Source organism: Bubalus bubalis, chromosome 6 (genome assembly GCF_019923935.1).
Source record: "Bubalus bubalis isolate 160015118507 breed Murrah chromosome 6, NDDB_SH_1, whole genome shotgun sequence".
NCBI lineage: Eukaryota > Metazoa > Chordata > Mammalia > Artiodactyla > Bovidae > Bubalus > Bubalus bubalis.
Window position 1 is genome coordinate 18,100,392 of NC_059162.1, and position 72,089 is coordinate 18,172,480.

At 41.8% G+C, this 72,089-nt stretch overlaps 2 protein-coding genes and 1 long non-coding RNA gene across 4 annotated transcripts; all 3 read right to left on the reverse strand.

Annotated features, from left to right (window-relative positions):
* Positions 1-15,955: 15,955 nt before the first annotated feature.
* On the reverse strand, positions 15,956-26,331 carry LOC123465918 (late cornified envelope protein 1D-like). Its single transcript, XM_045166217.1, has 4 exons — positions 26,254-26,331; positions 24,968-25,295; positions 16,906-16,970; positions 15,956-16,875 (listed from the first exon to the last, which is right to left on the reverse strand). The coding sequence occupies exons 2-4, from the start codon at positions 25,272-25,274 to the stop codon at positions 16,663-16,665; spliced, it is 585 nt and encodes a 194-aa protein (XP_045022152.1). The 5' UTR covers positions 25,275-25,295; positions 26,254-26,331; the 3' UTR covers positions 15,956-16,662.
* A 14,134-nt stretch (positions 26,332-40,465) lies between these two features.
* Positions 40,466-44,611, reverse strand: LOC102398560 (keratinocyte proline rich protein). Of its 2 annotated transcripts, none has more exons than XM_006050641.4 (3): positions 44,583-44,611; positions 43,756-43,888; positions 40,466-42,944 (listed from the first exon to the last, which is right to left on the reverse strand). In XM_006050641.4, exon 3 carries the CDS (start codon positions 42,914-42,916, stop codon positions 41,315-41,317), a length of 1,602 nt encoding a protein of 533 aa, XP_006050703.4. In that variant the 5' UTR covers positions 42,917-42,944; positions 43,756-43,888; positions 44,583-44,611; the 3' UTR covers positions 40,466-41,314. The 2 variants fall into 2 exon arrangements, with proteins under 2 accessions (XP_006050703.4, XP_044800284.2); XM_044944349.2 differs by having other exon boundaries at positions 43,743-43,888.
* Positions 44,612-69,303: 24,692 nt separating this feature from the next.
* Positions 69,304-70,685, reverse strand: LOC123334232. Its single transcript, XR_006552061.2, has 2 exons — positions 70,571-70,685; positions 69,304-69,858 (listed from the first exon to the last, which is right to left on the reverse strand). It is a non-coding gene; the product is annotated as an uncharacterized LOC123334232 (long non-coding RNA).
* Between the last annotated feature and the right edge of the window lie 1,404 nt (positions 70,686-72,089).

Below are 72,089 nucleotides of genomic sequence, written 5' to 3' on the forward strand. Positions count from 1 at the left end.
TGATATTTTACATGTTTCAATGCCATTCTCCCAAATCTTCCCACCCTCTCCCTCTCTCACAGAGTCCATAAGACTGTTCTATACATCAGTGTCTCTTTTGCTGTCTCGTACACAGGGTTATTGTTACCATCTTTCTAAATTCCATATATATGCATTAGTATACTGTATTGGTGTTTTTCTTTCTGGCTTACTTCACTCTGTATAATAGGCTCCAGTTTCATCCACCTCATTAGAACTGATTCAAATGTATTCTTTTTAATGGCTGAGTAATACTCCATTGTGTATATGTACCACAGATTTCTTATCCATTCATCTGCTGATGGACATCTAGGTTGCTTCCATGTCCTGGCTATTATAAACAGTGCTGCGATGAACATTGGGGTACACGTGTCTCTTTCCCTTCTGGTTTCCTCAGTGTGTATGCCCAGCAGTGGGATTGCTGGATCATAAGGCAGGTCTATTTCCAGTTTTTTAAGGAATCTCCACACTGTTCTCCATAGTGGCTGTACTAGTTTGCATTCCCACCAACAGTGTAAGAGGGTTGCCTTTTCTCCGCACCCTCTCCAGCATTTATTACTTGTAGACTTTTGGATCGCAGCCATTCTGACTGGTGTGAAATGGTACCTCATAGTGGTTTTGATCTGCATTTCTCTGATAATGAGTGATGTTGAGCATCTTTTCATGTGTTTGTTAGCCATCTGTATGTCTTCTTTGGAGAAATGTCTATTTAGTTCTTTGGCCCATTTTTGATTGGGTCATTTATTTTTCTAGAGTTGAGCTGTAGGAGTTGCTTGTATATTCTCGACATTAGTTGTTTGTCAGTTGCTTCATTTGCTATTATCTTCTCCCATTCTGAAGGCTGTCTTTTCACCTTGCTAATAGTTTCCTTTGATGTGCAGAAGCTTTTAAGGTTAATTAGGTCCCATTTGTTTATTTTTGCTTTTATTTCCAATATTCTGGGAGGTGGGTCATAGAGGATCCTGCTGGGATGTATGTCAGAGAGTGTTTTGCCTATGTTCTCCTCTAGGAGTTTTATAGTTTCTGGTCTTATGTTTAGATCTTTAATCCATTTTGAGTTTATTTTTGTGTATGGTGTTAGAAAGTGGTCTAGTTTCATTCTTCTACAAGTGGTTGACCAGATTTCCCAGCACCACTTGTTAAAGAGATTGTCTTTAATCCATTGTATATTCTTGCCTCCTTTGTCAAAGATAAGGTGTCCATATGTGCATGGATTTATCTCTGGGCTTTCTATTTTGTTCCATTGATCTATATTTCTGTCTTTGTGCCAGTACCATACTGTCTTGATAACTGTGGCTTTGTAGTAGAGCCTGAAGTCAGGCAGGTTGATTCCTCCAGTTCCATTCTTCTTTCTCAAGATCGCTTTGGCTATTCGAGGTTTTTTGTATTTCCATACAAATTGTGAAATTATTTGTTCTAGCTCTGTGAAGAATACCATTGGTAGCTTGATGGGGATTGCATTGAATCTATAGATTGCTTTGGGTAGTATACTCATTTTCACTATATTGATTCTTCCAATCCATGAACATGGTATATTTCTCCATCTGTTAGTGTCCTCTTTGATTTCTTTCACCAGTGTTTTATAGTTTTCTATATATAGGTCTTTAGTTTCTTTAGGTAGATATATTCCTAAGTATTTTATTCTTTCCGTTGCAATGGTGAATAGAATTGTTTCCTTAATTTCTCTTTCTGTTTTCTCATTATTAGTGTATAGGAATGCAAGTGATTTCTGTGTGTTGATTTTATATCCTGCAACTTTACTACAGTCATTGATTAGTTCTAGTAATTTTCTGGTGGAGTCTTTAGGGTTTTCTATGTAGAGGATCATGTCATCTGCAAACATTGAGAGCTTTACTTCTTCTTTTCCAATTTGGATTCCTTTTATTTCTTTTTCTGCTCTGATTGCTGTGGCCAAAACTTCCAAAACTATGTTGAATAGTAATGGTGAAAGTGGGCACCCTTGTCTTGTTCCTGACTTTAGAGGAAATGCTTTCAATTTTTCACCATTGAGGATAATGTTTGCTGTGGGTTTGTCATATATAGCTTTTATTATGTTGAGGTATGTTCCTTCTATTCCTGCTTTCTGGAGAGTTTTTATCATAAATGGATGTTGAATTTTGTCAAAGGCTTTCTCTGCATCTATTGAGATAATCATATGGTTTTTATTTTTCAATTTGTTAATGTGGTGTATTACATTGATTGTTTTGCAGATATTGAAGAATCCTTGCATCCCTGGGATAAAGCCCACTTGGTCATGGTGTATGATCTTTTTAATGTGTTGTTGGATTCTGATTGCTAGAATTTTGTTAAGGATTTTTGCATCTATGTTCATCAGTGATATTGGCCTGTAGTTTTCTTTTTTTGTGGGATCTTTGTCAGGTTTTGGTATTAGGGTGATGGTGGCCTCATAGAATGTGTTTGGAAGTTTACCATCCTCTGCAATTTTCTGGAAGAGCTTGAGCAGGATAGGTGTTAGCTCTTCTCTAAATTTTTGGTAGAATTCAGCTGTGAAGCCATCTGGACCTGGGCTTTTGTTTGCTGGAAGATTTCTGATTACAGTTTCAATTTCCATGCTTGTGATGGGTCTGTTAAGATTTTTTATTTCTTCCTGGTCGAGTTTTGGAAAGTTGTACTTTTCTAAGAATTTGTCCATTTCTTCCACGTTGTCCATTTTATTGGCATATAATTGTTGATAGTACTCTCTTATGATCCTTTGTATTTCTGTGTTGTCTGTTGTGATCTCTCCATTTTCATTTCTAATTTTATTGATTTGATTTTTCTCCCTTTGTTTCTTGATGAGTCTGGCTAATGGTTTGTCAATTTTATTTATCCTTTCAAAGAACCAGCTTTTGGTTTGTTGATTTTTGCTATGATCTCTTTTGTTTCTTTGCATTTATTTCTGCTCTAAGTTTTAAGATGTCTTTCCTTCTACTAACCCTGGGGTTCTTCATTTCTTCCTTTTCTAGTTGCTTTAGGTGTAGAGTTAGGTTATTTATTTGACTTTTTTCTTGTTTCTTGAGGTGTGCCTGTATTGCTATGAACTTTCCCCTTAGGACTGCTTTTACCGTGTCCCACAGGTTTTGGGTTGTTGTGTTTCATTTTCATCCGTTTCTATGCAAATTTTGATTTCTTTTTTGATTTCTTCTGTGATTTGTTGGTTATTCAGCAGCGTGTTGTTCAGCCTCCATATGTTGGAATTTTTAATAGTGTTTCTCTTGTAATTGAGATCTAATCTTATTGCATTGTGGTCAGAAAAGATGCTTGGAATGATTTCTATTTTTTGAATTTACCAAGGCTAGCTTTATGGCCCAGGATGTGATCTATCCTGGAGAAGGTTCCATGTGTGCTTGAGAAAAAGGTGAAATTCATTGTTTTGGGATGAAATGTCCTATAGATATCAATTAGGTCTAACTGGTCTATTGTATCGTTTAAAGTTTGTGTTTCCTTGTTAATTTTCTGTTTAGTTGATCTATCCATAGGTGTGAGTGGGGTATTAAAGTCTCCCACTATTATTGTGTTATTGTTAATTTCTCCTTTCATACTTGTTAGCATTTGTCTTACATACTGCGGTGCTCCCGTGTTGGGTGCATATATATTTATAATTGTTATATCTTCTTCTTGGATTGATCCTTTGATCATTATGTAGTGACCATCTTTGTCTCTTTTCACAGTCTTTGTTTTAAAGTCTATTTTATCTGATATGAGTATTGCTACTCCTGCTTTCTTTTGGTCCCTATTTGCATGGAAAATCTTTTTCCAGCCCTTCACTTTCAGTCTGTATGTGTCCCCTGTTTTGAGGTGAGTCTCTCTTCATGCATACATATATATAATCATACTTTTGTTTATCTGGAGAATGCTGACAGATACAGCAAATAAAGCATAGCAACGGGTCTGATTATAGAATTCTCTGTTCTTACCATGTTCCCTATCATCCTCAAGCAGCTGGCTTGATCAGACTATGGAATGGCCTTTTAAAGACCTAGTTACTGAACCAGCATAGTGGGAATACCTTGCAGAGCTGGGGCAAGGCTCTTTAGGAGGCTACATGCTACAGGCTCAAAATCAGCAATCAGTATTATGGTTCTGTTTCTTTTACAGTCAGATGATATAGGTCCAGGAGTTAAAAGGTAGAAATAGAGTGGCACCTCTCACTTTTACTTTTAAAGATCTCCTAGAAAAATTTTTGCTTCCTGTCCCTATGACCTTAGGCTGTTCAAGAGGTTCCTAAGTGAGGAATGCTTCCACCAGGACACACAATGACTCCACTGAACTGGAAGTTAAGACTGTCACTCAGCCACTTTGGCCTCCTTATGCCTCTGAATCAACAGGCAAAGAAGGGAGTTACTGTGCTTGTTGAGTGATAAGTCCAATTACCACTAGGAATTTGGACTATTACTTCAGAATGGAGGTAGAGAAGGACATATTTGAATACAAAAGATCACTTAGGGCATACCTTAGTACTACCATACTCTTATTAAAGGCAATGGAAAAACTACAACAGTCTAATTCAAACAGGACTACTAATGGTCCAGACTCTCCAGGAATTAATGTTGGGTCACTCTACCAGGTAAAGAAGAACCACAAGTAAGAGTTTAATTATTATTATAGTATTTCCTCCATATTTTGCTATGAATATGCTTGTGTGTATGTGTGAATACAGAGTCTTTATTTTATTTTATTTCTAATCTCCTTATCACATAAGGAATATTGACTACTGTATTTAAGTATGGTTCAACTGTGTATCACAATATTTAAGTTAAGGCTATCAAGGAGAAGTAAACATTACTCAAGGATGCTGCATCTTCTTCTGGGGAAATGGTTAGTGCATTTTTTGATGTACACAGCATGGTTGTATTATGTTAGCTGGAAATGTGGCCTTGTCATTGTCTTTATATAGGGAATAAATATGATGTAAGGAGATGTGTAGGGTTTCACTGGTGGCTCAGTGGTAAAGGATCTGCCTGCAATGCAGGAGAACTAGATTTGATCCCAGGGTCAGGAAGATTCCCCTGGAGAAAAGCATGGCAACCCACTCCAATATTCTTGCCTGGAGAATTCTGTGGACAGAGGAGCCTGGCAGGCTATAGTCCATGGGGTCACAAAGACACAATTGAAGCGACTGGGTGCACACACATGTAAGGAGATGTGTACAAGTGCCAAGTTGACAAGTAGTGAACTGTGATTGTTAACGTTATGTGTTAAGTTGGTGAAACCATGGTACCCAGATTGTAAATTAAACATCAGTCTAGATGTAGCTGTTTAGATTTTTTTTGCATGTTATTAACATTTGAATCAGTAGACTTTGAGTAAACAAATCATCCTCCATACTGTGGGTGGACCTCATGCAATCAACTGAAAGCCTTAAAAGACTGAGCACTCTAAAAGAAGAAGGAATTCTGCCTACAGACTGAAGGCTGTAACATCAACTCTTCCATGAATCTTCAACCTGCCAACCTACTCTACTGACATCAAGCTTACCTGCCCCTACAACAATGGGAGCCAATTCCTTAAAATAAATTTCTTTTGATAAATGCACATGTCCTGTTCATTCTGTGTCTCTGAAGAATTCTGACTAATACAATATGTATGAATATGTGTTTGTATGAGTAATAAGGGCTCTCTGTGTTTTTTGTCCATTACATATTTGTATGTTTATTAATTTTTGGATTTATAAGATATATGTTAGGTAAAGTAATTCTTTATCAGGTATGTATTGTATTTTTATTTTGTTGATTATTTCTCTTTTTATCTCATATATGGCATTTTATGCTATAAAATTTTATTTTTGTATTTTTTCCATTATCCTAGAAGGTGGGTCATAAAGGATCTTGCTGTGATTTATGTCAGAGTGTTCTACCTATGTTTTCCTCTAAGAGTTTTATAGTTTCTGGTCTTACATTTCGGTTTTTAATCAATTTTGAGTTTATTTTTGTGTATGGTGTTAGGAAGTGTTCTAATTTCATTCTTTTACACATTGCTGCCCAGTTTTCCCAGCACCACTTATGGAAGAGACTGTCTTTTCTCTACTGTATATTGTTGCTTTCTTTGTCAAAATTGAGGTGCTCATAGGTGCATAGATTTATTTCTGGGTGCTCTGTTTTGTTCTGTTGGTCTATATTCCTGTTTTTGTGCCAGTACCATACCATGTTGATGACTGTAGTTTTGTAGTATATTCTGAAGTTAGGGCAGTTAATTCCTCCAGCTCCATTCTTCTTTCCCAAGGTTACTTTGACTCTTCGGGATCTTTTGTGTTTCCATACAAATTGTGAAATTATTTGTTCTCGTTCTGTGAAAAATACCATTGGTAATTTGATAGGGCATCCCAGGTGGCTCAGTGGTAAAGAATCTGCCTACCAATACAGCAGACTCAGGAGACGTGAGCTTGATCCCTGGGTCAGGAAGATGCCCTGCAGGAGGAAATAGCAACCCACTTCAGTATTCTTGCCTGGAAAATTCCATGGACAGAAGAGCCTGGCAAGCTACAGCTCATGGGGCCACAAAGAATCAGACATGACTGAGCATGCATGCACAGAGCCACCCAGCCAAGCTGATCCTGTACTCCCGACCAACAGAAATTGTGAAAATTTGATAGGGATTGCATTGGATCTGTAGATTGCTATGGGTAGTACAGTCATTTTCACAATATTGATTTTTCCAATCCAAGAATGTGGTATAGCTCTCCATCAATTTGTGTCACCTTTAATTCCTTTCAACAGTATCTTATAGTTTTCTGCACACAGGACCTAATTAAACTTAAAAACTTTTACACAATGAAGTAAACTATAAACAAAGTGAAAACACAACTTTCAGAATGGGAGAAAATAATAGCAAATGAAACAACTGACAAAAGACTAATCTCCAAATATACCAAGCATGAGTTCATGAAGCTCAAAAGCAGAAAAACAGACAACCCAATGAAAAAGTGGGCAGAAGACTTAAACAGACACTTCTCCAAAGAAGACATACATATGGATAATAAGCACATGAAACAATGCTCAGTATTATTGATTATTACAGATATGCAAAAAAACTACAATGAAGTATCCTCACACACTGATCAGAATTGTTGTTCAGTTGCTCAGTCAGGTCTGACTCTTTGCAACCCCATGGACTGCAGCATGCCAGGCTTCCCTATCCTTCATCATCCCCTGGAGCTTGCTCAAACTCATGTCCATTGAGTCGGTGATGCCATCCAACCATTCTGGCCTCTGTCACCCCTTCTCCTCCTGTCTTCAATCTTTCCCAGCATCAGGGTCTTTTCAAATGAGTCAGTTCTTTGTATCAGGTGGCCAAAGTATTGGAGTTTCAGCTTCAACATCAGTCCTTCCAATGAATATTCAAGACTGATTTCCTTTAGAATGGACTGGTTCGATCTCCTTGCAGTCCAAGGGACTCTCAAGAATCTTCTCCAACACCACAGTTCAAAAGCATCATTTCTTCAGTGCTAAGTTTTCTTTACAATCCAACTCTTACATCTATACATGACTTCTGGAAAAACCATAGCTTTGACTAGACCAATCTTTGTCAGCAAAGTAATGTCTCTGCTTTTCAATATGCTGTCTAGGTTGCTCATAGCTTTTCTTCCAAGGAGTAACTGTGTTTAATTTTCTCACTGTTTAATCACTGAAGTCATCATCTGCAGTGATTATGGAGCCCCCCAAAATTAAGTCTGTCACTGTTTCCATTGTTTTCCCATCTACTTGCCATGAAGTGATGGGACTGGATGCCATGATCTTAGTTTTTTGAATGTTGAGTTTTAAGCCAGTTTTTTTCACCCTCCTCTTTCACCTTCACCAAGAGGTTCTTTAGTTCCTCTTCCCTTTCTGCCATAGGGTGGTGTCATCTGCATATCTGAGGTTAATGATATTTCTCCCAGCAATCTTGATTCCAGCTTGTGCTTCATCCAGCCCCACATTTTGCATGATGTATTTTGCATATAACTTAAATAAACAAGGTGACAATATACAGCCTTGATGGACTTTTTTCCCAATTTGGAACCAGTCTGTTCTTCCACATCCAGTAAGTGTTGCCTCTTGACCTACATACAGGTTTCTCAGGGAACAAGCAAAGTGGCCTGGTATTCCTATATCTTTAATAATTTTCTACCCTTTGTTGTGATCCACACAGTCAAAGGCTTTAGTGTAGTCAATAAAGCAGAAGTAGATGTTTTTCTGGAACTCTCTTGCTTTTTCTATGATTCAACGTATGTTGGCAGTTTAATCTCTGGTTCCTCTGCTTTTTCTAAATCCAGTTGAACATCTGGAATTTCTTGGTTCATGTACTGTTGAAACCTGGCTTGGAGAATTTTCAGCATTATTTTGCTAGCATGTGAGATGAGTGCAATTGTGCGATAGTTTGAACATTTTTTGGCATTGCCCTTCTTTGGGGTTGGAATGAAAACTGACTTTTCCAGTCCTGTAGCCACTACTGAGTTTTCCAAATTTGCTGGCATATAGAGTGCAGCACTTTCACAACATCATCTTTTAGTATTTGAAATAGCTCAGCTGGAATGCCATCACCTCTACTCGCTTTGTTTGTAGTGCTGCTTCCTATGGCCCACTAGATTTCACACTCCAGGATGTCTGGCTCTGTGTGAGTGATCACATCATCATAGTTATCTGGGTTATCATGGTTATCTGCCATGTAAGGCCACCCAAGATGGACAGGTCATGGTGGAGAGTTCTGACAAAACATAGTCCACTGGAGAACGGAACAGCAACCACTTCAGCCCTCTTGCCTTGAAAACCCTATGAACAGTATGAAAAGGCAAAAAGATATGACATTGAAAAATGAACTCCCCAGGTCTGTAGGTGCCCAACATCCTACTGAAGAAAAGTGGAGAACTAGCTTCAGAAGGAATGAAGAGGCTGAGCCAAAGTGGAAACAACACCCAACTGTAGATGTGTCCAGTGGTGAAAGTAACGTCTGTCAGAATGGCCATCATCAAAAAGTCTACAAACAATAAGTGCTGGAGAGGATGTGGAGAAAAGGGAATACTCTTAAACTGTTGATGGAAATGCAAATTTATACAGCCACTATGGAGAACAGTATGGAGATTCCTTTAAAAAATTAGGAATAAAATTACCATATGGCCCAGCAATCCTACTACTGGGCATATACCCTGAGGAAACCAGAATTTAAAAAGACACATGTACCCCAATGTTCATTGCAGCACTATTTACGATAGCTAGGACATGGAAGCAACCTAGATATCTATCGACAGATGAATGGATAAAGAAACCATGGTACATATACACAGTGGAATATTACTGAGCTATAAAAAAGAATGCATTTGAGTTGGTTTTAGTGAGGTGGACAAACCTAGAGCCTATTATACTGAGTGAAGTAAGTCAGAAAGAATAAGACAAATATTGTATATTAACGCATACACATGGAGTTTAGAATGATGGTACTGATGAACCTATCTACAGGGCAGCAGTGGAGATTGAAGACACAGAGAAAAGACTTTTGGACACAGTGGGGGAGAAAGAAGTAGAATGATTTGAGAGAGTAGCATTGAAACATATACATTAGCATATGTAAAATAGATAGCCAGTGGGGATTTGCTGTATGACACAGGGAACCAAAACTGGTGCTCTGTGCCAACAAAGAGCAGTGGGTTGGGGTGGGAGATGAGAGGGAGGTTAAAGAAGGATGGATGTATACCTATGGTTGATTCATGTTGATGTATGGCAGAAACCATCACAATATTTTAAAGTAATTATTCTCCGATTAAAAATAAAATAAATGTTAATGGTATTTTAAAATTTAATTCATTAATTTTTTCCTTTATAAATTATGGGTTTGTGCCACTTTGAAAATATCTTCTCCTCCTTATTATTTAAGCCACAATCATTTATATTTTCTATTTCTTTTGAGTGTTGTTTCATTGTTTATAACTTAAAAGAAGATTTACATGAAGGGAACATGTGTTAATGTTTTCCTTTGTAGTTCAGATTGCATGAGAGTGGGAGGGTACAGATGAAAATTAACTCAGCCTGATTTACTTCCCATTAGATCTCCAATTTCTTGTTAACTTGAGGGAATGATGTAGAGATATAATCCTTGGATGAATCGGTGACCTCAGAAAGCCTTTGGTCGTGAAAATGGTACCAGAGCCAATGACAGCTAATATCCAAACCAAAGAGTCAGTCCAAGTGATAAGGTTGTAATCATAACTGTTACTCATCATTTAAGTCCAAACAGATTAATGTTTCAGGCTGCCCTGCCTTGAGGCAGAAGTGTGGACAATATGACCTCTTAACACTATCATTCTAGGAATCAGGAGCCAGGCTCTCCTGTGTGAGCCAAGGCATGGATATCCTGACCACTCCCCATAACTAAGATCATTGGAACAACCTAGGCCAGTGTCATAACCAGGTGAGACAGGGGCAGAACTCTGCAGGATGACGTGGTCATCACAGCTCATGGTGCCTATCTCAGAGTGAGGTCTCCTAGAAGGATGATCTGAGTCACAGGGAAGAGCTGTTTATAAACTGCAGAATCCGTGCTTTGCTGTGTGTTGTTTAGTTGCTAAGTCTTCTCCAACTCTTTGCAACCCCATGGACTGCAGCAGGTCAGGCCCCCCTGTCCTCCACTATCTCCCTGTTCAGTTGAGTTCAGTTTAATTGCTCAGTCGTGTCCGACTCTTTGCAACCCCATGGACTGCAGCATGCCAGGCTTCCTTGTCCATCACCAACTCCTAGAGCTTGCTGAAACTCATGTCCATTGAGTCGGTGATGCCATCCAACCATTTCATCCTCTGTTGTCCCCTTCTCCTCCTGCCTTCAGTCATTCCCAGCATTAGGGTCTTTTCCAATGAGTCGGCTCTTCACATCAGATGGCCAAAGTGTCAGAGCTTCAGCTTCAGCATCAGTTCTTTCAGTGAATATTCAGGGATGATTTCTTTTAGGATTGACTGGTTTGATGTCCTTGCAAGGGACTCTCAAGAGTCTTCCCCAGCACCACACTTCGAAAACATCAATTCTTTTGCACTCAGCCTTCATTATGGCCCAACTCTTACATTTGTATGAAACTACTGGAAAAACCATAGCTTTGACTATCTGGATCTTTGTTGACAAAGTGATATCTTTGCTTTTTAATATGCTGTCTAGGTTTGTCATAGCTTTCCTTCCAAGGAGCAAGCATCTTTTAATTTCATGGCTGCAGTCACCATCTACAGTGATTTCGGAGCCCAAGAAAATAAAATCTGTCACTGCTCCCATTTTTCCCCCTTCTATTTGCCGTGAAGTGATGGGGCTGTATGCCATGATCTTAGTTTTTTGAATGTTGAGTTTTAAGCCAGCTTTTTCACTCTCCTCTTTTACCCTCATCAAGAGGCTCTAGCTCTTCTTCTCTTTCTGCTGTTAGAGTGTTATCATCTGCGTATCTGAGGCTATTGATATTTCTCCCAGAAATCTTGATTCCAGCTTGTGATTCATCCAGCCCAGCATCTTGCATGATGTACTCTGCATATACGTTAAATAAACAGGGAGACAATATACAGCCTTTTTGTACTCCTTTGCCAATTTTGAACCAGTCCATTGTTCCATGTAAGGTTCTAACTGTTGTTTCTTGACCCACATATAGGTTTCTCAGGAGACAGTAAGATGATCTGGTATTCCCATCTCTAAGAATTTTCCAGTCTGTTGTGATCCACACAGTCAAAGGCTTTAGCATAGTCTATGCAGCAGAAGTAGATTTTTTTTTTTTTTAATTTGGAATTCCCTTGTTTTTTCTATGACCCAACGAATGTCAGCAATTTGATCTCTGGTTCCTCTCCCTTTTCTAAACCCAGCTTGTACATCTGTGACAGGGTAATAGGTAGGAAGGCCAGGGGTCTCCAAATGGAGAAAATAGCCTGCAAGTGTCAGACATTTTTATCTCTCTTAAGCGGCAGGAGGAAACAAACTAGCAATATTTTTTTCCTTCTCTATACAAATTTAAAGAGAGGTTTCTCTTAAAATACTGTGTTGCCATAATGACACCTGGTTTCACCTGAAGTTAGCTATTCTTGAGCCTAGAGATAACCAATGCCTTTTTCTTATGGAAATGTTTGTCTTAAGCTTAGCATAGCTTATATGTACTACACCTTTACCCCAAACTCGGTCTCCAAGTTGGTTCCGCCTCTGGGCCCAAAACCTACTTGACAAACCAGTATGTTATACTCAGATATTGTTCCCCTAATCTATGTAAATGAAACTATTTGTATGGTGGTCTGCCCTTCTTTAAGATTCAAGTTAATTATTTTATGGCCCAAGATTATCCCAAAATGCATCTTATGGGCGAGGGGCCTGGTGCTATTCTGAATTATAGGACATTCCTTTCTTTCATTAACAGACTGCTAGTGACTATATAACATCCAGCTGAAGACTAGCAGGGGGGTACTCTTTCTGCCCCCTTCTGATGCCTATGTCAGAAGCTTTCTCTGTCTCCTTTATACTTTAATAAAACTTTATTACACAAAAGCTCTGAGCGATCAAGCCTCGTCTCTGGCCCCGGATTGAATTCTTCTCCTCCGGGGGCCAAGAATCCCGGTGTATTCGCGTGATTCAACAACAACCTTTCATCTGGAAGTTCTTGGCTTATGTACTGCTGAAGCTTAGCTTGAAGAATTTGGAGCATTACCTTATTAGCATTCAAAATGAGTGCAATTGTTCAGTAATCTGAATGTTCTTTAACACTGCCCTTCTTTGAAACAGGAATGAAAACTGACCTTTCCTGGTCCTGTGGCCCCTGCTGAGTTTTCCAAATTTGCTGATGTATTGAGTGCAGCACTTTAATAACATCATAATTTAAGATTTTAAATAGTTCTACTGGAATTAATTAATGTACCCCAATAAATATTCATTGAATGAATGCCCTGAATCATTAGGCTAATTTGCGTTCCCAGTAACAAGGCTTTTTGAGGGACCATTTGCCCACAACCCACCAACAATAGTTTTAGGAACATTTTTTTCATTTTTAAAAAATATTATTTATTTATTTGGTTGGTTTTGTTGGGTCTTTGTTGCAACACAAGAGAGATCTTCATTGTGTCATGCAGGATCTTTCTTTGCAATGCACAGACTCTCTAGTTGTAGCATCCAGGTTCTAAAACTTGGGCTAGGCAGTTGTGGTAATTAGGCTTAGTTGCCCTGTGGCATGTGGGATCTTAGTTCCCTAACCAGGGATCAAACCCGGGTCTGCTGCATTGCAAGATGAATTCTTAGCCCCTGGATTACTAGGGAAGTCCCTTAGGAGCCTTTTTAATCTCTGACAATATATTATGAATCTAAGAGCTCCCTCCTGAAGAAACAAGTTCTATTCTTTATTAGTGAGGTGGAATTTTTTTTCTAATCTAATTTCAGTGGAAACTAGAATTTTTTTTCATTTCTTTTTTCCTTTTTTTTGTATTGATCATTTATGACTCTTCCAAATCTTTTACAGAAATGTTTACTTGTTTATTCTTAATTAACATGAAACCTATGTTTTCTAGGGATATTGATACTATAACTATCATATGTAATCTATTTCCCAAGTTAATTATTTTTATTAAAATTAATTTTTAGAGCAATTTTAGGTTCATAGAAAAATTGGGGAGAAGGTACTGAGATTTCCCATATACTTCCTGTCCCAACACCTGCCTAGCTTCCTCCGTTGTCAACATCCCCCACCAGACATGTACATTTGTTACACTTGATGAAGCTTCCACTTCTACATCATTATCATACAAAGTCTATAGTTTACATTACCATGTATTCTTAGTGTTCCACATTTTGTAAGTTTGGACAAATGTGTAATGACATATATCCATCAGTATGGTATTATACAGAGCATTTTCACTATCCTAAAAATGCCCTGCCTATACATCCCTCTCCCACCCCAACAACTCTTGGCAATCACTGATCTTTTGTTTAACAAGTCTTATCTATTCATTTATTTTAAATTTTGGGCATACCCTGGAGCATGTGGGATCTTATTAATAGTCCCCCTGACCAGAGATCAAACTTACAGCCCCTGCATTGGAAGATGGAGTCTTAACCACTGGACCACTGGGGAAGCCCCAGTCACTGATCTTTTTATTTTTGCCACCATTTTGCCTTTTCATGATGTCATATAGTTGGAATCATACAATATGTAGCCTTTTTATATTGGCTTCTTTCACTTAATAATATGTATTTAAGCTTCCTCTCTGTCTTTTCATGGCATGACAGATCATTTCTTTGTAGTGTTTAATAATATCCCATTGTCTGGATCTACCACAGTTTATTTATTCACCTCTTAAAGGATATCTTGATTGTTTCCAAGATTTGACATTTAGGAAAAAGCTGCTCTGAACATTTGTCTATAGATTTTTGTATGGATGTAAGTTTTCAACAATTTTGGGCGAATACCAAGAAATGTGATTATTAGATCACATGGTAAGAGAACATTTGGTTTTGTAAGAAATTGTCTTCCAAAGTGGTTGGAAAATTTTGCATTTCCATTAGCAATGAGTTAACATTCCTATTGTTCCACATCCTCACCAGTGTTTGGTGTTGCCAGAATTCAAGATTTTAGCCATTATGACAGGTGTGTAGTGGTATCTCATTGCTGTAATTTGCATTCCCCATGGCATATGACATGAAGCATCTTTTCATATGCTTATTTGCCATCTGTATATCTTCACTAGTGAGGTATCAGGCCCTTTGTCTATTTTTTGATTGGGTTGGTTTTTTTTTTTCTTTTTGCTGAGCTTTCAGAGCTCTTTGAATGTTTTGGATAGTACTCCTTTATAGTAGAAAATATTCTCTCCAGTCTGTGGCTTATTTTATCAGTCTTAACATTGTCTTTTGCAAAGCAGAAGTTTTTAATTCAACACAACCTAGCTCATCAATTATTTATTTCATGTATCATGACTTTGGCTTTGTATCTAAAAAGTCACTGCCCTACCCAAGATCAACTAGGTTTGCCTCTGTTCTTCTAGGAATGCTATAATTCTCATTTTACAGTTAAGTCTGTGATCCATTTTCAGGTTTTTTTTGTTAAGAATATAAGTTCTGTGTCTAGATTCATTTTTTTGCATGTTGATATTGAGCCCCATTACATGAAAAGACTGTCTTTGTTCCATTATGTTGCTTCTTTTTTTCCCCCAAGTACCAGTTGACTATAGGTTTGGGGGGGTCTATTTCTGGGCTCTCTATTCTGTTTCACTGATCTATTACCTATTGTTTTGCCAAAACCAATTTTATTATGTATAAAATAGATTTTATACATATTTTATTAGATTTATACCTGAGTACTTAATCTTGGGGGTGCTATTATAAATGGTGTTGCATTTTAAAATTTAAAATTTCATTTGCTCATTTCTGGTATATAGAAATGCAGTTGACACTTGCTTAACTTTGTACCTTAATCTTGATATAACTCTTCATTGCTATCTTTTAAATTTTCTACAAAGATAATAATGTTGTGAACAAACAGTTTATTTCTTCCTTCCCAATCAGTATATCTTTAACTTATTTTTCTTGTCTAACTGCATTAGCTAGAACATCCAGTACCACCGTGTGGAAAAGGAATAGTGAGAGGGGACATTCTTGCCTTGTACCTGATCTCAGAGGGAAAACTTTGAGTTTCTCATCAATTTTGTATTCCTCCACCTTTTTAATAGTATTTTCTACCATTTAGAATTTAATTTTTCCATATTTAACCATGTCGATTACATGTATCTATATTTTCCTTTATATATTATGGATCTTATGTTATTCTTATAGTTTTCTCCAAATAATTAACTACCAACTACATTTTAAAGGTGTTGATTGTATTTGTAGTTATATGACTACATATATTTGACAACACATTGAATTGTATGTTAAAATTAGCAAATTTTATTGCATGTAAATTATACAGAAACAAAAGTGAGTTTTTAATTTAAAATAAAGATTTATTCCATCTATATTTTTGTATGTATATATTTTTGTACATTTAAACTGATGGAGGAGTCAAGTAGAGATTGTTAGGAGAAGGGTGAGGGATGCAGAGCATAAGAGTGAAGAATGACAGTGGAAAGAGAGGAAGAGGAAGCTGTCTGTCTCTTGGTCATGTCTGAAGGCCACAGTTAGATACATGAAGGGAGGAAGGGAGCCAGAAGTTGAAGAAGCTATGTTCACAACTAATGCTGCTTCGGGATATTGGTTAAAAGGGAAAACAAAGAATTAGGAGAAAATGCAAAACTATAAAAAATACAAACTTTTCCCTTCTGACCCATGACCCTGTCATCTGTCTACTGAGGCCTCTGCAGCCACCAGCAGAGAAGGTACAAGAATAGAACAACAGTGACCAAAACATGAATGAAATCTGTCTACATCAAGTCAGTGAGCAGACTCTGTATTTATTATTTTAACTCAGGCAGCAGGATGCCAGAAGTTGCAGAGGGACATGGGGTCTATGCTTTGTGATTCCCAGGGCCATCACACGTATGGCAAAGGAGGTGAATAAATGGGTTTCAGGGAGAGATCTGGGGCTCCTGGACCCTAGAGCACAGGGATCTTTAGGACCAGAGCTCAAAGGCCTCACCCAGATTCCCCAGCAAGAGGGGTAGGCCCAGCAGGAGGTGAAGGAGGAGGAGGAAGTGTTTGTCCACCGGCTGTCCCCAGGTCAGCTCTTCTTGGCACAGGGTCCACTTCAGCAGCAGCCGCCTCCATAGGACTGACCACTGCCCCCTCCGCAGCACCCGGAGCCCCCCGAGGGCTGGCTGCAGCAGTCAGACCTGTGGGGTCTGCAGTGGTGGGACCTGCGGCGCCTGTGGTGGCTCAGGCAGCAGCCCCCACACCCAGAGCTGCAGCAGCCCCCGGAGCTGGGGCCGCAGCAGGGGGAGACTGGGGGGCACTTGGGGGGCATTTAGGGGTGGGGCATTTGGGGACGCACTTGGAAGGGGGCTGGCACTGCTGCTGGTTCTGCTGGCAGGACATCTTGGTGGGCGGGTTCAGGAGCTGAGGGAGAGACAGACAGCAGGTCAGACCAGCACACAGAGACCTCCCTACCCTCTTTTGCCCTCTTAGCATCACTTATAATCTTAAAAGCATAATATCCAGTAGTTTTACTACTCTTAGTAGCTTTCCCATACTCTTGAATTTTATATTTGAAACTTTAGCACAGCCTTGTAAGTCAGACAAGAACTTTCATCTATTTGTACAAAGTAGTAACTAAGACCAAACAATTAACAAAACATCTCCAAGAGTCTAAAATCTTATAAGTGGAATTGGAACTGATTCTATCTATGTCTTCCAAATCTGAAATTGTCCAGTTTATAGGCCATTTAAGGACAAATTCTTTCTTAAGGAAAAAATACAGCAACCAGTCCCTTGATCGTAATTTGATTTATTCTGTAAGGTCAGCATTGCAAAAAAACCTTACATGTTACAGCTCTCATTAAGCTCAGTTATATTAAAGATCATTGTTGTTTAGTCGCTCATCATGTCTGACTCTTTTGTGACCCCAAGGACCGGCCCACCAGGCTCCTCTGTCTGTGGAACTTCCCAGGAAAGGATACTGGAGTGGGCTGCCATTTCCTTCTCCAGGGGATCTTCCTGACCCAGGGATCAAACCCTCATCTCCTGCATTGGCAGGGGGATTTTTTTACCACTGAGCTGCCAGGGAAGCCCTTTATTAAAGAAGAGATTAATAATCCTCTCAATCACTACAGCCCTGGGACTTGAACCTCTGCCCCCTGACCTCAGTCCAGAGAGGTCCCATATCCTTAAGCTGATGGGTTGCGATGGTGATCCTCAGGCTTACTGTTTCTTAATCAACATGGAAGTTTATAAATGCACTTCCAGACCCATGAATAAGCATGGAGAAGTTTAATAATAAGCAAGGTTAAAAATCCCAGAGGAGCCTGAGGTCTCTGTCTTGGGCTGCTCCTTCACTGCAGATGGGGGCAGGGCCATATTTTCACGTGTGAGCTCCCTCCCGACACCTATCAGAGCATCGTGTCTGTCAGGTCATCAGTGTCCTTGTCCTGAGAAGCCCTCTCCACAAGGTCAGCTTGTTTCCTTTAGAGCACAGCCGCCTGACTCTTCTCCCTATGTTCCCAGTTGGTACCAGATCCCTCCTTGCATCCCTGCCTCAGTCTTCCTGTGCCCTCCTCCTCTGACACAATGACCTTACTCTTAAGGTCCTGCCTTCTCGCTCATATCTGAGCATGCTCTGTGGAAGGCCCCACTCCAGTTCTCAGAGGACGCTTACCGGCACACACGCGGCACAGGAGAGGAGTGGATGGAGGTCCTCTGGCCCCAAGGTCCTTTTATCCCAGCCTTGGGCTCTGCCCTCAGGGGTGAGACAGGGCCTGGGCATCTGGGCACGAGAGGACCGCCTCCTGCCATCCACGTGGCTCCTATGACAAGTGATGACTGCCAGCTTCTCCCTGTCTCACTCTATGAACTCAGGGCAACCTCTCCAAGTAGCTTGGAATAGAGCTACTTAGAAACAAGGAGTGGAGAAGTTTGGAGACACTTTACTTTGGATCTTCTGTTTCATTCTCCTTGAGAAATACGAGCATGGAAGGTCTCTTAGCTCCTGTTTTTGTTGCTTGGGGCCCAATCACTTTCTTTTCTTCTTCCTTCTGATATAGATTCATTATTCATGGCAGTCTGTTTCAGACTGTAATTTGGAGATGTTTTCACATTTCTCCACTTAGGTAACCCTGCCAGGCTATCAAAGGTCAGCAAAATTTGATCTCTCCCCCAAATATGCCCCATGGCCTGTTTCACCATAGCCTGCAAACTAAGAATAGCTTTACATATTAAATGTTTGTGAAGAGAAATCGAAAGGAGACTCTTTTATGAAACATGAAAGTTACAATAAATTCAAATTTCAGTGTTCATAAAGTTTTACTTCAAACCAGGCCTGCTCATTTCTTTATTCTCCAGGGCTATTTTCATACTGTGGTGGCAGGATTAAGTAGTTGGGAGAGAGACCCTAGGGTTCCCAAAGCCCAAAGTATTTACTCTTTAGCCTTTACCAAAATTTGCTGATGTATCTCATGTTTTTTTATGAGCCAGAGATCAGACAGATCCAGAAAGCAATCTTGATTCTGCCACTTGCTAGCTGTGTGTCCATGCAAAAGTTGCTTGAGTCATTTTTAGTTTTGATTGGTTGTTTGTTCCTCAGTTATAAAGTACAGGTAATGATAAAAATATTTCACAAGGATATTGTTTCAGTCAATAAGACAGTATAAAGAAAAGGACTGGTGGAAGACTGGTAATGTGGTGGATCCTCAAGTTATAAGATGCCTATGTATTTGTAAATAAAGATAAATTATATAATTCTAAACTATAACTTCCTTCAAAGAAGGGTAAATCTGGATTTTTTGTTCTGCTTAAATTACTTGTTCTGCTTAAATATCTTGACTTTTTTTTTTTTGGCCATGTCCCTCAGCTTGTGGGACCTTATTTCTCTGACCAGGGATGGAACCCATGTCCCAGCAGTGGAACTGTGGAGTCCCAATCACTGAACCGCCAAGGAAGTCCCTACCTTGATGTGTTTGACTATGAAATATGGCCAGGAAAGGAGTTTGTGGTGAGGAGGAGATGAGCTCTGCATTGCTCCACGTAGAACAGCCAGTCAGAGATGATGTGTAGGGAAGCAGAGAAGCGCAGAGTGGGGCACCCAGGCACCAGGGCCTGGGAAACTGGAGGTGAGGTGGTAGAGTGACCTCCAGAGGCCCTTTTTAAGCCCCTTGCAACTTCTGACCCTAGGTTTTTACTGTAGATTTCTCTGCTAGTAAAGTTTTTCTACCCCAGCAAGTTGAGTAGTTGAAAGGCAAGGACAAGAATTTACATTTGGTTCAAGTTGGTGTATAGCACTGCGGTGAGATTTTCTGAAAGGAAACTAATTAATTCATTAGAAAAAGGCACACTGAGGTCAGAAGCAGCATGTGAAGAAAAACCTTCTCCTTCCTGTCAGTGGCAGAAAAATTTGGGGAGAATCAAAAGTTTCCCAGAGTCTGGAACATTATAATGACTTAACAAATCACAAGGGGAAGAATAAAGTCAGTTAACATATAGTTACAAGATATTAATAAGTAATATATACATTTGGGTGGACAAATTATATAGAGACTAAATATGTGTGTTTATATAAACATACACACACATATGTTTTTATAGTGGTATTGTGTGTGTTGTGTATATAGAGGTATTTTATTGGCTCTTATTTTGCATCCTGCCTTCCTGGTTTTTCCCTCTATCTTCTTCATTAGAACTCTTCTAGAAATAATTACCCATGACCGTTAAATAAGGTGACCAAAGCTATACATCATAGTTTGCCAGAGACAGTTTTAGATTATGTCTTTTATCCCAGCATAAATTTTCATAAACCTTCTTTTCAAATTCAACCCTATTCCAGTTCAGATAATGACAATATAGTCACACTACCATCCAATGATGTCTTCTTAAGAGGCTTCACTGATCAGGATAAAACCTAAACAACTTGGCCTTGATTCAAATATCTATACAGTATGACCCTTTTCTGTTTCTAAAGGTTTTTTCTTTGTTCCCTTAAGAGAAGAAATCCTTCTCTTAAACTGAACTGGCTCATTAGCTCTACTTTGAATAGGCTGCCTGCATGCATGCTAAGCCCTTCAGTCATGTCCGACTGTTTGTGACGCTATGGACTCCAGGCGAGACTACTGGAGTGGGTTGCCGTTTCTTCTCCAGCAGATCGAACCCCCACCTCTCATGTCTCCTGCATTGGCAGGTAGGTTTTACCACTAGCACCACCAGGTTACTTCATGCCTTATCTTTGTTTTGCTTATGTGACATATTTCTGATCAAGTATTTATTGAGAACAGGGTCTGGATATAAAACATTTATATCCCCCTCTGCTCCTAGAGCAGAGAGATGCAGATAGCCATTTCACCAGGGTTTCTTAGCACCCAAGAGTTTGTACATAGCTTTTCCATGGGATTTAAGTCAATCAGGTAACAGTTTGATATTAAGACATGTACTGTTATATGTGCTGGTCATATCATCCTACAGAGATCTCCTTGTACATTACTCAAGTGAAATATTTGTTCTTAATATGTTCTAAAGGGCATAGCTATGGAAGGAGAGATTGGGATATTGATTCCCTGGCTCACACAGTCAGTAACTACTCCAAAGCCCAGCTCATGGATTCCTAGGTTAATGGAGCTGATGTCCCACTGGGTCATGCCTCTGCCTCTAGGCATGGCAACACCCAGCCTTTCATGAGTCTGACTCTGCGTATAGGTGATTAATCAGCAGTGTGGTTGCAATATCTTGAGGACTTCTTTCTAAGCCTTGGCTTTTAGAGTTCAATTGATGCAGTAAAATTTCAAAAGAAAACAAAAATGTTTACTTACAAGGGATTGGTTTTCTGAGATTATTTACTCATCAAAGAGTAAGGCGAGTGCAGAGAAAAAGAGAGTGAGCTAGGTGGTCAGGCAAGGAAAAGAAATATACTAGAGGGAAAACGAGAGGGTGACTGGCCCTTGAGAAGAACCAGTGTCCTCCCACTCTGATGGGATATTTCTTATACACCTCCAGTGAAAAATTATCTGAAGGGATGGTTAAATTTTAGCCTGTAGCTCAGTCCTGAGGTCACATAGCCAGAGGTCTGGAATCTGGTGGTCTCCTAACCTTCAGAAGGTAGGTGCCATCAGAAAAGCAGAATGTCGTTTGGGCAATTTGGTCGGTCTCAAGGGTCACTGACTTTATCCTTTGTTTGAGAGGTCAGCATAAGTTATGTTAACAATGAGTCCCCATGTAGGCCCTGTCACAAAGGTATCTGTCTCCCATGTTCTTGGATAATTTCACAGGATGGGAGGAAACACTGCTGAGATTCACAGGAAGCTATTAAAACTGGGTGAATTTTTCTCATTCCCTGTACCCTACAGCCCCTTCCAGAGACAGGATCTTGTACATCATCAGTTTTTACTTCCCTTCCCTTCTCTTCCCCCTCAAAATATTTGAAAGTGAAAGTGTGAAAGTGTTAGTTGCTTAGTCATGTTCAACTCTTTGCAACCCCATGGACAGTAGGCTGCCAGGCCCCTATGTCCATGGGATTCTCCAGGCAAGAAGACTGGAGTGGGTTGCCATGCCCTTCTCCAGGGGGTTTTCCCAATCCAGGGATCAAATCTGGATCTCCTGCATTGCAGACAGATCCTTTACCTTCTGAGCCACCAAGGAAGCTCTCAAAACCTTTAAGTTATAAAATATTTTTAAAAGGACATTTTAAAAGTATTAAGGGAAAATATTTATTATTTCTAATTCATTGAGAAATAAACTTATTTTGAAGGGAAAAGAATTATAAAAGAAAAGTTGATAAATGGGTATATCAAGTTAAAAATCTATATAACAAATAGCACCCATAAATAAGACAGAAAGAAAATCAATCAGTGGGGAGATTGCAACACATTTACGAGGAACATAGAAGACAGCTCTCACAAGTCAACAGAAAATATGCAAGTTCAGTTCAGTCGCTCAGTTTTGTCCGACTCTTTGCACCCCATAGATTGCAGCATGTCAGGCTTCACCACTCCTGGAGCCTGCCCAAACTCATGTCCATTGACTTGGTGATGCCATCCAAATATGCAAGCACACCAACAAACAAATGAACAAAGAACATGGAACAGGCAACACACGTTGTATTTGGAGTATTTATATGGAGTATTTCCTGCCATATCAGTAAACAAGGATGTCTTAGCCATCAGTGATTTCTGTGCCTCCAAATGTAAATTTCTGAGCCCAGAGGGTGTCTGAAAGGGAGAACAATGCCTGCGATCCAGCAGCTGTTGGATGCCACCACTAAAAATCAGGAAGCAAGATGCTGGCCCCAGATAGCTGAGATACATATGAAAGGAATAATTTCAGTGAGCCCAGATGCTTGCATCTTCCCATACAAAAAGGAACGTTAAATTCCTTAACTTGAGGTATCTGGTTTTCCTTAATCGACAATAATTTTTGCTGTTCAGACTGCCTGCTGCCTGCCCCTTTTGTTGCAAACTTCTGTATAACCTGACTCCTCCTGCATCCTCAAAGCAGTTTCTCAGGACTACTTGAGATACTACCTCCTGAGCTTGAAGTCCCAAGAGTTCCCACCAAATAAAACAACTCTCTACTTTCAGGTTGTGACTATATTTTTTAGTTGACACACATATCAGAAAATAAATACAAATGGCCAAAGAATAATTGAAAATATATTCAATGTTACCGATCAAAAAAGATCGACAAAAGGAAATGTCTTATAAAACAGTGTCAATCCAGTGTATTCATTCACTGGCAAAGATTGATTGAGTGCCTGACAGATCCTCATTGTTGGAGGGGATGCATGGAATTGGGCACTCAAACTTCATTGGCTTGAAAATAAATTGGTATAATTATCATGCATGACAGTATGATGATTCATTCATTTAATACAGCCTTTATGACGTGTGAATGAATTAAAATGTAAAATGAGCATACTTTTTTTTACAGTGTTTGAATATATAGGAACTTAGCCTAAAGAAATAAGGGAATGGTAAGAAAAAAATATATGCATAAGGATGCTCCTTGTAGCAAATTATCAGTAGTAGGAACACAGTAATCCTAACCCTGCCAGGCTCCTCTGTCCATGGGATTCTCCAAGCAAGAGTACCAGAGTGGGTTGCCAGTTCCTCCTCCAGGGGATTCTCCTGCATTTCAGTCTCCAGGGATTGAACCCGCATTTCTTATGTCTCCTACATTGGCAGGCAGGTTCTTTACTACTAGCACCACCAGTTAAGCCCCCCAAAACACATTTTCCCTGACTGGGAATTGAACCCAGTTCATAGTGGTGAAAGGACCTAATCCTAGCCACTAGACCACCAGCCTGACAAATGGAATTGCTCCATCATTGACAGTTCTTATATCACCCTGTCCTCAGGACTCAGAGCAGTAACAGAGGAGCAGGTGTTTTTCAGAGAGTGCGCAGATGACGGTCAACAAGTCTGCTGGAGAGCCTGTCCTTCTTGCTCTGGTCCATGATGGTGAAAGACCATGAAGCTCTCCTCCCACTGGTTTGACTGTCTAAGGTGGGGAAGAGGGTGGTCAGAGAGCATCCTGGATCCTAACGTGTTGCGTGGGCTGTGTGGACATCCTGACCTCAAACTCAACGGAAATTGTGGAGAAATTTCCTATGTGTGGGCAGGAGGGCTCCCACACATAGGAGGCAGAGAATAAATTAAGTCCAACCTCCACTGCTGGACACTGACTTCTGTGGTCACCAGAGATCAAAAGGTAAAGAGAAGGGAAGATCCAAGAGAGTTTGTCTCCTTGTTTGTGAGGAGCTTCAGGCCTTGAAGCATCTATCAGGACCCATATCAGCATTTCTCCCTGTGCCTAGAGGCAGTGGTAGTTGAACTTGCCACTTATCAACCTTTATTTGCCTTTCAGGTCTTCAATAAGTCAGAAGTTCCTTACAGAAAATTCTGCCTGGTAAGGCAAACATCTTAATTTCTGTTCCCTGACCTCTTCTAAGAGAGTGACTAGTTTCAGCTTTAATGAGGACAGGAGTTGAAGGAATTTAATCTTAAGGACTCAATGAGTCTTGAAAGCAACTGATACTGTTCTAGGGTCCCGATGAAAGTGGAGAAAGGGCAGAGGGCAGACATGCTTGTCTTTCCCGGTACATCGACAAGTAAGAGGAAGGCAGTCTAGGACAAGGTGGTGAATGGATGATTTGTTTTATTGTTTCATTTCGGGCAGGGAACTGCCAGTGGCATAAGAATTATTCTCTGGGGTTCCCAAGGCAGCTTGAAGAGATGGGATCAGGGATTGGCAGATGAGTTTTTAGGAAAGAACACAGATTTCTGGATTCCAAGTCAGAAGAAACTTCTAGGACAAAATTTGAAATCTTCACTGATAACGTCTCAGCAGACAGGCCAAAGGAAGATGGTCTTGTCCTTTTCATGCCTCTAATTCAGCTCTTCTTGGCTCAGGTCCACTTCAGCAGCAGCCGCCTCCATAGGACTGACCACTGCCCCCTCCACAGCACCCGGAGCCCCCCGAGGGCTGGCTGCAGCAGTCAGACCTGTGGGGTCTGCGGTGGTGGGACCTGCGGCGCCTGTGGTGGCTCAGGCAGCAGCCCCCACACCCAGAGCTGCAGCAGTCCCCAGAGCTGGGGCCGCAGCAGCCCCCGGAGCTGACATCACAGCAGGAGGAGACTGGGGGGCACTTTGGGGGGCATTTAGGTGTGGGGCACTTGGGGACGCACTTGGGAGGGGGCTGGCACTGCTGCTGGTTCTGCTGGCAGGACATCTTGGTGGGCAGGTTCAGGAGCTGAGGGAGAGACAGACAACAGGTCAGACCAGCACACAGAGACCTCCCTGCCCCTTCCTGAACTTTCGGCATCTTTCTAGACCATTTATTTTGAAAGCCTTCAGATCGGACATAAGAAAATCATCTCTTTTGTGCTCATTAACATTTCCTAAGTGTCAGAAAAAGGACCAGGAAATAAATTGGCTCTAGGTCAGCATTCTCTCCACCACATCACCAAGATCCTTGAAAATGTCCAATGTAGGGACCATTTTAGAGCTGAAAGCCTCATTAAGGAAAAAGCAAAATCTTCCCCTCCATGAAGAATTTCTGCTATGTTTTGGTTTTGCAGAACATAGAAAATTGCAATGACAAAGGGCCTTTGAGTCAATGTGTCCCAATCAGCTCATTTCAGAAGAAACTGAAACAAACAGAGGCAAATTCACTGGCCTGGTGCTATTCACACGCACATCACAGTTTCATCCCCAGGTTCCCTGACTCCCAACCCAAAGACTCTCTTATATCCTTCTCCCCAGACCTGTCACCAGGCTTCTCAGCCTCACTATGGATCTTCTTGTTGGAATCCAAACAGATCCACAAGTGTTTCTGATTCTCTCCACTAAGTACTAACATCCTCAGTCCATTATTTCTACAACTGGGTAGGGATGTGTTTCCAAAATGATGTTTCCATTATACACCCCACTCCAGCATCATCTAGAGGTCAGTATTTTTATTCCCTAAAAGCAGAAAAACACACCCAGCAAATGAAAACCATTTGGTTTCTCCACAGCTCCAGCACTAGCCACAAGAATCTTCCCAGTAGCTCTTGGTCTCTCCCTCATCTTATCCTTTCCTCCTTCAGATTTCCTGAGCTTTTGTCCTTGCCAGCCACAACTCCACCCCCAAGTTTCTGCCCTGCTCTCTCCTCTGGTCTAAGCATCCTCTTTGGAAGGCCCTGCTCCCATTCCCAGTGGACACTCACCAGCGCGCACACAACAGAGAGTCGTCAGCACCTCAGGAGAGGAGTGGATGGAGGTGCTCTGTTCCAAGGCCCTTTTATCCTGGCCTTGGGCTCTGCCCTCAGGTGTGAGCCAGGGCCTGGGCATCTGGGTATGAGAGGACCTCCTCCTGCCACCCACATGGTTCCTGTGACAGGTGATGAATGGCAGTTCTTCCCTGCCTCCCTCCACGTGGCTCAGGGCAGCTGTTCCTGGCTACGAAAGCACCTGCCTAAAATGAGGGCTATAGTGGGTGGAAACAGACACCAGCATTCATGGACTCCTCTGTTGCCTTCCTTTCCATGGAAGATGGCTCTCTTCACAGCCTTCTCTTCACACTGAGGGACCTGGTCACATAATGCCTTTCCTTCCACCCTAGATATTAATTTTTCATCTGGACCTTTGGATCTAGATAGCTTGGAGTGAAAATCTACATGTCTAAGTTGTGGGGTGCTGTGTGTATGTGTGTATGACTGTCAACTAAAAAATATATTCACAGTCTAAGAGTTTAGAGTTTTGTTTTATTTGGTGAAAATTTTTAGGACTTTGAGCCCTGGAAATAGCATCTCAAGTAACCCTGAGAAAACTGAGAAGAGGTGAGGGGGAAACTAGGATATTTAGGAGTTTTGCAACAAAGGGCAAATAGTAGGTGCAAAAGATGACCATCAGTAAAAGAAAACCAGATATCTTAAATTAAGGAACTTAGCACTTTTCTGTGTTTGGGAAGATGCAAGAGTCTGGGCTCATTGAAATCATTCCTTGGATATGTGCCTCAGCTATCTGGGACCAGTATCCTCTGTTTACACATCCCAAATTTCCCGAGGGCTCACCATAGGGAGTGGCTGCATCTGATGACTACTAGATAGCAGGTACTCTTTTCCTCGGGGCTCCCCAGCTCACCATTGGCGGTGGCTGCAATCTCTGATGACTGTGACATCCTTTGTTTATTGATGTGGCAGGCAATATTTCATATCAGAATAGAATATCCTGATTACTAGAACCATATCGGAATGGAATATTCTATCATAACCTTAGTTTTCTAATATTTTAAATTGAGATTATGATAGAAATGTCTTCTTCAGGATCTACAAATTAAGATGGCAAAGAGGAAGTAGACCAGAAGGTATTCAGCACTGAGTGATGTTCAGGTTGATAGACAAGCATAAAGAAAAATGGACTCAGACATGAATTTTTAACAGACAGTGGGCTTTTATTAAGCCACAGCTGTCTTTTAAAAATAGGTGGATCTTATTAAAACTAAATGCCATTTTTTTTCCAATATACCTCCACAAATCTGACTTTATGAAGAGACCTCTAGAATTAAAATTGGAGACAAGGACTGAAGAGAGGCATATTTCCCTAAATTATAGCCTGAAAAGAATTCACAGTTTCCTGGGGAAAATCTGAAGGAATGAAGTAAAGTAAAAATGGAATAAGTGAAAAAAGAAAGTGACCAAACAAGAGGTCTTAAAGTGTGACTTCAAGTGGTGTGACTGGTATACTTAAGAACAGACATATTCAATATTCATTAAAAATTGTTCATTATTGCAATATAGATTTCCTATGTTCCCCAAGGTTAAAAATAACCAAATGGAAATTTTAAATATGAGAAACAGATTATCTGAAAAAAATAGGTTCAAAATTAAATATGTCAGAAAACTCACTGGATGGTCTTATCAGATTGTAAAGCACAGAAGAACAGATTGGTGAACCTGAATTTGAAAAAAATTATTCAAACTGAATGGAAGAAAGGAAAAAAATATTGGGGAAAAATGAACAGATGATTGATAATCTGTTTAAAAATAGCAAACAGTCTACATACATGTTAGAGTCCAGAAGATACAATAAATAGAATAGAGGAGGAAATATATTTTAAAACAATAGTCAAATATTTTCCAAATTTCATAAAAATTGTTAACTAATAAATCCAAAATGTTATAAACAAACAAAAAAAATCCAGTAAGTAGTAAAGTGTGTCTAGGGCCAAGATACAAATTAGTCTTGGAAAATAGGTAAAAGAGAAAGGAATTCTGAAGAAGATAACCAGACAGATTTGTCAAAGAGGTCTGGTACGAATTTGGGCTTTAAAGGGTGGTGAAGCCTTGATCCCTGGGGTAGAACCAGGAGGACATTCAGTGGAGAAGAGCAGTGTGAGAATATGTATGATGCAGGAGGATACAAGTGGTCTTTTGGGAGCAGAGTGGTCCAGCATGATTGGAATGTAGGGCATGTGTGATGGAGTAGGGAGGGAGAATGAGGCACAGAATAAGGCAGAAAAGAAGACTAGGTCCAGATTTTGGGGCGACTATAGCCAGGGTCAGTCCCCCAGGTTTTATGCAATGTTCACCAAAAATCCACTGAAGGTCTTGGTTCAATTTTATTATTGTTACTTGTATGTTTGACATTTTAGCAGGGTAAGGATAGTCACATTCATGCTGGGGATTCATGCAGGAGACTTTGGGACAGAGGACAACAGCAGTAGGGGAAGAGCTGAGAAAATGCCACTGCTCATAATCCCCTAGATGTTGTCACAGATTGATAATCCCTTTCTCATGAATTCCAAATCCAAAAACCTTAGAAAACTGAGTTTCTTGTCTGATTGTTTATGATAGTCACTTGGTGGCAAAAAAACTGAACTGAGCTGACAGTGAGGTCTCTTCACCTTACTGTGAATGTTCCTATGTTCTGTTGCAGAAATACAAATGACCTCTTTGAGAGAACCCTGAAGCCATGGGGTGTGGAGGGTCTGGACTTTACGCCCTGCCTCCCCAAGATGTGGTGGACTCCTTGGTTTGAGTTTGTAAAAAATTATGTGAATACTTCAATTAAATAGAGGCTGGCACCACCAGGGGGAGCTCTCCTGCCCTGCAAGGATAACAGAGCCCAACAGGAAGAAAGACTCTTCTTTTTTTTGGTTTGTGTTTTTTGATTTACAATATTGTGTTTATTTCAGGTGTAAAGCAAAATCAGTATCTTCTAATAACCTCTAATGGAAGAGAATCTGAAAGACTCTTCTTTTCTGGCAAGGACTCAGCCAATGAAAAACCATGGACTCTTGTTAACTACAGCCTTCTCAACTTCCTTTTCCCCTTCATAAAAGTGTTCTCCTTTCCTCACCATGTAGGGACTTGTACGTGACTCCCCATGGTTGCAGACACTGCATTGCAATTCACCAAGTATCCCAAATAAACTCATCTTTGCTGGAGAAATAGCTGGCAGTCTGTTTTAGGTCAACAAAATCCATGGTGTTGGGGTTGTACATGGCCAACTCTGAAGTATTCCTGCAGCATTATTATCAAAAATAAATTATATTTATTGACTATCCTCCTTTTAAAAAATGTCCTAAATTTTATTTGGTGCCAAGGGGTTCAGATAAGGAATAGGTCTGTGGTATTTGTATCCTGGCAACCCACTCTGGTATTCTTGTCCGGGAAATTCCATGGACAGAGGAGCCTGGTGGACTACAGGCCACAGTGTTGCAAAGAGCTGGACACGACTTAGCGACTAAGCAGCAACAACTGTCAATATAGTTTGCTACTGGAGGATTAAGACTATACTCATTGGAAAGAGCTCCTGGATTTGTGACTGAATAGCACAAACCTCTGAAGAATGCAAATGAAATGCTATGGAAATAAATGATGAATGAACTGCTTGCTCAGCCCAGCGTTTTTATCCAGGCAAGGTCAAGTCAGGAGCCTTCAAGTGACTAAGGGCACAATCTCCATTCAAGCTGAAAAGGTATCTCTGATTGATGGACAGCTTCTTCTCCCTGCTACCACCTGTCCTTCTGGCTGGTCCAAGGAGACACACCAGTGGCAAACTGGCTGCACAGCATCAATAAGCTGATGGTCATTTGTGATAGCTGCTCATCTCAGTATCCTTAAACCCAACATCCACCCTGGTACTTGAACTTTATGATCTCAAAACTTCTACTCTTTCTCGATTCAGTGTTTTGCATCAGCCATTTTCCAGCACCATCGCTTTATCCCTCTTCTGTCTGCCATTCCATGTCCCTTTACTTCTTCAATTGCTTTTCTTCCAAGCCCCCCTACTTGACCTAGCTTGAGGCAGGAGATAGATGGGCCCGTGGGGAGTCGGAGTTAATTTCCGGTGAACCAGATAAAAATAGCAGGACAATCGAGGGAGGAGGCTGGGCTCTGCACAGATAGAGGACGTGTGTGTGTGTGTGTGTGTGTGTGCATGCTTGTATGTCAGTGCTCATTTGTGTCCAACTCTTTGTGACCCCAGGGATTGTAGCCTGCCTACCAGGTTCCACTGTCCATGGAATTTCTCAGGCAAGAAAACTGGAGTGGGTTGCCATTTCCTACTCCAGAGGATCTTCTCAACCCAGGGATTAAACCCACATCTCTTGAGTCTCCTGCATTGGTAGGCAGGTTTTTTAATCACTGTGCCATTTGGGAATCCCCAGATAGAAAATAAGAGACCACATATTTCTCATTCTTAAAGTCAAGAGACCTCCCCAACTACACATATGCAGAAAGGCTCCTTGGAGGTCAAAAGAGAGAAGGTGTCACCTCATAGTAAGTGATGTCAACTACCCATCGGCCTCTTTGTTAGAATCCATCTCGGCTAAAAGACGCATGTGCACACATAGGAGGACCCTGTGTTATAACAAATTCTGACTCAAAACTAGTCAAAGCAAGATAATTGGCCAAAGGAAACCTGGAAAAAATGCCCCCAAAAAGTGATTCAAGGGGGCGTGACTCCATGTGTCTATCCACACATACTGTACTTTTCTTCCTCCTAATAAACATGTTGATGGTTTCACTACTTTCCATCTCTTTGTGGAAATTTGTTTCTGTATAGCTGATGGTCCAGGGCCTGTCACTGGCCACTGGCCCTCGTGGTCTAGTGGCTAGGATTCAATGCTCTCACTATCACAGCCCAAACTCAATCTCTGTCTGGGAACCAAAACCTGGGTTTAAGCCACTGCAGGCTGAGGCCACGGGAGATCAAGCTGACCGCATTCACTCCTGTTTGTGCTTCTCCTACTCACTTGACCTCTGCTTGGGCCCAGACTTACCTGTTTTTGTGGTCTACCTCCTTTATCAAGTGGACAGTTCCCAGGGCCAATTGCTGTATCTTTCCTCTACTCTCCTTAAGGCTGACCATCTTACTGCCAAAAACAAATGTATTTGTCATATTTTGTAATATACAAAATGTTCTAAATAATGTATCTCATTTAACTCTCAATGTGACCCAGACAGGTGTATGTATTTTTTTAGCTGAATTTTATAGATGAAAAAACTAAGTGTCAGAGAGACTTAGTTAAGCTAAGTCTTAGCTTGAGACCTAAGCTAAGCTAAACCTCCCAGTTAGTAAGAGGTGGGGCCGGCATCAAGCTCACTTTTCATGATGCCCATCCTATGTCTTTTCTATTCCTGTGTGCTGGTTCACGGTTCCACACCCCTCTGAGCCCCTTTTTGCCACCCACCACGTTCAATCCCTCTCCCCTTCCTATGCTGTCTGGGATGCATGCACAGATCATCTTCATCATTGCTTTATTTGTTTTTGCCTCCAAACTAGTTTGGGTATTTTATTATATAATTTAAAAACACATCCACTGTTTATATATATATATATATATATTTTTTTTTTTTTTTGCTAGAATATCAACACAGGCTTCCCTGGTGGCTTGAACACCTTGAGAATGATAATCTTTGTCTGTTTTGTTCACTGATATATCACAAGCATCCAAACATCTGGCACATAGTAAAAACTCAATTAATATTTGAATAAATATTTGTTGAATGTGTGGATAAATATTCCATTTCCAAACAGTTCTGCTACCTTCTTTATTTTTAGCCAAAATCTTCTCTTTATGCTTTCCATTCATTTGCTTTAAGCTCTTGAGTTATATTTTCTATGAAAAAAAAAGCCTTTCAAATCGTGGAAGACTGCAACATGCTACTCTTTTTATAACATCACTCTGCCTTTCACAGGGAGACAGACCAAGTTTGGGAGTAAGATAAGCCTGGACTTGGAGTCCAGCATTATCAGGTCTTAGATGTGTGACCAGATAAATTAGTTAACTTTGCTAGATTGTATGTGTGTGAGAGAGAGATAGATAGGGAGACTGCCTATAAATTGGAGCAAATCATAGCATCTTTTCAAGGAGCGAATATGAGTAAGAATGTAGGTTTCCTCTTCAGGTGGTGGCTGGCACACAGTAGGTCATCATCTTCTAGCCTCACTCCTATTTGATCTGAGCTGAACAAACTAGGTACCCAGGTGTGCACTGTGTATGCCAAGCAGAGCAGCACACTCATGCCTAACTAAAAGAACAAGAGTTCATCACCATTTGCCACAGATAATCTCACTCTTGGCCTGTATTAAGTTGTAATCAACCATGCTTTCTCCATACATGCAGGTTTACAAATACCAACTCATCTTCTATCTTAAGTGTGGTTTACATTTAAATTAAATTCATAACTTCACATTTACCTTAACTATATTTTATCTTTTCAGATTAAGTCCATTATTCTAACCTGTGTTGAATCACCGCCTACTCTTCGATTTCCCCATCCCTTGAATTCCACACCTGGAATTTCATTCAATTTCTTCTCAAGTATTTCTCTAAGAGGCTGATAAGAAGTTCATTACAGCAGGATAAGAATTGAATCTGGGGATCATAAAAGTGTTAGGAACCAAGACAGATAATCAATGAAGGAAGAAATACCCCTCCAAGGGCTTCTCTCATTATACCATTTGCTCTGACAGCACGCCTATTATCATCTCTGTCTGGAACACAGTTCCTCTTCCCTCCATTCAATAGATAACTCCCACTTGTCCTTCGTGTTGCTGATCATAGCTGCCTCCTCCAGGCACTTAACCCCTGCAAGTGAGCTTCCTCAGTACCCTGTGCCCCCACACTGAAACTCCTACGACCTCTATTGTCTCTTAACCTCTTGGTGAGACAAACAGTGTCTGCCTGGCTCACCATTGCCTCTCCTGGAATAAGCACAGTTCCTGGCAGAGCACTGAGGCTCCATAAAGATTTGCCAAATGAATGGATATGTTGATACAAGTTGATACGTGGTTTTTTTTCCCCTGATAGCTCTTAGTACTGGAGAACAGAGGGAAGGTGTTAACCCAGCTCAGGGCTCCCATGATAAGATGTAGTGAGGAATGTGGTGGGCAGGTTTGACACATCTTGAGTTATTTCTAGGCTTCTAGGTACTTCTACTTTAACCTTCCAGGTCAGGGAGCTTCCTCTTTTGGAGGAAAAACATGATGGGGAAAAACATGAGTCATCATGCATCACCATCACCCTCTCTTCCTTCCTAGTCTCAGGCCATAGGCATGTGGATCCTCTGGGATGTCCCACCATGTCAGAAATCAGGAGTATGCTGTGGCCAAGGACCAAATCTTGCTCACCATCTGGCCATTCTCCCATTTGTCAACGAGGTGTCTACTAGAGCACTGCCTGCCTTCTGATTACTGCCATACACCTAGCTAAACCATTATGAACAGCCAAGCTACTTCCTTACGCATGACAGTTCTATTTGCTTATTCATCCTGGACTATTCTAATCTGTTGGACAAACTATGGAGTGTGGAATTTCTCCCTCTTACTATTTGGGAAATTCCTGGGTAAAGGAGAGATACACCAAAACTTGGCTTCTCCTATCCCAGCAAAAATATCTTACATACACTGGACACCACCCCAGCCCTCATCAGCCACTTACAAGTGCTCCATTCTAAGTATTTTTAGTGGCAGTGGGATGGGGTTTTAACTGAGAGAAAGGAAGAAGTACTTTATCTTAAGGTGTTTCTAGACTGAGTATAAATTTGACTACACACAGAGGATAATTACCTAAAACCTCCCACACACAAAAAAAGCTTAATGGTCAGCACCCTATTGCCATCATGTCCATATTCTACTCATGTTGTACCCAGATATGTACAAGCTTTAACGTTCCTTGTAGGTATAGAGTAAGCTCATACCCCTGGGTGTTCATTGTAACAATGTCCTCCCCACCCAGCTGATCAGAGTAATTTTCAACTACAGTCCAAGATTTTATTGCTGGAAATTCAAATTAAGTAGTTCTGGGTTGGATCCTGGGATTCCATGTCTTTAAGTGCGTTCCCAGCTTACTGCACCTTAGCCTTGTGCCTGTAACAAAGAGGAATTATGGAAATTTATCTGGTGTGAAGACAGCCTCTAAGGACATCTAGTGTGATTTCCTCATTCGACAGTGAGGATGCTAATCTCAAGGAGGGAGGTTTCAGTTCAGTTCAGTTCAGTCACACAGTTATGTCCGACTATTTGTGAATCCATGGGCTGCAGCACGCCAGGCTTCCCTGTCCATCACCAACTCCCAAAGCTTGCTCTAACTTATGTCCATCGAGTCGGTGATGCCATCCAACCACTTCATCCTCTATTGTCCCCTTCTCCTCCTGCCTTCAATCAGGGTCTTTTCCAATGAGTCAGATCTTCGCATCAGGTAGCCAAAGTATTGAAGTTTCAGCTTCAGCCTCAGTCCTTCCAATGAATATTCAAGACTGATTTCCTTTCAGATAGACTGGTTTGATCTCATTGAAGTCCAAGGGACTCTCAAGAGTCTTCATCAACACCACAGTTCAAAAGCATTAATTCTTTGGCGCTCAGCTTTCTTTATAGTCCAACTCTCACATTCATACACGACTACTGGAAAAACCATAGCGTTGACTAGATGGACCTTTGCTGGCCAAATAATGTATCTGCTTTTTAATATGCTTTCTAGGTTGGTCACAAGTTTTCTTCCAAGGAGCAAGCACCTTTTAATTTCATGGCCACAGTCACCATCTGCAATGATTTTGGAGCCCCCCAAAATAACGTCTCTCACTGTTTACATTGTTTCCCCATCTATTTGCCATGAAGTGATGGGACCAGATGCCATGATCTTAATTTTCTGAATGTTGAGATTTAAGCCAACTTTTTCACTCTCTTCTTTCATCAAGGGGCTCTTTAGTTCTTCTTCACTTTCTGCCATAAGGGTGGTGTCATCTGCATATCTGAGGTTTTTGTTATTTCTCCCAGCAATCTTGATTCCAGCTTGTGCTTCATGCAGCCCCACATTTCACATGATGTACTCTGCGTATAAGTTAAATAAGCAGGGTGACAATGCACAGCCTTGATGTACTCCTTTCCCAATTTGGAACCAGTCTGTTGTTCCATGTCCAGTTCTAACTGTGGCTTCTTGAACTGCATACAGATTTCTCAGGAGGCAGGTCAGGTGGTCTGGTATTCCCATCTCTTTCAGAATTTTCCAGTTTGTTGTGAATCACACAGTCAAAGGCTTTGGTGTAGTCAATAAGGCAGAAGTAGATGTTTTTCTGGAACTCTCTTGTTTTTTTCATGATCCAACAGATGTGGCAATTTGATCTCTGGTTCCTCTGCCTTTTCTAAATCCAGCTTGAACACCTGTAATTTCATGGTTCATGTACTGTTGAAGCCTGGCTTGCAGAGTTTTGAGCATTACTTTGCTAGCATGTAAGATGAGTTCAATTGTGTGGTAGTTTGAGCATTCTTTGGCATTGCCTTTCTTTGGGATTGGAATGAAAACTGACCTTTTCCAGTCCTGTGGCCACTGCTGAGTTGTCCAAATTTGCTGGCATATTGAGTACACCATTTTCACAGCATCATCTATTAGGATTTGAAACAGCTCAGCTGGAATTCCATCACCTCCACTGGTTTTGTCCATTTTGATGCTTCTTAAGGCCCACTTGACTTCGTATTCCAGGATGTCTGGCTTTAGGTGAGTGATCACACCATCGTGGTGATCTGGGCCATGAAGATCTTTTTTGTACAGTTCTGTGTATTCTTGCCACCTCTTCTTAGTACCTTCTGCTTCTATTAGGTCCATACAGTTTCTGTTCTTTATTGTGCCCATCTTTGCATGAATGTTCCCTTGTTATCTTTTATTTTCTTGAAGAGATCTCTAGTCTTTCCCATTCTATTGTTTCCTCTATTTCTTTGCATTGATCACTGAGGAAGGCTTTCTCATCTCTCCTTGCTATTCTTTGGAACTCTGCATTCAAATGGGTATATCTTTCCTTTTCTCCTTTACCTTTAGCTTCTCTTCTTTTCTCAGCTATTTGTAAGGCTTCCTCAGACAACCATTTTGCCTTTTTGCATTTCTTTTTCTTGGGGATGGTCTTGAGCACTGCCTCCTCTACAATGTCACAAACATCTGTCCATAGCTCTTCAGGGACTCTGTCTATCATATCTAATCCCTTGAATCTGTCTGCCACTTCCACTGTACAATCATAAGGGATTTGATTTAGGTCATACCTGAATGGTCTAGTAGTTTTCCCTACTTTCTTCAATTTAAGTCTGAATTTTGCAATAAGAAAGGAGGCTTAGAAGAAGGGAAAGAAAGGAGAACTGCAGAGAGATAGAAGCAGGATTCCAAGGAATGAGACCTGAGCCTTAGACCCAATTTCTTACATTCCCCTGGACTACTTAGCCCTCATCTCTGGAAACTGGGCCCTCATTCTGATGCAGCATGACTGGATTCCAGGCACAGAGGTTTGGCTGACCCTTGCCTCACATTGCTTGTGACTTGGCTAGAGCAGTGGCATTTCTAGCAATAGTCCATCAAACTGCTAAATGGAAATGATACTGTCCAACAAGTGGGTTGCCTCAGGTTAGTGTGGAATTCAAGCGGAGTCTTTCACAGGTCTTTGAACACCTTTAAAGTGTTTTATGAATGATTTTTTTTCCCTCTGGAATGTTCAGCCCTGGTCCAGGGGACACTTTAAGTTTTGTTCAAATGGTTGACGTAGAAGGAGAAGAGAGCGAGATCTGGGAGGCAGGTCATCAGCAAAGAAATGGAGGGTGGGGAGTGAGGAGATGACCATGCAAGACCATCCAATGCCACTGTTGAAGGACTGCAAGGTATCCCAAACCTTGCTTCTGAGTTCCCAGTCCCCACTGCCAAATGCATTTTAAAAGCCCTGAGCTTCTTTGGCCCATTTTTTGATTGGGTTGTTTATTTTTCTGGAATTGAGCTGCAGGAGTTGCTTGTATATTTTTGAGATTAGTTCTTTGTCAGTTGCTTCATTTGCTATTATTTTCTGCCATTCTGAAGGCTGTCTTTTCACCTTGCTTATGGTTTCCTTTGTTGTGCAGAAGCTTTTAAGTTTAATTAGGTCCCATTTGTTTATTTTTGCTTTTATTTCCAATATTCTGGGAGGTGGGTCATAGAGGATCCTGCTGTGATTTATGTTGGAGAGTGTTTTTCCTATGTTCTCCTCTAGGAGTTTTATCAGCAGATGAATGGATAAGAAAGCTGTGGTACATATACACAATGGAGTATTACTCAGCCATTAAAAAGAATACATTTGAATCAGTTCTAATGAGGTGGATGAAACTGGAGCCTATTATACAGAGTGAAATAAGCCAGAAAGAAAAACACCAATACAGTATATTAATGCATATATATGGAATTTAGAAAGATGGTAACAATAACCCTGTATGTGAGACAGCAAAAGAGACACAGATGTATAGAACAGTCTTTTGGACTCTGTGGGAGAGGGAGAGGGTGGGGTGATTTGGGAGAATGGCATTGAAACATGTATAATATCATATATGAAATGAATCGCCAGTCCAGGTTCAATGAAGGATACAGGATGCTTGGGGCTGGTGCACTGGTATGACCCAGAGGGATGGTATGGGGAGGGAGGTGGGAGGGGGGCTCAGGATGGGGAACACATGTACACCTGTGGTGGATTCATGTTGATGTATGGCAAAACCAATACAATATTGTAAAGTGATTAGCCTCCAATTAAAATAAATAAGTTTATATTTTAAAAAATAAAAATAAAAGCCCTGAGCTTCTAAAGCACACAGACAGAAACAACAGTCAAACGGACATACTGAGAAACATGTAAAGCCCCCAAAAGGACATGTAAACACACATCCTCCTGAATATCCCTTTTCTCTGAGTGCTATAGATGGGCTGTGACTCTTCACCATGGGCCTGCCTGGGTGCTCAAGGCAGGGCATTCTGTCAGAGGAAGTGGAGGACCACTGAGGCCAGTTCATACCAGTGTTGGGAGAGAGGAGTGTTGGACCTTGAGCCCCTCTGGCTACTGGGAGATGGCATCACAGCCTCGGTCTGCCAGGGGGCACCAGGCTGTCAGGGGTCCCCTGGCTCAACCCCAGACTGACTCACCCAGAGACCCCTATATTCTACCATCTTCCAGTCCCTTTGCATATCCAGGCCTAGTTATCCTGGGGACCAGAGTGTGTCCCCTGAGGATAGGACAGGTAGTGGGACACTGTAATCAAGAGCCTGCATCATGACCTTCTTCTGCACCTGCAGAGGGAGCTGTTTCTTAGAAGTGAAAGCCCTTCCCTCTTAGCCAGTCTGAGTTTCTTCCGTACCTGAGTTGGGGGGTGGGGGTCTATTCCCCACCTCTGCCCCAGTCAAGGGGGTTCCTGTCAGTAGTGTGTTTGTGAAAACAGGGGCAAGATCCAATGAAAATTGCCATCTGGGGCTTCCCAGCCTCTCCCTGTCCTGCTCTCTTCACTCCAACTCAAGGGCCTGGGTGATGGAAACCTTCAGATGCTCATGGGAGCCATTTGGGCCCGGCCAGACCTCTGGGGCCTAGGCCACAGAGCAAGCGCAGTTCCAAAGGAGCCTGGATTTTCAGAGAAGAAGCAAGGCTAAAGTGGACAAAAACCTGTGAGACAACTCCAAAATGTTGTTGGAAAAATGACTTAGGTGATACAGGAAAGATCTATGGAAGAGGTTGTGACCAAGATGGATGGGACCATGTGTAACAGGAAAGAGTATAGATTGTAAATGACATCTGGCTGCACAACTAGGCAAGTCACATAAATCCTGTGGGATTAGGTTTCCACCTCTGTCAAACAGCAAGTTGATAATGTCTTTGTGATGGACTGTTGTAGAAATTAGAGAATATATACACATACACATGCACATTCATATACATATTAATTTTCTACCTGCATGAGGCATTTCACTAAATCAATAATGACCAAACATTATTGGGTATCAGAAATATCTGGGAAAGAAAGTAAAATAAATACCTGGAGGCTTGGTTAAAACAGTTTTCTTGGCCTCACTCTCAGATTTTCTGCTTCAATCGGTCTGGAGTGATACATATGCATTTCTAACAAGGTCCTGGGTGAGGCTGATGCTACTGTTCTGGGCACCACCCTGAGAATCAGTGTGCTAAGCTGTGACAGCAAATAAGCATTATGTCTCTCCCTTTTATGAGTACCTTCCTAGCAGATAAGCAATGAATATTTGTCAATTAAAAAATGAATGAGTGGATTTCATATAAAAGCCTTGGTTTTCTTTTGTACAACACAGGGTTTCACTACATGGTCTCTTGGGTATTCATCATTAACACTGAAGGACTGGATCCCTTGGGTGAGGGGAAGACATCTGAAGAGCCAGGCCCTGGATCTGTGGTTTCAGACTATTGAGCTAGAGCTATGGGGTCTTTTGGTGTGGCTTGTATGGAGGAGGGCACTATTGCCTAAGCCAAAGCCACCCCTGCTGACCTCCTAAGAGGAGACTTCTTCATCTTCTAAGACCAAGGTGGCCTCAGGGCACTCTCTTCTCTAGGGAAGCCCATCCCAGCATCATTTCTGCAGGGAGGCAGAAGCATCGCCCCTTTTTCTGCCTCTCTAAGCCCTACCTTCATATACCCAAAACCACCCATGCCTAATGGGATTTGAGAGCAATCAAGGAGTGCAAACTCAGCCTCAGATGTATCCTTTTCTACTGTATCAAAAAAAAAAAAGCTAATCATTTATTCTGAACCAAACAAGAGTGTATCCTGTGCAAAGGACCCCAGAGAGCTTATCCCAGACTCCCTCCTCCCCTCCCTGACTCCACAGAGGTCACATGGCTATGACTAAGGCCCCAGAGTTGAGTGACCTACCCAACCCTGGCCTGAGACCTTTACCTCTAAATAGAGGAGCAAGAGTTATCCTCCTTGTTCCCTTATTCCTCATCCCCTTCATCCACCCGTTCCCAGCAGGGGCCAGGGACACTGGTGGTAGACAGAAAACTGACAAGGCAGCCCACTCAGTCTAGGCTAAAGAAAGCTCAGACCATGAGTAAAATAAATCCAAGAAAAAGAAGAAAAAACAAAAACTCATCCCAGAGAGTCAGGAAGGAGTAAGAACACAGGCATTATGCAGGACTTAGGCTGTGAGGGTATCATCATCTTTATTGTTACATGGTTTCCTCTTGTCTCCAGTCCTGTGGTTGCACATCAGGACAGACCATAGCTAAAGCTGCAAACCCAGAAGCCTTGCTGAGGAGCTGCCTGCCCCAGGAGAAGCACAGGACTTTGGGGATACTTTGACTCCACTCCAATGGGAATTTACAACCTAGCTGGGCAGGTAGAGACAGACACACCTGAAAAGTGAAATAACAATTCAAGAGATGTTGCAAGGCAGTTGCCAAATGGATGGTGTGGATGATTCAATGAGTTCTAGGAAATCAGTCCAGGGTCCTGCAGAGAGGAAGAAATACAAAAGGCTCCAAGGAATAGGTCTTGAAATACAGGTTGGATTTTTAGATACTGGGAGTAGCAGAGAAGTGGTCCAGGTAGTAGGGAAAGAGTGAGCAGACGCTTGGGGGCAGGGACCCCAAGGGGATGTCTTGGGAAACACCCAAGATGTGCCATGGTGGCCAGACTGGTCTGGCTAGAACGGGAGGATGTGTTTGGGGAGGAGTCAGATGTGAGGCCAAAGAGGTGTCTGAGACCCAGATCTGGATCCTGAGATGGCATGCAAAGGAGTTTGGACATCATTTCTGCAGCAGGGAGCCTCTGAAAGTCTTGAAAGTGATACAAACCAGAAAATGTTGGAAATTGCGGCTGCTGGGAATGGAGGATCAACATTTTCAGGGCAAGAGGTAAGGCCATCTCAGCCGTGCTTTCTTTAAAAATAGGCACCCTTTACTCCACCACAAGTTCCACCTTTCACTCCAACACTGACGCCTCCTTGGTCTCCACAACCACCAAGACCCTGTGATTCTGGAAGGCCTACATCTCAAGGTCTACATCTAGGCTCACTGTCTTGCCACCAGTTATAACCAGCTGGGCCACAGATGGGGGCCTCAGTGTCCAGGCGGTGTGGACTGGACTCATGACAGCCTAGGTCTCCTGTGCATGGATTTGGTCGGGGCTCCACACATGGCTCTGGGCTTGGGCAGGGCGATGGAAGCGGAATTGGCTCCGGAAGTGGAAAAGATTCTTGGCGCTCATAGGGCAGGGGACATGGACGCGGTGCTGGAAGATCGCACTGCACTGGGCGAGGATGACGCGGGGCTGGATATGGAACTGGACGTGGTTCTGGATACAAACAGGGTTCCGAAAGTCGCCGTGGTGGAGAGCAGGGACGGAACTCTGGACTTACACACCGCTCTGGACGTGAACACGTACGTGGAGCCGGAAGTGGACGTGGGCATGGAGCAGGAGGTGGACTTCGCTGCAGTGATGGCTCTGGACATTGGTCCAAACGCCGTGGAGGATGGAAGCTTGGGAGTGGACATGGCTCTGCACGTGATCTCAGATCCGGGCAGGAGGTACCCCAGGAGGGTCGTGGGGCACAACTCTCAGAGCAGCGTCTGATGGGAGGAATCTGAACAGGACACTTCTGCGGGGGAACCTGCCTGGGGCAGCGAGGGGAGGAAATCTCTATTCGGCACTTGGGTCCACATCTCTGAGAGCAGCCCAAAGTGGGACGCCGAGAACAGTCACTGTTATAGATGGGCTCAGAGCGGCGGGGTGGGGTACAATAGTTATAGGAGCCCGGAGAACATCTTGACGGCAGGCAGCTACTGCTGTAGTAGGGCTCGGAACGTCGTGGTGGGGAGCAGCTGCGGTAAGAAGGCTGCAGCTGGCGAGGAGGGAGGCACCTGCTGGTGCTCCGAGAGCGACTCTGTGCAGGAAAGCTCCCATAAGAGCCCCGGGTCTGGCACTGGGGCGCCCAGGTGCTAAATGAAGCCCGGGACTGGCGTTGGGGGTCGCAGCCGCTGTAGGAGCCCTGATACTGGCACTGGGTGGAGAATCTTCCCTGAGGCTGGCACACCAGGGGACCTGTTACATAGGTCTGGACAGGCTGAGGTGCCGGGCAGGGTACATAGCTCTGGCCTGGGCATTCCACATAACAAGTTTCTGTATAACAAACTGGAGGACATTCTACATAGCAGGTCTGCACAGGGCATGGGCCTTCACACTGCACATAGGAAACCTCAGACTGGCATGGAACCTGGCATTGAACACATGTAAACTGAGGCTGGCTTGGAGCCTGACCTTTCACCTGTATGGTCTTAGACTCACATGAAGCTTTGCCCTTCACCTGGGTGGTCTTAGACTCGCATGGAGCTTTGCCCTTCACCTGGATGGTCTTAGACTCGCATGGAGCTTGGCCCTTCACCTCTGTAGTTTTAGACTGACATGGAGCCTGGCATTTTACCTGGGAAACTTGAACTGGGCATGGTGCAGGGCACTCCACAATTTGCATCTCACAGGGGGCTTGGACCACCACCTGGCTGTTGGCACAAGGGGTTTGGGAGATGTAGCAGGGGGAACATGTCACACAATACTGGGGGTGTGGCTGGTAACACTGAATCTGCTGCTGGTCACACATGGTTCTGATGCAGGCAGGTAAGCAGAACCTGAGGGTAGAAAGACCAAGATCAGGAGAGTGAGAGTTGTTGGGGAGTGGTGACCAGCACCAAGGGGAAGACACCCTGCTTCTTTCCTGGCCTTTCCTCCCATACCTTCAACTTGTACCCAAGAGTCCTTACAGAGTGAGCTGGACCCCAGATTAGTAACCATTGCCCACAAGACTTGCCTTGAATCTGCCAAAAGACCTAATCTGAGGGAGCTTCAAAGAACAGCAAATGGGCATTCCAGTGTCCAGCACAAGAGGGCACTGACGACAAGAGAATTCCCTCACTTCATCAAGTCCCAAGAGATAGTAGGGAGCTTTATATGAAGTAGAGAGAAACCTTCCTCCCAAGGCCCAAAGTGGGAACTCCACACCCACAGAAGTTTGGATGCCCTCAAGCACTCACACCGGCAACTTTCACATATGTGCAAACATGCAAAAGGGCATATAGGGGAGCAAGCCCTCAGGACTTCCCAGGTAGCTCAGCGGTAAAGAAACTGCCTTCAGTGCAGGGGACCCGGGTTTGAACCCACTCCAGTATTCTTCTTTCCTGGAAACTCCCATGGACAAAGAAGCCTGGCAGGCTACAGTCTATAGGGTTGCAAAAAGTGAGACACAAGTGTGTGACTATGCACTCAGGCACCATCTGCGCGCAAAGAAAGTATCCACTGTAGATTAAAGGATCCAGCCACTCACCAGACAGCTCAAACCCAACATAAAATGTTTGTTTCTCTCTATTCAATCTTTTTAGGTGAATTTACTTAAACAAGCCCTCATGGATGTATGCAAAACACGCACATACCAAATACACCAACCTTGGAAAGGCTCAGGACCGTCTTGGAAACTTGCCTAGGCAGATTTCCTGATGTCAGTCACTTCAACTGGGACAGTCTGCTAGTTTCAGAAATGTTTTCTCCCCAGCCCTTCTGAGAGGCAAGGCACAGTTACCTAAAATGGGGTAACCCAGAAAGTGCAAGTTTCCTAAATCACAAGACTGACATTCAGGCACACATAAAGCTCTAAATAGCAGAGTGTTACAAACACGATGGGTGGGGTGCTGATGCTCCCCAACAGCACACTTAGCCAGAGAGAAACTGAGGCCCCATCCCCACTCCTCTGTCCTCCTCAAATCTGCCTATTCACGGGCATCAGCCCAGTGACCAGCACAGCACGGAGACTGTTTTGACAGTTAGTCCATCCATCAAAACACATCTCCATAAGCTCCTGAGATACTGAAATACTTCTAATGAAGAGCAAAGCCTTCCATTGTCTATTCATACAGCCTAAGTATGCATGTCCTTGAGGAAGGTAACCCTCTTACACACATGTCTGCTCACGAGATGTAAATTAATAATGCATCTTTTCCAGAGAAAGAAGTCCTGATGCAAGAAAATGGTACCTATGGATAAGTCCATGGTTATCCAAGGCAAATACACTGACTTCAGTGTCCCAGCTTTTCACCCCAACTCCGTAGATATTCTTCCTCCATCCTCTAAAAGCCCTTCAGATTGTTCCCCTCTGAAGGAGTGCCTCTCTTTTTCTGGTCCCAGGGTCTGCCCTCACTGTGCCTCATCCCTGTGAATCTGGGAACCCTGTGGGCATCATCCAGACCCCAATCCCAAGACCCAACCCCTAGACTCACCGTCCTCACAGGCAAGCAGTCATTCAGGGTGAGGAATATGGAAACAGGACTGTATATAAAGGCTTCTGGGCCTGGCTTAGACCATGAGACAACTAGTTGGCATCTGCCGGGCATCACCCAATTCCAGCAGCCAGTCACCTCCCTGTAGGCTTGTCCTTGCAGTCACCTGTAGAATGTGGGTGTGTCTCACCTTAGTGTCGAAGCCTCTAAACTATGAAGGAGCAGGTCCTTGTTTTCTTACTCCTTCTTCACACTGTCAGTTTTTTCTCCATCCCTAGAAGACCTGGTTAAGGGGATGTTGAGGTGTGGCAAAGATATCTTTTCTCTTGAAAGATGATTCCAGGCCCCTACATTCCTTCTTGTCTCAGATTCTAACCAGGTAGAGAAAACAGAGGAAAAATCCCTCTTTAAATTAAATTAGAGATAATTCACTTCAGTTCAGTCATTCAGTTGTGTCCAACTCTTTTTGACCCTGTGGACTGCAGCATACCAGGCTTCCCTGTCCATCACCAATTCCCAGAGCTTACTCAAACTCACGTGCATTGAGTCAGTGATGCCATCCAACCGTCTCATCCTCTGTCGTCCGCTTCTCCTCCTGCCCTCAGTCTTTCCCAGCTTCAGGGTCTTTTCCAATGAGTCAGTTCTTTGTGTCAGGTGGCCAAAGTTTTGGAGTTTCAGCTTCAGCATCAGTCCTTCCAGTGAATATTCAGGACTGATTTCTCTCCTTGCAGTCCAAGGGACTCTCAAGAGTCTTCTCCAACACCACAGTTCAAAAGCATCAATTCTTTGGCACTAGGCTTTCTTTATGGTCCAACTCTCACATCCATACATGACTACTGGAAAAACCAGAGCTTTGGCTAGACGGACCTTTGTTGGAAAAGTAATGTCTCTGCTTTTTAATATTTTGTCTAGGTTGGTCATAACTTTTCTTCCAAGGAGCAAGTGTTTTTGAATTTCATGGCTGCAATCCCCATCTGCAGTGATTTTGGAGCCCAGAAAAATAAACTTAGCCACTGTTTCCACTGTTTCCCCATCTATTTGCCATGAAGTGATGGGACCAGATGCCATGATCTTAGTTTTCTGAATGTTGAGCTTTAAGCCAACTTTTTCACTCTCCACTTTCACTTTCATCAAGAGGCTCTTTAGTTCTTTGCTTTCTGCCATAAGGGTGGTGTCATCTGCATATCTGAGGTTATTGATATTTCTCCCAGCAATCTTGATTCCAGCTTGTGCTTCATGCAGCCCCACATTTCACATGATGTACTCTGCGTATAAGTTAAATAAGCAGGGTGACAATATACAGCCTTGACGTACTCCTCTCCCAATTTGGAACCAGTCTGTTGCTCCATGTCCAGTTCTAACTGTGGCTTCTTGAACTGCATACAGATTTCTCAGGAGGCAGGTCAGGTGGTCTGATATTCCCATCTCTTTAAGAATTTTCCAGAATTTGTGGTGGAATTTGACACAGGCTTTGGCATAGTCAATAAAGCAGAAATAGATATTTGTCTGGAACTCTCTTGCTTTTTCGATGATCCAGCGGATGTTGGCAATTTGATCTCTGGTTCCTCTGCCTTTTCTAAATCCAGCTTGAACATCTGGAAGTTCACAGTTCATGTACTGTTGAAGCCTGGCTTGGAGAATTTTGAGCATTACTTTGCTAGCATGTGAGATGAGTGCAATTGTGTGGTAGTTTGAACATTCTTTGGCAATGCCTTTCTTTAAGAGATCATTAAAATCACCTACAAGATAGAGGAAACTTTACAGGATGAAGAGAATATTGTGTTAGAGCTAAGTCTTATATCCCAGGTTGGCTACGTGCAACTGTGACCTTTATAACCAACTTGAATATTAATTTACTCATCTGCAAAATGAAGATAATTAAATCAATTTTCCTGAGTGATGGTGAGCATTGAGGCAGTTATTTTATACAGAAGCATCCAGACAAGAATGATATTCAAAGCACTGAACATCTACTAAGAGTACATGCTGATCATAAGCAACAGGCATATCTGGACTGATAGTTGCCTGCTGTGTCCCAGTCTTCAGCTGGCAACCTGATGGTTTCACAGCAGGTGTGCAGCTAATGCTATTTGGAGTGGTCATTGAAAACAGCACAGTGCAGAACAGGAATAATGCTGCGAGCCAGATGCAGTCAAGATGGGGTAACATTTCATTTTGTGCAACCATAGTTTTCACTTAGATGATTAGTAATCATTAGCATTTAGAAATAGATTTTACTTAAGATTGCAGACATTCAGCTTTTCTTCTAAAGTCAAAAGATCCAGCACAGATAAGCCTACCTTCCATCAACCCGATTAACAACTCCCCCTCCCCCCCGCAAAATAGGGCATGTACTTTTATTTTCTACAGTTTTCCATCATTCCTTATAGCCACAATGTCACTCCGAGTGTAAGTTTCCTTTTATTATTTTATTTTTCCTCTTATGTTTCTTTGGCAAAATTGAAGGAAAGTGAAATAACCCTGGGTCATTTCACTTGTTTATAAACCGGTAAGCATTTAAGATAGAAGTTAGATAGATTTGGGGTTGAATCTTAACTCTACTATTTGCTAATGGGGTTAAAGCTCCTTAACCTGCATAAGCCTCAGATCTATAAAATGGAAAGAAGAAAAATAAGAAGGAGGAGAGTGAGGAAGAGGAGGAGGAAGAGGAAGAAGAAAGAAGAAAAGGAAGAGTTAGAAAACTCATAGGAGTATTGTATGAATTAAGTGAGATAATTGGTGTAAAGTACTTAGCACTTTATTAGCTGTTTATTACTCTGAGCTTTAGTTTCCACGTATGAAGATGGGAGTGAAAATACTTACTTCACCCGGTTCTCATGAAGATAAAATTAGATAATGGGTATGAAAGTGCTTTGTGACCTACAGTGCACATTCCAGTCATGGCTGTGAAATCCTTCCCATGGAGGAATTTCTGTCCAGATCAGCCTGACTTTAGAATCAGAGTCCTGGATGCCATCATTCATTCCAAAGGGGTCTCCAGATGCCATTATTCTAAACTCAGGCGGGGTCATAGACTTTCAGAGGGTCAGAGCAACAAGGACCCAGAAATTATCTGATCCTACCTGTCGTTCTGCAGGTAAGGAACGACACCTAACCTCAGGCTAGGCCTCTTTCACTACAACAGAGAAGTTATTTTTCTCATCACACAATTTGGCCAAGGTGCTCTAAACTTGGGTAGTGTTGGTCTTGAAGGTAGTCAGGGAATCAGTGAAAAAGTAAACCTGAAAACACAGTCCAGCTGTGTAACCACCAGAAAGGAATTATTGAATCCTGCATTGATTTTTAAAAAGATGGAGGCAACTTGAAAAGCACAATAAATCTAGAGATAATTCATTGAGCACTTGTTATAAAATGGTCTCTTGGGTAAGAAATTTGACATACATTAAGTCTCTCAATCTTTAAAATAGCCATGAAGGACACATGTTATTCTCATAATTTCATAACTGGGAAAACAAAAGTTCAAAGAAGTAGTAGTTTGTTATAGGTCACAAGCTTGAAAATGGCAGGATCAGGATTATAGTCAAGTTATCTAGAGATAGAGGCTTTAGGAAATACACACACACACACATATATCATATGTGTAAATACATCATATATACATGTATATGTATGTGTATGTATATATACACATAATGAAATGAAATTGCCTTGAGTTACAGATACACAGAGAGGCATTCTATACTTTATTATACTATAAGACCCTTTTCAGGAGTTATTATCTTATCCTTTAGGATACTGGCTCTGAACCTTAAAAGAATTTACTGGAGTCTTAATGATTCCTTAATCCTGAGAGCTAGTCCATAAATACTTGTCCTTTGAGTGCAAAGATGTATATTTTAACAGATTCAATACAACTTCTTCCTTTGTATCATTCACAATCTTCTTTTCACTTCTTTTCCCCTCCCATCATTCTAATAGCGGAGGTTCTGGAACTCATCCCTGAAATGGTGATGATATTTGTCATTTAGATATCTTCCAATCTTTCCATACAAATTCTTAGTGCCTTATATCTTCTACCCTCAAGAATTAAAGTAGTCAGGGTTTTACCTTGGCACCAGGGTACCACTGAGTTTTTCTCCCTAAGACCATCTTCAACAGGTCACATGCCTATTTAAGCAACAGAGTACCTATGTGTCAACCAGGGTAAAGGTAAAGACAAAAAAAAATAGTATCACAGATTGTCACCATATGGCTGTTAATAGATGATGAAACAAGCACACATCAGGAGAACAAAGAAAAGCTAATACTCAACAGAACAGGACAGCTGCCCAATTGTTTGCAACCACTCTTAAGAGAGACATTGAAAGTTAAAAGAGAAAGCAAGCACAATAAGGATAGTGATAGAGGTAATGCATGGATATATAAGGAAATGTGAAGATACTGAGGAGAGATAAAGGGAAAGAGACTGGAGTTCAGTTCAGTTCAGTTCAGTCACTCAGTCGTGTCCGACTCTTTGTGACCCCGTGGACTGCAATAAGCCAGGCCTCCCTGTCCATCGCCAACTCCTGGAGTTTATTCAAACTCATGTCCATGGAGTCGGTGATGCCATCCAGCCATCTGATCCTCTGTAAGCCCCTTCTCCTCCTGTCTTCAGTCTTTCACGGCATCAGGATCTCTTCCAATTAGTCAGTTCTTTGTATCAGGTGGCCAAAGTTTCAGCTTTAGCATCAGTCCTTCCAGTGAATATTCAGGACTGATTTCCTTGGGATGGACTGGTTTGATCTCCTTGCAGTCCAAGGGGCTCTCAAGAGTCTTCTCCAACACCACAGTTCAAAGGCATCAATTCTTTGGCACTCAGCTTTCTTTATAGTTCAACTCTCACATCAATATATGACTACTGGAGAAACCAGAGCTTTGACTAGATGGATCTTTGTTGGGAAAGTAATGTTTCTGCTTTTTAAAATGTTGTCTAGGTTTGTCATAACTTTTCTTCCAAGGAGCAAGCATCTTTTAATTTCATGGCTGCATATCCCATCTGCAGTAATTTTGGAGCCCCCCAAAATAAAGTCTGTCACTGTTTCCACTGTTTCCCCATCTATTTGCCATGAAGTGATGGAACCAGATGCCATGATCTTAGTTTTCTGAATGTTGAGTTTTAAGCCAACTTTTTCACTCTCTTCTTTCACTTTCATCAGGAGGCTCTTTAGTTCTTCTTCACTTTCTGCATAAGGGTGGTGTCATCTGCGTATCAAAGGGTATTAATACTTCTCCAAGCAATCTTGATTCCAGCTTGTGCTTCTTCCAGCCCAGCATTTCTCATGATGTATTCTGCATATATGTTAAATAAGCAGGGTGACAATATACAGACTTGACATACTCCTTTCCCAATTTGGAATCAGTCTGTTGCTCCATGTGCAGTTCTAAATGTTGCTTCTTGACCTGCATACAGATTTCTCAGGAGGCAAGTCAGGTGGCCTGATATTCTCATCTCTTTTAAGAATTTTCCAGAGTTTGTGGTGGTCCACACAGTCAAAGACTTTGGCATAGTTGATAAAGCAGAAATAGATGTTTTTCTGGAACTCTCTTGCTTTTTCTGTTGGAAATATTCAGATGAGGGATGCATAGAAACAAGGGAGTAGGACCCAACGTGGAGCTATATCTCTGCTCTAAGTTTGTTTTTTTTTTCACATTTTGCAAATTTAATAAGGTTGCTCAGTGAATAGTAATCTATGTATGTTTCATTGGCAGAATCTATGCTAAGTAAGTTATGCATCTGCTTGTGCAGAGAATTTGGGGCTTCTGGAAGTCTACTTATTATCTTGCAACACTGTTACCATCACAAAATGATATTCAGAGTCTAGGGCAGAACTAAACCAACTACTTTAAATGGTAATAATCTCTCAGACAGTCATTATACTGTTGAATTGAGAGTCATTTTTAAGCAGACCCTCAGCCTCACAGAATGTTACCAATATAGCATCATTGGGTTATCAATATATCCTTGCCAGCTCAGTGGCAAGGATATATCAAATGCCAATCTGTCTTTGGTTATTGAGAAGCCTTCAGCTATAGTCAGTTCCTCACAAGTGCTCCCAATATAGTCTGGTGCCTCATTTCACTGCCTTTTATCCAAATTCTTTCCTCTGCTCAGAGCACTCTCTTCTGCCCTCTCTCTCTCTCCACCCACTCCTCTTTGCCTTGTATGTCAAATGTCTACTAATATCTTCATCACATTTAGCTCAAATACCAATGTCTCTATCCATTTTACTTGGCTGTATTCTCACCACCAGCCCAGGTAAAATGAGCCATTTGGGGGCCCTGAATTGCCTTCTTTTATAGACTCTACAAGCATTGCACTTCTTTGCTGATATGTCTCATATCTTCATTAAATGATGAACATCCTGGTAGCAGAAGACTGCGCCTAGCAGAAAGCCAGGCTCCTAGAAGGTGGCCACCAAATGTTTTGAATGACATTATGAAAATCAGTTCTTTCCTTGAGAACCCCATGAACAGTATGAAAAGGCAAAAAGATAGGACACTGAAAGATGAATTCCCCAGGTCAGTAGGTGCCCAATATGCTCCTGGAGATCAGTGGAGAAATAACTCCAGAAAGAATGAAGGGATGGAGCCAAAGCAAAAACAATACCCATTTGTGGATGGGACTGGTGATAGAAGCAAGATTTGATGCTGTAAAGAGCAATATTGCATAAGAACCTGGAATGTTAAGTCCATGAATCAAGGCAAATTGGAAGTGGTCAAACAGGAGATGACAAGAGTGAACATCAACATTCTAGGAATCAGTTAACTAAGATGGACTGGAATGGGTGAATTTAACTCAGATGACCATTATATCTACTACTGTGGGCAGGAATCCGTTAGAAGAAATGGAGTAGCCATCATAGTCAACAAAAGAGTCAGAAAGGCAGTACTTGGATGCAATCTCAAAAACGACAGAATGATCTCTGTTTCCAAGGCAAACCATTCAATATCACGGTAATTCAAGTCTATGCCCTGACCAGTAACACTGAAGAAGCTGAAGTTGAACAGTTCTATGAAGACCTACAAGACCTTCTGGAACTAACAACCCCCCAAAATGTCCTTTTCATTATTGGGGACTGGAATACAAAAGTAGGAAGTCAAGAAACACCTGGAGTAACAGGCAAATTTGGCTTTGGAGTACAGAAAGAAGCAGGGCAAAGGCAAATAGAGTTCTGCCAAGAGAATGCACTGGTCATAGCAAATACCCTCTTCCAACAACACAAGAGAAGACTCTACACATGGACATCATCAGATGGTCGACACCGAAATCAGACTGATTATATTATCTGCAGCCAAAGATGGACAAGCTCTATACAGTCAGCAAAGACCAGGAGCTGACTGTAGCTCAGATCATGAATTCCTTATTGCCAAATTCAGACTGAAGTTGAAGAAAGGGGAGAAAACCACTAGACCATTCAGTTATGACCTAAATCAAATCCCTTATGACTATACAGTGGAAGTGAGAAATAGATTTAAGGAACTAGATCTGATAGAGTGCCTGAAGAACAATGGACGGAGGTTCATGATATTGTACAGGAGACAGGGATCAAGACCATCCACAAGAAAAAGAAATGCAAAAAAAAAGCAAAATGGCTGTCTGGGGAGGCCTTACAAATAGCTGTGAAAAGACAGGAAGCAAAAAGGAATGGAAAAAAGGAAAGATATGCCCATTTGAATGCAGAGTTCCAAAGAATAGCAAGGAGAGATAAGAAAGCCTTTCTCAGGGATCAATGCAAAGAAATGGAGGAAAACAATAGAATGGGAAAGACTAGTGATCTCTTCAAGAAAATTAGAGATACCAAGGGAACATTCATGCAAAAATGGGCTTTATAAAGGATAGAAATGGTATGGACCTAACAAAAGCAGAAGATATTAAGAAGAGGTGGCAAGAATACACGGAAGAACTGTACAAAAAAGATCTTCACAACTCAGATAATCATGATGGTGTGATCACTCACCTAGAGCTAGACATCCTGGAATGTGAAGTCAAGTGGGCCTTAGAAAACATCACTACAAACAAAGCTAGTGGAGGTAGTGGAATTCCAGTTGGGCTATTTCAAATCCTGAAAGATGACACTGTGAAAGTGGTGCACTCAATATGCCAGCAAATTTGGAAAACTCAGCAGTGGCCACAGGGCTGGAAAGGTCAGTTTTCATTCCAATCCCAAAGAAAGGCAATGCCAAAGAATGCTCAAATTACTGCACAATTGCACTCATCTCACATGCTAGTAAAGTAATGCTCAAAATTCTCCAAGCCAGGCTTCAGCAATATGTGAACTTCCAGATGTTCAAGCTGGTTTTATAAAAGGCAGAGGAACCAGAGATCAAATTGCCAACATCCGCTGGATCATAGAAAAAGCAAGGGAGTTCCAGAAAAACATTTATTCCTGCTTTATTGACTATGCCAAAGCCTTTGACTGTGTGGATCACAATAAACTGTGGAAAATTCTTCAAGAGATGGGAATACCCAACCACCTGACCTACCTCTTGAGAAACCTATATGCAGGTCAGGAAGCAACAGTTAGAACTGGACATGGAACAACAGACTGGTTCCAAATAGGAAAAGGAGTACGTCAAGGCTGTATATTGTCACCCTGCTTATTGAACTTATATGCAGAGTACATCATGAGAAACGCTGGGCTGGAGGAAGCACAAACTGGAATCAAGATTGCTGGGACAAATATCAATAACCTCAGATATGCAGATGACACCACCCTTATGGCAGAAAGTGATGAAGAACTAAAGAGCCTCTTGATGAAAGTGAAAGAGGAGAGTGAAAAAGTTGGGTTAAAGCTCAATATTCAGAAAACTAAGATCATAGGATCCAGTCCCATCCCTTCATGGCAGATAGATGGGGAAGTAGTGGAAACAGTGTCAGACTTTATTTTTCTGGGCTCCAAAATCACTGAAGATAGTGATTGTAGCAATGAAATTAAAAGACGCTTACTCCTTGGAAGGAAAGTTATAACCAACCTAGATAGCATATTAAAAAGTGGAGACATTACTTTGTCAACAAAGGCCTGTCTAGTCAAGTCTATGGTTTTTCCAGTGGTCATGTATGGGTGTGAGAGTTGGACTATGAAGAAAGCTGAGCACCAAAGAATTGATGGTTTTCAACTGTGGTGTTGGAGAAGACTCTTGAGATTCCCTTGGACTGCAAGGAGATCCAACTAGTCCATCCTAAAGAAGATCAGTGTTCATTGGAAGGACTGATATTAAAGTTGAAACTCCAATACTTTGGCCATCTGATGTGAAGAGCTGACTCATTGGAAAAGACCCTGATGGTGGGAAAGATTGAGGGCAAGAGGTGAAGGTGATGACAGGATGAGATGGTTGGGTGGCATCATTGACTTGATGGACATGGGTTTGGCTGAACTCCGGGAGTTGGTGATGGACAGGGAGCCCTGGCATGCTGCGGTTCATGGGGTCGCAAAGAGTCAGACATGACTGAGTGGCTGAACTGAACTGAACTGATGAAAATCAGTCTAGTAATAAGCACCAGAAGCCAATTAAAAGAGTTAGTTTTCTAATAATACCAGAAAAGGATTCTGTAGGAATATCATGACTAGATTTAAGATGAAATTTCACTGATTAATATGAAGATATTTAACTTTTTATGTTTGAATTATTTATGTGCTGCAGGTTTTAAAGATAAATTACCTTCCAGTTTAGTCTTGATACTGTATTTATATGTATATACTTTTTTCTTTGCTTAAATTTAAACTTGAAGTTACTTTATTACTGTAAAACTTCAATGGACATGAGTTTGAGTAAGCTCCGGGAGTTGGTGAAGGACAGGGAAGCCTGGCGTGCTGTGGTCCATGGGGTCACAAAGAGTTGACATGACTAAGCAACTGAACTGAATTGATAAGAGTTAGAAAAAGAGAGTGAGAGAAGCTAAGATAAAACTGATTGTCCTAGAACAACAATCAGTTCATTTCAGTCACTCAGTCGTGTCTGACTCTGCGATCTCATGAATCACGGCATGCCAGGCCTCCTTGTCCATCAACCAACTCCCAGAGTTTACCCAAACTCATGTCCATCGAGTCAGTGATGCCATCCAGCCATCTCATCCTCTGTCGTCCCCTTGTCCTCTTGCCCCAGTCCCTCCCAGCATCAGAGTCTTTTCCAATGAGTCAACTCTTCGCATGAGGTGGCCAAAGTATTGGAGTTTCAGCTTCAACATCACTCCTTCCAATGTACTCCCAGGGCTGATCTCCTTCAGAATGGACTAGTTGGATCTCCTTGCAGTCCAAGGGACTCTCAAGAGTCTTCTCCAACACCACAGTTCAAAAGCATCAATTCTTCAGCCCTCAGCTTTCTTCACAGTCCAACTCTCACATCCATACATGACCATTGGAAAAACCATACCCTTGACTAGACAGACCTTTGTTGGCAAAGTAATGTCTCTGCTTTTTAATATCTAGGCTGGTCATAACTTTCCTTCCAAGGAGTAAGCATCTTTTATTTCATGGCTGCAGTCACCATCTGCAGTGATTTTGAAGCCCCAAAAAATAAAGTCTGACACTGTTTCCACTGTTTCCCCATCTATTTCCCATGAAGTGATGGGACCAGATGCCATGATCTTAGTTTTCTGAATGTTGAGATTTAAGCCAACTTTTTTACTCTCCACTTTCACTTTCATCAAGAGGCGTTTTAGTTCCTCTTTGCTTTCTGCCATAAGGGTGGTGTCATCTGCATATCTGAGGTTATTGATATTTCTCCCAGCAATCTTGATTCCAGCTTGTGCTTCTTCCATAGAAAGAGACAAATAAATATAAAGCTTTGAAGATAGTGTCAGTTCATAGAAAGATGAAAAAATTATATAATAAAGTCTTATGGATTGCTCATAAGAATTTATAGGTGAAATTAAGATTAAAATATGGTTGGCTTTTCATATCCACAGATTACTCATTCGTGGAGTCAACCAATCCCAGATCAAGAATATTTTTAAGTGATCAGCAAATTTCAAAAATCAACACAAATTTACTGTGTGCTGACAATTATTTACATGATGTTTATGTTTCATTAATTATCATAAGTAATCTGGAGATGATTTAAAGTATACAGGAGGATGTGTGTAGATTATGTACAAATAATGCACATTCGAGTAAAAGATAAGGGACCTGAGCATCCTGTGGTTTCAGAGGGAGTCTTAGAATCAGTCCCCTTCTGATATCAAGGGATATATAATTCTTCATATCATATGGAGAGTTTAATTCAAAATAGATCAAAACCTAAGTGTAAGAGCTTAAATGATAAAACTCCTAGAAGTGAACATAGGAGTAAATCTTCTTGACTTTACTTTTTTTAAGTGGTTTCTTAGATACAACATCAAAAAGCAAAATTTAGACAAAATTTTTAAAATAGATAAATTGAGCTTCCTAAAAATTGTAAAACCTTTTATGTTGCAAATGTGAAAAGCTGACCCACCAAAGGAAGAAAAGTATTTGTAAATTATATATCTGAAAAGGGACTTTTATCTAGAATGTGTAAGGAACATTTATAACTGAAAGATAAAAGATAAAAAGATATGGCAATTTAAAAATAAATAATGGATCTAAAAAGATATTTCTCCAAAGAAAATATAGTAATGGCCAGTTAAGCACATGAAAAAATGCTCAACATCATTAGTCATTAAGGAAATGCAAATCAAAACCATAATGACATACCACTTCACACCCACTAGCATGACTGTAATAAAAAAAAGGATAGGCAGTAACAAGTGTTGAGGAGGATACATAGAAATTGGAATCCTCAACACATTGCTGGAGGGAATGTATATGGTACAGTTACTGTGAAAAGCAATTTGGCAGTGCTTCAAAACTTAAACTTAGAGTTACTTACTACATGATCCACCAACCCCCTCGCTCCTAGCAAAATGAAAATCCCTCAGAACAAAATGAAACCATCCACTCAAAAAATGTATACATAAATGTTTCATAATAGAATTGTTCACAATAGCCACAAGGCATAAACAGCTCAAGTGTCCAACTGATGAATGGATAAACACTTGTGGTGTACAGATACAATGGAGTATTAATTGGCCATATCAAGGTGTTGAAATTTGATACATGCTACAACATAAATAAACCTTGAAAACATTCTGCTGAGTGAATGAAGCCAGTCACAAAAGATCACATACCATAAAATTCCATTTATATGAAACTTTCAGATGAGGAAAATCTGTGCAGGCAGAAAGTGGGGCTCAAGGGGCTGAGATGTGACAGCTAATAGCTACAGAATTTTGTTTTGGGATAGTGAAAACATTCTAAAATTAGATAATTACATAGCTTTGTGAACATACAAAAAAACATTGAATTGTACACTTTCTGTGGATGAACTGTATGGTATGTGAATTATATTTCAATGAAAATTATATATGTATATATATAGTTGCTTCTGTATGTACATTTGCATATATATTGTAAGATGTCTATCAATCAAGATAGATATCACATACATACACATGCATACATAAGTAGAGATATATCCTTAAGCCTTGGTGACAAATAAATCACATTCACGGAGCATGGATTCACAAGCTCCTTGAGATCCAACCTCCCTGCCATACAGGATACCCTCTATAATTTCTTTAGGGACAACCTTTCCTTGAACCTGAGTCAGGCATTTTCCCCAAGCATCTTGGAAACACAGTCATTCAGGCTGACATGTTCACTGGAGGCTGACCTGTAATCCAAGGAAATATTATATTCTTCTTGGTGATGACTACTTCTTTCAAATCTTCCCTGCTAGTAGTAATTATCTCAAATGTCCTATGCTAAATGGATATGATCTTAGTTCATCAAGTGGAGCTTATTAAATCCAGGTCACTCCCAAGTATTTACAGATTACCTGTCAGATTCCTAGAATTGAATTAAGATCAGTCATCATCCATCCATGCAACAAACATTCTGTGAACAGCTACTCATAGCTTCTGTCCTCAAGGAGCTTACTGTCTAATAAGGAAAATACATAAATGAACAGACATCTGTAATACAGTGTGATAAGGGCTTTGATGTAAACACAGGATAAGAGCATAGAAAGGAGGCACTTAAAGAAAAGTTAGGGGGCACCACTTTTCAAAGTTTTTACCTTCTCACTCCACAGAAAAAGCTGCACATAGAAACCAATGGGAGACAGTGTTCATTGCAGCTCTATTTATAATAGCCAGGACATAGAAGCAACCTTGATATCCATCAGCTGGTGAATGGATAAAGAAGTTGTGGTACAGGGTTTGCCTCATGGCTCAGTGGTCAAGAATCTACCTGCCAATGCAGGAGACATAGGTTTGATCCCTGGTCCTGGAAGACCCCACACACAGCAGAGCAGCTAAGCCCGTGCACTACAACTATTGAGTCTGTGCTGTAGAGCCCAGAAACCACAACTACTGAACCCTTGGGCCATAGAGCCTGTGCTCTACAACAAGAGAAGCCATCACAATGAGAGGCCTGTGCATTGCAGCTAGAAAGCAGTCCATGCATCAGCAAAGACCCAGCACAGTCAAAAGATAAATAAATAAAATAATAAAATATAAATACAAAGGGAGAAATTGTGGTACATACTCATATACACAATGGAATATTATTCAGCTGTGAAAAGGAATGAATTTGAGTCCACTGAACTGAAGTGAATGAACCTAGAAACTGTTAGAGTGAAGTAAATCAGAAAGAGAAAAACCAATATCATGTATTAACACATACATATGGAATCTAGAAAAAATACTACTAATGAACCTATTTCCAGGGCAGGAATAGAGACACAGACATAGAGAACAGATTTGTGGAAATAGTGAGGGAAAGAGAGGATGAGAAGAATTGAGAGGGTAGCATTGAAACATATACATTACCATATATAAAATAGATCTCTAGTACAAGTTGCTGTATAACACCAGGAACTGAACCCAGTGTTCTGTGACAACCTAAAGGGGTGGGATGAGGGAGGTGGGAGCAAGGTTCAAGAGGAAGAGAATATATGTATAATTATGGTTGATTCACATTGTATGGCAGAAACCAACATTGTAAAGAAATTATCCTCCAATTAAAAATTAAAATTAAAAATAAGTGAAATCTTTGGGGAAAATGAGACTATGAGCTTCCAAACATGAAATTGCATGACTTACAACACAAAAAGGCAAGTGTCTATGGTAGAGTTGTCTGATTTAGCAAATAGAAATACAAGGTCCACAAGTGAATTTCAACTTCGAGTAGACAATACATATATTTTAGATATGTATGTCCCCTGGGGCTGGAGCAATTAAAAAAATATTTCTATAGTAATATAGATTGAAGGAATGATGGTGGTAATATCAGTGATGCTGACTCATTAATTCTTCAGTGCATGCATTTATTCATTCAGCTACTCGGTTTAACTGTGTATAAAACATCATGCTACATCCTGGAGTTACAGTGCTAAGATAAAGGAGCCATCAAATGTAGCCCCTGTTCTTAGAAAGCTGTTAGTTGAATGAAGAAGATAATCATCAATCGAAAGACCACACAGATAAATAGCCAATGATGCCCCTGATTAGTATTTGGCAGGAGAGGTCTACAGAGCAATGAGAGCTGCTTAGGGCTGAGAATGCAGGGAATGGGAGAAAGCTAACCTGGCCAGGGAGACCAGAAAAGACTTTCCTGAATACATGAATATGGGCTGAGACCTAACGGATAAGTAGGATCAAAGGAGGATGAAGAATATGCTAGAATGAAGGAATAGCATGTGCAAAGGGACAGTATAGGAGATACGAGCGATTATGGCACGTTCACAGAATTGAAAGCAGCCTGTGAAGCAGGAGAAAGGAGTCCCTCAGGTCTGCGTCCAGATCACCGGCAACTATTTTAAGCAGAGATGTGACAGGATCAGACTCTAGCTGCCCTGTGAGGTATAATGTGGGAGGAACTGAGCTAAAACAGGGACACAGGTGTGGAGACTGTGTGTCTTAACCCAGGAAATGGATTGTTGACCCTATACTGCTATTAGGCACCGTCTTACACCACTAGCACTTTGCCTACTTTGATCTCAAGAAGTAAACCCCACTTAGGAGGCTGAGTGCCCCAGGAAAATAGCAAGATCATTGCAGGCAGACAGGCCTGGGCTTATCCTATGGTTCTCCCTCCAAGCAAGAGCTTGGAAGAGCAAGTCATTTACTCTTGCTCAGCCTTGGTTAGTTTCATCATACATAAAATGAAAACAATATTTGCCTCATACATTGTTGGAAAGGCTAAATAAAAAGTATGTGAAGAGTTAAGCCATGAAAGGGCCCTCAATAAAGGTTATTATTGTTATTATCATCATTATATGATTACTATTACTTAACATCACAGCTGTTTTTGTTTGTTTGTTTTTTACCTTAGTATGCTTACCTAATGGAAAAATAATCATTTCTGAAACAGTTTGCACTGAGACAAAATTATTTTAAATATAAAATCATATAGGACATATCATGGGACTGTAGAAATAATTTAAAATGTAAGAGATGGGGGCTTCCTGATTTGGTCTCAGCTCTCAATATATTGTGTTTGGCCTCTCTGAATCTTTATATCTTCATATCTTCATTCTGTTGGTTGTGTTTTTATCACTTATTTTTCAAAGAATGTCATAAAAATAAAATATACCCCGTGTCATGAACATTCTTTAAATTAATATAAATCACAGTAAGCATAAGAGTCACTGCCCCTGTAGATACATGGCATTTCTAATTCCCAAGACCAGGACTGACAGAAGGGAAGAAGGTCCTTTTTCCACATTAAAAGACAAAGTCACTGGGGTCTTTGTTTTGGGAGGTGGTCTGGACAAAGCTGGCTGTTCCTTAGGATGGCTGGTACCTAAATTGGGCAAAGTCATCTGGAGAAACACTGACCCACATTGGTGAGGCAGAGCTGCAGGGAGGGGAGGTTTTGTGTGAGACATCAAGGACAAGGAGTAGGGTGCAGAAGAAGAAACTTAATTTTTCTCTTAGTGGGACTTGGGGCTTGATGGTAGGGTGTGTAGGGTGAGGAGAGAGGGAATTTGTGGGGAGCACAAGGATGAGCCCTGTGCAAAGACTGCATTTTAACTCAAACTCCAGAATGAAAGAAAGATGGTGAGGGGAAGGAGGAGGTTGGTGGATCTGTGTTACTTGGATCCTCCCATTGCTGCTCTCCTGTGGGCAAGATCCAGGTTAACAGTAGTCACCCATCATAGAACCTGGAGCCCCCAAAGCCCCCAGAGAGCTCACACTCACAGCAGTCATGCTACAGCCCCAGCAAAAGGGATGGAACCTGTGGTGGCTCAGGCAGCAGCCCCCACCCCCAGCCCCCAGCCCCAGAGCTGGGGCCACAGCAGGAAGAGACTGGAGAGGGACATGGGGCAGGAAGTTGGGTGGGACATTTTGGGGAACACTCAGGAAGGGCTGGCACTGCTGCTTATTTTACTGGAATATATTTCAGGAGTTCAGCCAACCTGAGAGACACAAAAAAGAAATCAATGCACCATTTCAAAGATTCATTCTCATTGTTTTCTTTCCCCTGGATTTCATAGAAATCTCTCCCCTAAAAATAGCAGGTTCATGAATCAAGTACCACAATGGCACCTGGAAACTGATGTGAAGGTAAGCAAACCTTAATGAATACTCTGTCTCCTCAGCCTGTTTTGCTGTTTCTCCTCAGCCTGTTTCCCCTGAGGTACGATGGCCAACTCCACATATGGCCTCCAAACCCACTGACATAAGCCTTTTTATCCCCAAAGGACACAAAGTAGTGCACTCATTTTCTGATCCTTAATCTCAAAGATATCAAATGGGAGTAGGATGTATCCCCCCCAAAATGGTATTTTTTTTTAATGAATAAACTAAAAAATTATGATACTGTGAACAAAGACTTCTGCAAGTTGCAGGATCCTTAAGCCCACCCCAACTCCCACCACCACTCCTGTAAAGTGACTCCTTCCTCTCTCCCTGGAGCCCCTTTATCCAGGCCCTGATATTTTCCCAGGGATGAAGCACTGCCCATGTATGCAGAGTGGTCAGTTTCACAACCTGGGATGATAAGATTCTTTTTGCACCAGGATTTCCTTGCACATGAACTAGAGGGATCAGAAAGCCAGAGCCTGTCAGACATCCTCTCCCCAGGCCTGCCACCAGCAAGCCTTTCCCCATTCCCACTAGCTCACCCATGCATTCATTCATTTGGTCAATAATCATACACTGTCTATCTTGGGCCCAGAATTTTATGAGATGCTGCTCTCTTCAAGAGCCACTGAGTTTCCTTGAGGACACACTTTGTATTAATTTACTACAGCCTCTAACAGCTCTTAACTCAGAACAGTATCATGTACATTTGCTTGTCTTCCCGCTCTTCCAGATGGAGAATCTGTTGAGGACAGAATCTTTATTTATGAATAAATCTGGACTTTATTCAGTTCCATTCCCTCTGTAGTTTCACAAACAGAATGGGTAGATGTGATGAAAAGATGAATTTCGATGCTTAGTTGATTAAGAGAGGAATGAAGAACTGTGTTTTAGTACCAGTGGGCAGAGACTTGTGGCTCAGGGTACCATTCTTCAGGCTTCAGACATCCCCTGAAGGAAACCACGCACTGGTCACATGTGAAATGTTTTACTTGTCATCATCTAATAATGGCTCATTCATTACTTGAATACTCGTGTATTTTCTGTCTTGAGACAGGAATTTTACAAAACTCTGTTTCCACAAAGATGAGACAGGTGCCTGGAGGACATACGTGTAAACAGTGCCCCGTAAACCAATTTGTGGCGTGCTACAGCGGTGGCCCCATAACTCATGGGTAGGCTCATACAGTGCCGAGTCCTTGCATCTGTCTGTGCTCTTCCAGAGGGACATCACATTTAGGGCAGAAACTGTACTGGTTTTTATTCATCTGCATATGCCCAGAAGCCCCACTGAATGCTCACAGGATGGGTAGAGGCAAAGCAGTAAGTTACTGATTACTGTCTGAAAGGATGAATGATGTCTGCCTTTCGACACACATGTGAAGAGGCTTGGGTCTCGGGATCCATTTGTTGGGCTGGAGAAGTCCTTTAAAGCAGGACACACACTGAGTCAAATGTACATGACCATGGATGTCATCACCTATCAATGTTTCAGAAATAGTACATTTATTAGGCCTGGGTACATATGCCTAAGGGAATAACAATCAGATGAGACTTGAGTATGTGTCAGCAAGCCAGCCAAGGGAATAAAGCTCAGGTCACTAGCCAGAGAAGAGGATTCAAAGAGCAGCTAATCAATGGTCAGGAAACAGCATGAGGGATTGAGGAATAGGATAGAGACAGTGATATGAGAGGCCATCGGAGATCGGAAGGGGTTGGTGACAGGCAAGTGACAAGCTCTGCCACTCAGTCATGGGTTATTCCACTGGGCTTTTGTTTAAGACCATATTTGAAGATAGGCAATACTCAAGTGTGAAAATCCATATTTTGCCATTGACAAATCTGAAATGAGATACAAGTAGACCTAATTAATGAAATGTGATGTGTTCTACATTGAAACAAGCATTCTACTACTCAAAATGAAAGATAATCATCCCTGCCTTGAAGGCTATCACAAGCCAATTTGAAGACAGATAAGTAAAACACGACTCCTCTGTTAGACAAGCCCTGGATGAGACTGGGGCTTAGGGGAGGGTATGCAACTCAGACTGGAGAGGAACTTGATACCTCAGTTCAGTTCAGTCCCTCATTTGTGTCCGACTCTTTGGGACCCCATGAATTGCAGCATGCCAGACCTCCCTGTCCATCACCAACTCCTGTAATTCACCCAAACTCACGTCCATCGAGTTGGTGATGCCATCCAGCCATCTCATCCTCTGTCATCCCCTTCTCCTCCTGCCCCCAATCCCTCCAAGCATCAGAGTCTTTTCCAATGAGTCAGCTCTTCGCATGAGTTGGCCAGTGTATTGGAGTTTCAGCTTTAGCATCATCCCTTCCAAAGAACACTCAGGACTGATCTCTTTAGAATGGACTGGTTGGATCTCCTTGCAGACCAAGGGACTCTCAAGAGTCTTCTCCAATACCACAGTTCAAAACCATCAATTCTTCAGCCCTCAGCTTTCTTCACAGTCCAACTCTCACATCCATACATGACCACTGGAAAAAGCATAGCCTTGACTAGACGGACCTTTGTTGGCAAAGTAATATCTCTGCTTTTGAATATGCTATCTAAGTTGGTCATAACTTTCCTTTCAAGGAGTAACTGTCTTTAATTTCATGGCTGAAATCACCATCTGCAGTGATTTTTGAGCCCAGAAAAATAAAGTCTGACACTGTTTCCACTGTTTCCCCACCTACTTCCCATGAAGTGATGGGACCAGGTGCCATGATCTTCGTTTTCTGAATGTTGAGCTTTAAGCCAACTTTTTCACTCTCCACTTTCACTTTCATCAAGAGGCTTTTTAGTTCCTCTTCACTTTCTGCCATAAGGGTGGTGTCATCTGCATATCTGATGTTATTGATATTTCTTCCAGCAATCTTGATTCCATCTTGTGCTTCTTCCAGCCCAGTGTTTCTCATGATGTACTCTGCATATAAGTTAAATAAGCAGGGTGACAATATACAGCCTTGACATACTCCTTTTCCTATTTGGAACCAGTCTGTTGTTCCATGTCCAGTTCTAACTGTTGCTTCCTGACCTGCATACAGGTTTCTCAAGAGGCAGATCAGGTGGTCTGGTATTCCCATCTCTTGAAGAATTTTCCACAGTTTATTGTGATCCACACAGTCAAAGGCTTTGGCATAGTCAATAAAGCAGAAATAGATGTTTTTCTGGAACTCTCTTGCTTTTTACATGATCCAGCGGATGTTGGCAATTTGATTTCTGGTTCCTCTGCCTTTTCTAAAACCAGCTCAAACATCAGGAAGTTCACGGTTCACATATTGCTGAAGCCTGGCTTGGAGAATTTTGAGCATTACTTTACTAGCATGTGAGATGAGTGCAATTGTGCAGTAGTTTGAGCATTCTTTGGCATTGCCTTTCTTTGGGATTGGAATGAAAACTGACCTTTTCCAGTCCTGTGGCCACTGCTGAGTTTTCCAAATTTGCTGTCATATTGAGTGCAGCACTTTCACAGCATCATCTTTCAGGATTTGAAATAGCTCCACTGGAATTCCATCACCTCCACTAGCTTTGTTTGTAGTGTTGCTTTCTAAGGCCCACTTGACTTCACATTCCAGGATGTCTGGCTCTAGGTGAGTGATCACACCATCATGATTATCTTGGTGGTGAAAATATTTTTTGAACAGTTCTTCTGTGTATTCTTGCCACCTCTTCTTGATATCTTCTGCTTCTGTTAGGTCCATACCATTTCTGTCCTTTATTGAGCCCATCTTTGCATGAAATGTTCCCTTGGTATCTCTAATTTTCTTTAGGAGATATCTAGTCTTTCCCATTCTATTGTTCTCCTCTCTTTCCATTGATTGCTGAGGAAGGATTTCTTATCTCTCCTTGTTATTCTTTGGAACTCTGCATTCAGATGCTTATATCTTTCCTTTTCTCCTTTGCTTTTCTCTTCTCTTCCTTTCACAGCTATTTGTAAGGCCTCCCCAGACAGCCATTTTGTTTTTCTTGCATTTCTTTTCCATGGGGATGGTCTTGATCCCTGTCTCCTGTACAATGTCTCGAACCTCCATCCATAGTTCATCAGGCACTCTATCTATCAGATCTAATCCCTTAAATGTATTTCTCACTTCCACTGTATAATCATAAGGACTTTGATTTAGGTCATACCTGAATGGTCCAGTGGTTTTCCCTACTTTCTTCAATTTCAGTCTGAATTTGGCAATAAGGAGTTCATGATCTGAGCCACAGTCAGCTCCTGATCTTGTTTTTGCTGACTGTATAGAGCTTCTCCATCTTTGGCTGCAAAGAATATAATCAGTCTGATTTCTGTGTTGGCCATCTGGTGATGTCCATGTGTAGAGTCTTCTCTTGTGTTGTTGGAAGAGGGTGTTTGCTATGACCAGTGCGTTCTCTTTGCAAAACTCTATTAGCCTTTGCCCTGCTTCATTCTGTGTTCCAGGGCAAAATTTGCCTGTTACCCCAAGTGTTTCTTGACTTCCTACTTTTGCATTCCAGTCCCCTATAATTAAAAGGACATCTTTTGGGGGTGTTATTTCTAAAAGGTCTTGTAGGTCTTCATAGAACCATTCAACTTCAGCTTCTTCACCATTACTGGTTTGGGGATAGACTTGGATTACTGTGATATTGAATGGTTTGCCTTGATACCTAGTGGATTATATGATAAGGATGAGGTCTTGGTGGTCATCAGAACTAGGATCCAAGACTTCACTGATGGATGGCAGATAAGGAAAGAGAATGGACCCAGCATAAACATTGTCAATCATTATTCAAAGAAAGAGAATTCTAAGGAAAACGTGATAATTGCCCCAGTGAGTGTCTGCTCCATTTGATGTTCTGTTAGATGTTCTGTCTGTCTGTTAGATGTTCTGTTAGAACATCAACAGTGACTTCAGAGTAGCTGATTTCACTGGATATGTGAGGACAGAAGTCATTATTTAATCTTTCTATTGGTGAATCAGCTTAAAGTTGCTAATAATTGAAAAGTGAAGAACAACTTTATAAGAAAATAGGAAGGATAAAGGCAAGAAAATGACCATTTCTTGGGGCTTGCCCCCCAAAACCAAAAGCTAAAAATACCTTCAAATTGTATTAAGACAGTATCCAGTTGAGTGTGGAACTGATTACAGGAGCTTTAGATATTCAGAAAGGAAGTGAATAATGTAGGCTTAGTTGTGAACGTTGGATCAGAGGACCAGCGTCATTGATGGGAGTGGCCATTTCATGATGATGAGGCTGACATTAGTGATATAGATGAGCTTGATCATGATGGTTCTGACAAAGGAACTGCACTCCATGAAATAAATGTGTTTCTGAGGGTTTTGTGTCACAGGAGAGCAAAAGTTACTGTCCTACCCTATGCCGTTTATTTACATGTATTAACTCACTTAACCCTTACAGCTCTCCTTTAACCCTAACTATGTTAGCCTCTTTGACAGAAGAGTACATTAAACACAGAGAAGTCAATGACTAACTTCAAGATCATACAACCCAAATTTTATTGAGATAATACATACTCTTTAATTCATCAGTGTTACCCATGAAGGGTATCCCTGGTGGCTCAGACAGTAAACAGTCTGCCTGCAATGCCAGAGACCAAGGATCAATCCCCGAGTTGGGAAGATCCCCTAGAGAAGGGAATGGCTACCCACTCCAGCATTCTTGCCTGGAGAATTCCATGGACAGAGGAGGCTGGTGAGGATACAGTCCATGGGTTCCAATGATGTAATAAAATACCTAAATGGTGGTATTTTCTACTTAATGGTATTTCTACCTAATGTATTTTTAATGTTTTACTTAAGTATTTCTACTTAGTGGTATTATCTACTTAAATGGAAATAATCATTTTATAAAAACCATTCTTTGACTTTTGATGGGTGTCATTTAATTTAATAATATTTCTACCATTCATTTGCCAGTGACCACCTAAGAGACACTGGGTCATAAGAAAGACAAAAATCCAGGATGTCTTCAGGTTCTGAACTGGGCAGATAATGATACTATTCATTGAGTTAAAGTCCATGTAGAACAAGTCTGATGAATGGAGGGCTAGGAATGGATTTTCTACTGTAAACTTTGAATTTGGGATGACAATGAAACGCTTCATTGGTGAAATCTAAAAGGTTGCCAAATGAACAAATCTGTAGCTCAGGAAACAAGTATGTGCATGCTCCGTCGCTTCAGTCTCCTGTGTTAATAGATGGGTTCTTTACCTCTAGGGCCACCTGGGAAACCCCCAGGAAACATGCATGGACCTTATACATTGACCTAGGAGCTGCGTGCTGTGTGCTAGGTCACCTGAGTCGTGTCTGGCTCTTTGTGACCCTCTGGACTATAGCCCGCCAGGCTCCTCTGTCCATGGGATTCTCTAGGCAAGAATACTGAAGCAGGTTGCCAGGCCCTCCTCCAGGGGATCTTCCTGATCCAGAGATCAAACCCTCATTTCTTGCAACTTCTGCACTGCAGGCAGATTCTTTACCACTGAGCCTAGGAGCTACGTAACCAAAAAATATTTTTGACACTTCCACAATATTCCACTTTTGATACCGGAAAGATGCCATTGGGCAAGATAACAAGGCTTGTACCTTGGTGAAGTTTACATTAAGGTGAGAAGAGAGAGGCATAAAAAAAGTAAGTAAATAAGAAACTATGGATTGGTGATAAGTGATATGAAGAAAATCAAGCCGAGTAATGTGCTTGAGTGACAAGGCAGCTATTTTAGGTTCAGGGGTCAATGAAGGGCTCTCTGAGAAGTGGCTTCTTTGCTATCACTGTGATAATGTTAACTGATGTCACAGGAGTAGATAATGTTGCTCAGGAGAGGTAGGGAGATAGGAGAGAGCAGGAAGGGAAGGCTCACAGATTGAGAGGGATCTGGCTGTATTCTTACTGCGTGAACTAGGGCAAATTATTTAACATTTCTGAACTTCAATTTCCTTACTTATAAAATTAACAGAGAATCAATATATTTTAAAGAGTCATGAGAATCAAATGATAACAGTATATAAGTTAATGAATATAATACATTTTTGGAAAAACAGGACCTTAAATGTATAGAATTAGAGAAATCAGAATCCTTGAACCAAGGCTTACTATCATCATTGCTCTGCACATGCTCACTTTATTTAGTTCACTGATCTGTCTGTCTGTTCAATCATTCATTCATTTAATAATATAAAAAATGGGGAGCCCACCAAAAAGAGAGCTAAGATGTTGACAGTTATGTTACCTCTGACCACACATTTCTTCCCAGCACTCCTCACCATGCTCCTCCCCACCCAAAGTACATATTAGTCCAAAAGAAAAAAGTTTTCATCCATACCTCATTTTCCTTTTTGTATAATTTTCAGCCATATATGTACAACAACCTAAAAGGATATATTTAAATTTTAAAATAGGGTATCATGCTGCATGTAATCTTTTAGGAATCGCTTTTGTCACTTCATGGTGTGTTGCTTCAGCTCATTCATGTATGGATATCTCACAATGACTCATCTACCTTCCGTTTGATGAGCATTTGGCTTGCTTCCAGGTTTTTACTGTTGGGTGTAATACTAGCAGTTTAATCACTTAATATGAACAGTTAGAGACATAATCATTGTATCTATTAATTTAAAACTTAATGGAGTAATAGAAATAACATTGGAGAAAGTTTAAGTGTACTCCGGGGACTTCCAGGTGGCAGTAGTCATAAAGAACCTGCCTGCCAATGCAGGAGATGTAAGAAACCTGGGTTTGGTCCCTGGGTTGGGAAGATCCCCTGGAGAAGGGAATGGAAACCCACTCCAGTATTCTTGCCTGGAGAATCCCACAGACAGAGGAACCTGGTGGGCTACAGTTCAAAAGGCTGCAAAGGGTCAGACACAACTGAAGTCACTTAGCACCCATGAATGCACAAAGCATACCCACAGAAGGTGGATATCCTCAAATGGCATCTGTAAGGTTAGAGTGGGCCTCTCTGTACAGGAAAGGTCAACAGAGGTCCTTCCAGGGACACCCTGTGAGTGTAGACCAGGTGACCTCCCACAACTCCTGAACCAGGATTTCCCCAGGCAGGGCAGGGCTGAGCCACATGTTGCTAACTCTGACCTGTTGGGTGCTGCTGACAAAAATAAATAAGAAGTCAGGTGGGCTCAGTGGGGAAGGTTTTTTTTATTTTGTAACTCAGATGAGGAGGCCAGAAATATTTAGGGAAAATGCAGATGTTTCCATGGGAAGATCTCAGCAGCTCAGTCTGCAGGGCACAGAGGGAGAGGATAGTGAGCAGCAGACTGGAGCGGGCATTCAGCACTTTGGTTCCAACTCTGCTTGTCACAAGTCCTTATGGGCGAGATCAGCAGCAGCCCCCAGAGCAGCAGCCAGAGCCCTCAGACTCGTGGCAGCAGCTGGAGTCCCCAGAGTGCTGGCCACCGCCACCACCACAGAAGCTGGAGCTCTGGGGTCTGTGGCAATGGGACCTGCGGCGCCTGTGGTGGCTCAGGCAGCAGCCCCCACACCCTGAGCTGCAGCAGTCCCCGGAGCTGGAGCCGCAGCAGGAGGAGACTGGGGGAGGACATGGGGGTGGGCACTTGGGGGGACACTTGGCAGGACATTTGGGAAGAGGAAACTTAGGGGTGGGGCACTTGGGAGGGGGCTGGCACTGCTGCTGGCTTTGCTGGCAGGACATCTTGCAGAGGAAGTCAGTAAACCTAGGGAGAAATGCAAAAAGCCATCAGCACACAAGTGACAAGCAGGTACACCCTATACCCTGGAGTTCATTGACTCCTCAGCCAAGACAAGCTACTTTGTGAGCAGGAGCTACAAACAGAATCTGAAAACTGACAGGAAGTGAAACAACAGCAGTAAAGCTCTCTCTCTCTTTCTTTCTGTTCTTTCCGAAAGACTCGGAACCATCTCCCTACATGGGGCCCAAAGTCAACCCCATATTGGGCTTCCCAGCCCCTTGGAAGCACTGCTGGCCATAGTTCAGAATCCTTCCCACAATGGATCCATCATTCCTAAGCATTTCCAGTGGATGCTTGTCATCTCTGAAAACCCTTATTGGATGAGAACAAGGAGGAAAAAAGATATTTACAGTTCAAGTCTTGGCAGTTTAACCCCATGTTCCTGCTTCTTCTCCTTCCTTCTTCTCTTCTTCTGCCTGGCAGCCCACAGTGGTGGGCTTTTTGTTGCCCTCCCCACCAACCTTGAATATTCTCAGCTCTACAGTCTGCTTGTCACCAGATATTTATTTGAGGATGGCTTGACAGGCTCTTTAAAGAGGCCTGGACCACAGCATCTCTGCAGGTTGCTGAATCCCTCACTTTGTTCCCACTCCCCAGAGACCCTTCCCCTCCCCCTCCTTTTTCTGCTCACTCCTTTGCAGTCCAGTCCCCAGAGTCTCCTTTTCAAAGCACTCACCTGGTCAGTGGAGGGGTGGGAACTGTCACCAACAGAGCTGAGCACTGAAGAGCCCAACACTGGAGCCCTTTTATCCTGGGCCTGGTGGCTTACCAAGGGTGAGACCCAGCCTAGGGATGCAGAGCAGTCACTTTCACAACCTGGGGTGAGTGACTCCTCACATTCCCAGTGCCTGAGATACAGAATCTCCTCACATAGGACTTAGAGGAATCCCAGAAGCCAGAGACTGCTAGCCATGTGCTTCCCAGGTCTGCTCCCAGCCAGCCATTCCCCCTCCATGCATTCATTCATAATTAGGCCAATAATCATGCATTTTCTATCTTGGGTCCAGAATTTTGCAAGATATCAATGACACGGTGATGATGCAGATTGCCTTCAGGAGCTGGTAGTCTTGGAGGATGAGTTTGTAAGGAGTGAACTGTGAGTTGTGTGTCATACGACCTTGATCTTTTGTTCATGTTCCTCATAGCTCTGGGCTCAGTGTTATCCTGCAGTCTTTCTACACGTCTATCTAAACTCAGAACCCTTTAAAAGCCATCCGTCTCTGTAGTATGTGTGTGGTACAGTATCTGGAACAATAAACTTTGGATGAAAATTAAACATCAGGAAAAAAGAAGGTAGATGTTTATGAGACCCTGAGGCAGACTCAGGCAGTCAGCATGGCAGCCTGTTGGCTTCCAGGATTCCTTGTAGCAAGATAGATTCCCAGGGAGATGTAGCATTATTTCCACTAATCCTGGATATTAGTTCCTGAGAAATATATTATTTGAGAGTATAATGGGAAGAAGTATCTGTGACAATAAAATCAAGTAGGAAGAATGAGGACCAGGGGGGATCTAGAGTAAGCATGAAAATATTGTCCTTGAAGAGTCTGATGTCTCCTGGAAGGAAGTGGACGCACAGAGGGGATAGTGATGCCATCTCAGGGGAGAGGAGACTTGAGATGTGAAGGAGCCTGGGATTTCGAATAGGTTTTTTGCTTCAGGGTTGAAGGTGAGGCCTGAACGTGCTTGGGAACTAGAATAGCTCATTTTACCATTGAAGCATTGCATTCTTTATGTGATACTTATAAGGAAGACAAATAAAATAAGACATATGTAGATTCCTTTAAGTTGACATTATGTGAGCATCTACTATCTAGAAAACTGCTGTGGATAGGGAAACATCTCTATCTAAACTTTGATGAGCCCACACTGTAGTCAGGGCAGTTTAAGAAAACAGAAGAAATCCTGTGATATGAGTTTGCCAGGTTTAATAGGCATATGTAAAGGAGCACGGCCTAATACAAACTGGACTGGTTCCTGGATAATTAGACCACATGAAGATGGGCAAGGAGATAAGGTCATTACAGGAAAGCACACGTGCACAAAAAAGGCTAGGCACAGAACTTCGGGAGTATTCCAACTTTTGATAGGCAAAGAAAATGTAAACATTTAGGAGTCTGAGAAAGAAAATTGAGGTATCTAGTTGGAAGAATCACGAGAAAGTCATGGCACTTTGGAAAAAACAGGGAAAGAAT

Coding starts and splice junctions, on each gene's coding strand:
- LOC102398560 (XM_006050641.4), bottom strand. CDS start 42,916: ATGTGTGACCAGCAGCAGATTCAGTGTTACCAGCCACACCCCCAGTAT.
- LOC123465918 (XM_045166217.1), bottom strand. CDS start 25,274: ATGTCCTGCCAGCAGAACCAGCAGCAGTGCCAGCCCCCTCCCAAGTGC. Junction 16,971..24,967: donor GTCCTATGGAGGCGGCTGCT/GCTGAAGTGGAC, acceptor TCTCTCCCTCAG/CTCCTGAACCCGCCCACCAA. Junction 16,876..16,905: donor CAGTGCCAGCCCCCTTCCAA/GTGCGTCCCCAA, acceptor CACCCCTAAATG/CCCCCCAAGTGCCCCCCAGT.